Source organism: Pocillopora damicornis, chromosome 10 (assembly GCF_964200805.1).
Source record: "Pocillopora damicornis chromosome 10, jaPocDami1.2, whole genome shotgun sequence".
In the NCBI taxonomy this organism is placed as follows: Eukaryota; Metazoa; Cnidaria; class Anthozoa; order Scleractinia; family Pocilloporidae; genus Pocillopora; species Pocillopora damicornis.
The window spans coordinates 6,346,048-6,416,446 of NC_142679.1; the positions used below are offsets into that span (position 1 = coordinate 6,346,048).

Here is a 70,399-nt window from a genome sequence, read left to right on the forward strand (position 1 = left end):
GTGTATCGCATGGATGGCAAAGGTAAAGGATCATAACGAACCTGTTCGTATGTGAATAGTGATATACACAAACGACGGGAGTGTCACACAACAAGTGGATCCCAATTTGCCTTGTGTCTGTTCAGCTTTTTTTCGCACAGCACCGACATGTGAGATGAGTTTGCGTATGCAGAATTTCTTTCTTTCTTTTTTTTTTTTGGAGGGGGGGGGGAGCTATAATCGCGAAAACATTTTTAAAACTGCGTGTATACCTGAAAGTCAAATTGCAGGAAACCTTTGACTCCCATGTAGTTAAATCGACTTCACAGTGACATTTCCACTCATAACAAAATGATCATGAAAGTTCAAGTTCTCACCTCAATTTTGGTTCGTAATAGTTTCACACTGGTTTCGTCACAGAATATCATAATATTTCTTTGAAATTAACGAAAGCGAACATAGCGCGAGAGCATGCCTCATTTTTCGCCAGGAAGCTTGCGTGTGAAATCTTCTATAATTTTATGTTAAGTTTATATTTTAATAAAAGAACGCTTTTAAACACGTTTCTTTTAAAAACAGGTGAATTTAAGGCAGTGGACTGCTTTTTAAACAGTGCCGCTGCAATTTTGCCCCAAGCTTTCGACAAAAATGTCGGGAGCGTGTCCGGTACTGAAGCTATGGTTGAGTACTGCCAAGAGAAGGCCGAGAAGTTTGGCTACAAAACCTTTGGTATCGACGATAAAGGATGTTGGTCTGCTGACAATGCAGCTTCGGTATATGACGACTACGGAAAATCTAATGCGTGTACAATCTCGAAGAAGACTGGGAACGGTGTTGGAGCCGAGATTAACGCTGATATCTTCGTTTATCAGCTGCAAGGATAAGGTATGTTTCTCCTTTTTTTTTTCCCCTTCAAAGATGAGTGACCAGCGTGCACTTGGATTCAGTCTTCCATCTGTTTTAAAGTGCTGCGCGAGTTTTTTCAAACACAGTCCCCGATTACGCACAACAATAAATTGGAAATTTCTCATAGTTTTTAAGCTCAATTACATTTCTTGTTGTTTGAATACTTTTTGAATTCAATTTCATCATGCAAATATCAATTTATTTCTATTCATACGTTTTTTACAGATGTCAGAGTGTTATTATCCGAACCAGATGTGAAATGGCTTTCTAAAATCACGGAAAATGAATATCTATTATTAAGATTGAAATATAAGCACGTGGGTATTAGTCTGTTGGGAATAAAGAAGGAACATTAAAACCTCTGTGCGAGTTTATTATCTGATATTTAGCTTTACGGTAAAGTTCTCTTAAAAAATATACTTTCCCAAATGTACATCTTTCAAGAATGCGGCAAAGACAGGGGGAAAGAAGTACACCGCCCCCTCCCCCCGCCCCGCTTCTTTTTGTTTGGATTGTAAAGCAGCCCGATTAACTGCCCCACCTATAGTCTCCTACGCTTCAGTTGTGTTGTTCTGTCACATGCGACGGTTCCACAGCGGCTTTTAGGTTTGTTTTACTTGTTAGCTGTAGAATCTCTCGTATTGCTTCTTTAGCGTTCTATTTGTTACGTGTAGTATCTCTCACGCTGTTTGTTCGGTGTTCTATTTGTTACGTGCAGTATCTCACGCACTGTATGTTCTGGGTTCTATTTGTTTCGTGTGGTATCTCTCGCGCTGTTTGTTCGATGTTCTATTTGTTACGTGTAGTATCTCGCACACTGTATAACCTGTGTTCTATTTGTTACGTGTAGTATTTCACGCACTGTATGTTCTGTGTTCTTTTTGTAACGTGTAGTATCTCGCACACTGCATTTTCTGTGTTCTTTTTGTAACGTGTAGCATCTTGCATACTGTTTGTTCTGTGTTGTATTTTCTAAGTGTAGTATCTCGCGCACTGTTTTGTTCTGTGATCTAGCTATTACGTGTAGTATGTCGCGCACTGTTTGTTCTGTGTTGTATTTGTTACGTGTAGTATCTCGCGCACTGTATGTTTTGTATTCTGCTTGTTACGTGTAGTATCTCACGCACTGTAGATTCTGTATTCTATTTGTTACGTGTAGTATCTCGCGTACTGTATGTTTTGTTTTCTACTTGTTACGTGCATATCTCGCGCAGTGTTTTGCTCTGTGTTCTACTTGTTACGTGTAGTATCTCGCGCACTGTTTTGTTCTGTTCTACTTGTTACGTGTAGTATCTCGTGCACTATTTTGCTCTGTGTTCTACTTGTTACGTGTAGTATCTCGTGCACTGTTTTGTTCTGTGCTCTACTTGTTACGTTTTGTATCTCGCGCACTGTATGTTGTGTCATACTTGTTACGTGTAGTATCTCATGCACTGCTTTTTCTGTGTTCTATTTGTTACACGTATTATCTCACGTACTGTTTTGCTCTGTGTTTTACTTGTCACGTTTAGCATCTTGCACACTGTTTGTTCTGTGTTCTATTTGTTACGTGTAGTATCTCGCGCACTGTTTTCTGTTTCCTCTGTGTTCTTTTTCTTACATGTAGTATCTCGCGCACTGTTTGTTCTGTGTTCTACTTGTTACGTGTTGTATCTCGCGCAGTGTTTTGTTCTGTGTTCTACTTGTTACGTGTAGTATCGCGCGCACTGTTTCTTCTGTGTTCTACTTGTTACGTGTAGTATCTTGCGCACTGTTTTGTTCTGTGTTCTACTTGTTACGTATAGTATCTCGCACACTGTTTTGCTCTGTGTTCTACTTGATACGTGTTGTATCTCGTGCACTGTTTTGCTCTGTGTTCTACTTGTTACGTGCATTATCTCGCGCACTGTTTTGCTCTGTGTTCTACTTGATACGTGTAGTATCTCGTGCACTGTTTTGCTCTGTGTTCTACTTGTTACGTGTATTATCTCGCGCACTGTTTTTCTCTGTGTTCTACTTGTTACGTGTATTATCTCACGCACTGTTTTGTTCTGTGTTTTACTTGTTACGTGTAATATCTCGCGCACTCTTTGTTTTGTTCTACTTGTTACGTGTAGTATCTCGCACACTGTTTGTTCTGTTCTACTTGTTACGGGTAGTATCTCGCGCACTGTTTTGCACTGTGTACTACTTGTTACATGTAGTATCTCGCACACTGTTTTGCTCTGTGTTCTACTTGATACGTGTTGTATCTCGTGCACTGTTTTGCTCTGTGTTCTACTTGTTACGTGTATTATCTCACGCACTGTTTTATTCTGTGTTCTACTTGTTACGTGTAGTATCTCGCGCACTGTTTGTTCTTATCTACTTGTTACGTGTAGTATCTCGCGTACTGTTTTGTACTGTATTCTACTTGTCACGTGTAGTATCTAGCGCACTATTTTGTTCTGTGTTCTACCTGTTACGTGTAGTATCTCGTGCACTGTTTGTTCTGTTCTACTTGTTACGTTTAGTATCTCGCGCACTGTTTTGTTCTATGTTATACTTGTTACGTGTAGTATCTCGCGCACTGTTGTTTTGTGTTCTACTTGTTACGTGTAGTATCTCGCGCACTCTTTGTTTTGTTCTACTTGTTACGTGTAGTATCTCGCGCACTGTTTGTTCTGTTCTACTTGTTACGTGTAGTATCTCACGCACTGTTTGTTCTGTTCTACTTGTTACGTGTAGTATCTCGCGCACTGTTTGTTCTGTTCTACTTGTTACGTGTAGTATCTCACGCAGTTTGTTCTGTTCTACTTGTTACGTGTAGTATCTCGTGCACTGTTTGTTCTGTTCTACTTGTTACGTGCAGAATCTCACGCACTGTTTGTTCTGTTCTACTTGTTACGTGTAGTATCTCGCGCACTGTTTGTTCTGATCTACTTGTTACGTGTAGTATCTCGCGTACTGTTTTTTACTGTATTCTACTTGTTACGTGTAGTATCTCGCGCACTGTTTGTTCTGTTTTCTACTTGTTGCGTGTAGGATCTCGCGCGTTGTTTTGTTCTGTGTTCTACTTGTTACGTGCAGTATCTCGCGCACTGTCTTGTTCTATGTTCTATTTGTTACGTGTAGAATCTCGCACACTGTTCTGTTCTACTTGTTACGTGTAGTATCTCGCGCACTGTTTTGCTCTGTGTTCTTCTTGCTACGTGTAGGTTTAACCTCGGAAAGGACGATTCCATCGAAAGTGATTCGAACACAGACTGTACAATCCCTTGAACTGTTTAGCCGGACTTTGAATTTTTTTGCACCTTAAAGATGTGAAGATATCATTGCATATTATTGTTTTGATCGTACGCAGTTGTTTTGACCGAACGCACGGTTTGAATAAATTATTTTTTGCACTTGATGCGCGCGCTTTGCTTATGTTTAATTATGATAGACCATCTCGTATTTTTCCATGTATTAACACGTAATCTCATGATTTTTCTCGTGCAATTTGGAATAAAGAAAGGCAATGGTTGATTTTTCAAACACCACAAATTGCACTCGCCCTGCGGGCTCGTGCAATTTTGTTAGTCTTTGAAAAAATTTACTCGTGCTTATTTATTCCAAATTGCACTCGAAATCATGAGATTACCGATACGAATCTCGCACACTGTTTGTTCTGTTCTACTTGTTACGTGTAGTATCTCACGCACTGTTTTGTTCTGTGTTCTACTTGTTACGTGTAGTATCTCGCGCACTCTTTGTTTTGTGTTACTTGTTGCGTGTAATATCTCGCGCACTCTTTGTTCTGTGTTCTACTTGTTACGTGTAGTATCTCGCGCACTGTTTGTTCTGTTCTACTTGTTACGTCTAGTATCTCGTGCACTGTTTTGTCCTGTGTTCTACTTGTTACGTGTAGAATCTCGCGCACTGTTTTGTTCTGTGTTCTACTTGTTACGTGTAGTATCTCGCGCACTGTTTTGTTCTGTGTCCTACTTGTTACGTGTAGTATCTCGCGCACTGTTTGTTCTGTGTCCTACTTGTTACGTGTAGTATCTCGCGCACTGTTTGCTCTGTGTCCTACTTGTTACGTGTAGTATCTCGTGCGCTGCTTTTTCTGTGTTCTACTTGTTACACGTGTTATTTCGCGTACTGTTTTGTTCTGTTTTACTTGTCATGTTTAGTATCTTGCGCACTGTTTGTTGTGTGGTCTATTTGTTACGTGTAGAATCTCGTGCACTGTTTTGTTCTGTGTTCTACATCTTACGAGTAGTATCTCACGCACTGTTTTGTTCTGTGTTCTACTTGTTACGTGTAGAATCTCGCGCACTGTTTGTTCTGTTCTACTTGTTACGTGTAGTATCTGGCGTATTGTTTTGCTCTGTGTTCTACTTGTTACGTGTAGTATCTCACGCACTGTTTTTTTCTGTGTTTCACTTATTACGTGTAGTACCTCGCGCACTGTTTTGTTCTGTGTTCTACTTGTTACGTGTAGTATCTCGCGCACTGTTTTGTTCTGTGTTCGCTCTGTGTCCTTTTTCTTACATGTAGTATCTCGCGCACTGTTTTGTTCTGTGTTCTACTTGTTACGTGTAGTATCCCGCGCACTGTTTTGTTCTGTGTTCTACTTGTTACGTGTAGTATCTCGTGCACTGTTTTGTTCTGTGTTCTACTTGTTGCGTGTAGTATCTCGTGCACTGTTTTGCTCTGTGTACTACTTGTTACGTGTTGTATCTCGCGCACTGTTTTGTTCTGTGTTCTACTTGTTACGCGTAGTATCTCGCACACTGTTTTGATCTGTGTTCTACTTGTTACGTGTAGTATCTCACTCACTGTTTTATTTTGTGTTCTACTTGTTACGTGTTGTATCTCGCGCACTGTATGTTGTGTTCTACTTGTTACGTGTAGTATCTCGTGCACTACTTTTTCTGTGTTCTGTTTGTTACACATATTATCTCTGTGTTTTACTTGTCACGTTAAGTATCTTGCACACTGTTTGTTCTGTGTTCGATTTGTTATGTGTAGTATCTCGCGCACTGTTTGTTCTGTTCTACTTGTTACGTGTAGTATCTCGTGCACTGTTTTGTCCTGTGTTCTACTTGTTACGTGTAGTATCTCGTGCACTGTTTTGTTCTGTGTTCTACTTATTATGTGTAGTATCTCGTGCGCTGTTTGTTCTGTGTTCTACTTGTTACGTGTAGTATCTCGTGCACTGTTTTGTTCTGTGTTCTACTTGTTGCGTTTAGTATCCCGCACACTGTTATGCTCCGAGTGTGTTCTACTTGTTACGTGTAGTATCTCCCGCACTGTATGTTCTGTGTTCTAATTGTTACGTATAATTTCTCCTGTACCGTTTCTTCAACGTTTCTAATTGTTGTTGTATCTCTTCCACGGCTTTTTCTTTGTTCTATTTGTTCGTGTATGATCTCGGGCACTGTTTGTTCTTTTTTATATTTGTTACTTATGATATCTAGTACAAAGTGTGTATTGTGCTGTATTCGTTTTGTGTAATGTCTCGCGCAGCAAAGTGATTTTTCCTTTTTTTATTTGTCACCTGTAGTATTGCGTGCAACGTCTCGTTCTATATTCAATTTTTCATGTGTGAGGTCTCGCGCACTCTTTGTTGTGTTTTATTTGTTAGTTTGGCACCTGGCGTTTTTAATGCTTTTTAGAGGATGCTTGTACGTAAGCGCTTCCTTTGGTTCTGTTTTCTTAGTTTATTGATGTCAGATGAGAAATACGTTGAAGGGAATTCCTCAGGTTAACGTTTGTCCTCTGTCTCCTCTTTTTAGTCTTATTATAAACGAGTGTTTACAAGAACTCGAAAAATGAAGGAATTCTTTCCTTCTTTGAAAGAGCAAGTTCAGCCCTCTTGGTCAATTTTTATCATATACCATTTATTATCATTTTTATCATATATCATTATCTTATTAGATACCATCATTATTATTTTTTAATTGGTGATCACTATTTTTATTATTATCATTATCATCGCTTTCATTATTATTATTATTATTATTATTATTATTAATATACCTATAAAATCAGCGGTTGTTATCGCCGAATGTTTAGTTGCTGCCATTAGTTATTTATGAGAAAAAGGACGAACACCGCGAAACAGACGATCTACGTTTAAAAATGAACTGGTGGTCAATACTTTTGGAATTTTTTTAGTTTGTGTTTTAGAAAATCTCTTACCGCAGAAGAATCTTAGACCTCCGGGATATAAATATTTCTACCAGCAATCAAAAATTCTGCCCCACTCCTCACGGTGTCATTTTGAATACTGATTGTGATGCACGGGAAAGTTCAAATTGAATTGCAAATTTATCTGGGATCATTGAGTATTCATCTCACTTGAGTCAGGATATTTTCACGTGGAAGTCGGAACTACGCTTTGCTGCCTTGTTTAAAGCCTTAAACTGCAGTTTTTGGACGAACAACTCTTCGACTTAGATGTCGTAGACAGTTGGATCATCTGACGGTAGAATTTAAAATGTTTGGTGTCTTGCATGTCGAACTTTGGTCTGTAACGGTCCTCGCACACAAGTTGCAACCAGAGATGATAAGCCAACAGACGCAATGAACTCATGTAAGTCATTGAGCTTCTCTTTATTTCTCCTCAGGTTTAAGTTTATTGTAATTTTGTGTGCTGTGATAGCGCTGTAGCTCTTCGTTCCATCTGATGCATTGTGAGGTTCCATATAATGAAATTTTTCGAATGCATAAGTGTAATCCTGAGATAATGTTTTTATGACGTAGTTTGAGGTTATTGCTTAGCGGTTCTTTTGAGCAGAGCCTGAAAATCTTATCGATAAGATTAAACTGCTCCACGGATTCAAAAACTAAGAAAACGTTATCATATTTGGGATATGAGGATAAGTACGCAATCTTGTCGAGGGAGTACTTCTAAAGAATTTTAGGACGAATAGTCGTCACAAATACTACCAAAGAAATCCATTTTCGCACAGTTTAAACCTTTTTTTATATTTCTCCAAAGAGCACTGTATGGAGGCTGACCTAATACATCTCTGATGTTTTAAAAGAAAAACAATACATTTTGCTTTGACGAAGGGCTAACGCTCGAAACCTTTACTTTGAAGCTCTTTACGGTGGCCAATTTTCGTCATAAACTCAGTTTATAATACTGGGCTAAACTTCAGAATACCCCGCAACTTATTTACATGTCATTGAATAAGAATAGCGTCTATTGTGTTATGCCTCGATCTTCAAAGCCTCCCGACACATGTAAATGAGTTGCGGGGTATTCTGAAGTTGCTCCTAATACTGAATTACCCTTATAATATTGTTTGGAGAGATTAGATCCATAAATATTCCATACCGACCCGTCAACTTTTTCACCAAAGCAGCCTGCCACTGCATGAAATTTTATTGCCGCGTGATGAACCGTGAAACCTACTCTATTATGATTGTTGTTGCGTTTTCCTTGTCAATAAAATTGTTTCAAATCATTCTTTAGGTAATCATACAGCAAGAAGGGAAGACAAAGGATCAGAAACAAGATGGAGTACACGGAGATAGATTCAGTCAATACAGGTCAGTTTGTAATGATATCTCAAGTGCTTTCCTCGCGAGTTTAAGAAATATTTTTTAAGGTCCGAAGATTGATCAGAGGAAACCTAAATTAGGTTTAAATCTGCTTAACAAGAATTTGCAGAAAAATGTTAGGTCTTAAGTAAAAATAATGATAGTGATAAATCTTCAGAGTTGATTAGCTTATTTGTACTTTGAACAACCATTGTATTCGTATAAGTGAAAACACAACGGTCAAACGTAAGGCGGTCAATTTTGGCCGGCTGCACGCAAATTTCCCGCGCATAATTTTAAAGGAAAACGTAAGAAGAAACCGCTGTAAAGGGAAATTAAGCGTGAAAAAAACATCGATACCTTCGCGTAAATAAGTGAAAAGAAGCAAAAGTTTAGAAAAGGGAAACTTGAGATTTCTTCGTTCACAAAGTTTATTTAATTACGGCTTTCCGGCTGATTTGTAGTCTTGTTTTGAGCGTTATCAATGAAGATTTGTAAGAAAAGCTAACGTGCCATGTGCCATGGAGCAGTTTTTGGTTGAGGGTTGAGACGAGGAAATTTTAGCTTTGAAAATCATTACTATCATATCGGAATTAAATGTGCGCAAATTCACTGAACAGAGCACTTGGCTGAAGGAAAAATCTCAGATGTTAGATAAGATGCGTAAATTCTTAAGAAGTGGACGAAGAATGAAATTGACTTAGGCAGTCTTTTCTAAAATAGAGAGGTTAGGCATGAGATCTAAGGAAAGTTACTCAAATATAATTGAATTTCTTGCCTTCTGCGCTCAAAAATTTATTTTTCTTAAGTCTAAAGTGAAGAAAACTTAGTGAAAACCACATGTGACAGATTTTTTTTTGCCACATTAATATATGTTGACCAACATGTACCTTACACGATATATTTTTGACCAGAACACCTAACAAATTAACCCTTTCACTCCAAAGAGCTGATTGGTAATTCTCCCCTTTAGCTGCTATAAATATCCTTGTAAATTAGTTTTGAGAACAACTTCTACCTTATAAGTTTGAATATTCTCATAAGCTGATTGCCGGCTAATGTAAGGATATTATTAGGAGAAATTTCATGTTGATCACTTCTGGGAGTTAAAGGGTTAAAGGAAAATAATTTAATAGTCAGTGAAAATCACTCCATAGTTAAATTGATTCAATCAACTTTAACAAATATATACAGAAAATGCCCATATCCATACTTTAGATTTAAGAAATTGGATATTGCACATTTAAGAGGGTCTCAGTTGGGTTAACCGTAACCGTAAAACGGCTAAAAAAATTTAGCTGTTAGGCATAAAGATTGACAAATTTAAACCATAAGTCGAAAAAAAAATTAGCTTTAAAAATTTTTCTGGTGACCACAGTAGAAAGATAATAACCGCCAGCCGTAAATTGGACAAAATTTGAACCGTGAGCCGTAAAAGCCATCACGTCATTAAGAACTTCATTTTAACACGATTTTACTGGAAAAACGGTTGACAAACAGTTTTTGCAATAAAACAAAGACATCTGCACTTAGGTGAGGATGAAAGTTTGTAAGGTTGTTTATTATTATTAAGTGATTTTAAATCAGAGCTAACGTATGCCACTTGCAGTCAAACTTCACTGCTCATTCCCTGCACCCTTAGAGGTTACCAACAAGGAATTTCTCCTCACAATATCGATAAATTTTCAAGCCGAAAGGCGATTAAAAGGAAAAAAATATCTTGAAGCTGAAATCAATAGAAATGTACGACAGACGGTTGGGAGAATTGGAATCTGGATCTCGACAGGATTAATTGACCGAGACGTTTTTATCGTTGAAATAATTTCACCGCTCAAGAAAAAAAAAATTGAGAGAATAGTTGGGAGAATATGCATACTGATGTTAGGGTGTAAAGGGTGAAACAGATAGCCTAACGACAAGAGAACAGTTTATATTCTCTTGCCTAACGATTATCTTAGTTCAGATTATACTTGGAACAAATGTTTCTTATTCATTTCTTCTGTTTTTAGATTTGAAAAATCTCAAGATGGTATGAAGCTAGAAGATCCAAGGAAAGATGATGTTTTAGGACTCAAGAAGTCTGTTACCTGAAATAAAGCTTATGAAAAGTCTTGTTGTACCTAATTAGAAAAACAATCGCGCTCAGGCGAGCAAAGAAAATGTCTTACAAGTTTGCGCTTTTAATAGGGCTAAAGTCTTTTGGCGGGAAAACCTTTCCTTCAGTAGAATGATTGAGAAGCTAAAAATGTCGGGAAATTAATTGTCAATGGAAAAAAAAGTCTGCGCTCTTGAATTGCGTCCAGTGTTGATCGAAAAATATACTAAGTCTTTTGGCGGGAAAATATTTTGCTCCATGCTGACGATTTTCTCCCATCAAAATTCAAGTATATTTTTTGTTTTAATGCTAGATGCCGTTCAAATCCGCAGATTTTTTTTCCTCTCGGCAACCCTCCATACGCAAAAAAAAGTAAAAGAGATAGCCTATATCTTGACTAGTTACCAGGCCCTTTTAAAAGCGCAACTCTTTTTTTATTATTTGTTTACTTAATAAAAGAGAAAAGGAAGAAATAATATGATGGAAATGAGTTTTTATTTGTTTCTACTTTTAATTTTTTTAGTAATACAATTATTCTTTACTGACAAATAGAAATGTTTACGTAAGGAGCATAACAATATGGAATCTCAACATGACAAGTAAGCAAACTTGAAATTAAGACAACAAATTTTACGAAAAAGAAAAGATTTACAAATTCAAATTGAAAAAATATATTAAGTATAATCGCAATAACTATTAATTCAAAACATTTCAACAAGAAAGTTAAGGCTCTGGCATCTTTGAAAGCGAAATAACCCAATAAAGTCTGATATTTGCCATAAGTGCTAGTATTGATAAAATATTTAAATCTCCCTGTAGATGATTCGAATAGAAAACACTCATACCAGAAGCAGCACGAACGAGAAGCCATTCCAGTGACTAGCCAGAAAACAAGCAAAAATATGCGCAAAATATCAGAAAATTGTAACGAGAATCACAGCCGTCAGCGTAATTACTAATTGAAATGTTGAGATCACACTGCACACTATACACTGCCACTACTAATTCATTTTGTTGAGATCACACTGTACATCATGCCGAATTAAAATTAACGCTTTGAAAATGTTTTCTAAGTCAAGTCATCTTGAACAAATTGAATTAAGATACACTTTTCAAATAGTCGTTGTTAGTGTCCTACTGACGACTTTTACCGAATTAGCTTTTAAAAATTTTGGTAAGAGATCGCATGATTATTTTTCTGTCTTTCGATAATATTTCCAATTTTCTGCTGAAAGTCAGCTTTTAAAATCATACCGTCCTCACTAACTTTTGATGAGTTGATATATTTCTCAACTTGGTAATTCAACCAGTCAATGGAAGTTTCCTTTTTAGCAGCTTAACCTGTTTTAGATTTTGAACATTTGGAGGAGATAGCTTAATTTGTTTCCTTCACAAATTGTTTCTGTTAGTTTATGTGTCAATTGAAATTTAAAATTTGAGAGCCCTGTTTTGTCTTTACTTCGAAACACTAACTTGTTTTTAAAAAATTGTGATCAAAATTGAACTGCATAAAACGCGTTTGGTGAGTCTAAGTTACAATTGTTACCTCTACATGCATGATCGATTTCCAACAATTCTTCTTCAACAACTACGTTGTATATTTTATGTCTTCTTCTAACTGTAAATTTTCTTCAGTCTTTACTCTCCGAGCTTGCGGTCCACATCAAAATGGCTTATCAGAGTGCTGAAATATAACACACACACCAAAAAACATTTTAAAATTCGACGAAATTGAACTTGGTTTTACCAAATACAGGGGTAAAAGAGGTAAAGCGTTGTAAATAAAGATATTTCTCTTCGCCTCTGCACATTTATTGTGTAAAACTGGTAATTAGCGCAAGTGGACGGTTCCAACTCCACTGTGTATCAGTTCATTTTTTTGCAAAAATGGTCACAAGTTATTAATTGTTGGCTTTACCTAAAAATAAATTTTCTTACTGGCATGATTTCCATACAACCCCATACTTAATTGTGCATACAGTTATTGGATAAAAGAATTTAAGGACAAAACAAAAGGGAAACTCGGTAACTACGGCTTTGTTTTATAGAAAATAAAATTATAAAAATAAAATAAAATATATAAATGGGCATTTGGAAAATGAACATTCCACCAGGTGGTTCTTCTTGTCCACTGTTTCCATGTCGAATTGGAATTTAGAATGTTGATTTATGCGGAGCGGAAGAAACCCGCGGCACAAGACCCGGAGAAAAACCCTCGGAGCAAGGACGAGAACTGGTAACAAACTCAACCCACATGTGACGCCATGTCTGGGAATCAAACCCGGGCCCGGGAGGCGAGCGTTCTCACCGCTGTGCCTGCGCCCCGGAAATACGGAAATCTTTTCTGTTTAAAATTGATACACAAAATTGATAATGGCGCATCGATGGCGAAGTGATGGGTATTTTGAAAATTTCAAAATCAGTCGTAATTCCTTGTCTTTGCCACGCTTCTTTCAGCAAGGAACTGCATACATAATGATAGTAGAAGATAAAGTACCCATCATTTTCTCTTAATAATGAAGTTTAGGGTTATGCGGAAACATTCCCTGCGGCTGAGCCGAGATCAGTTTAAAAATACAATAAAATTTGCACCGTGTGTGATTGATGTTTGTGAACGTCTCTCGTTTATGAAAATTTTTAAAACTGAGATTTTGAAAAGTTTATTTAGGCAGTACAGCCAAATTTTAAAATTTGAATATTAGTGATTGCTGAGCCAAATTGCTGGCGAATGCAAGACCTTAATGACGCTTTTTACAAATAGCTAAGCTTTTGGAACAGTTAGTGACGAATTATTATCTACCTGGCATGTTTGGCATGCAAAAAAATCAAAGACAAGAAATGGCTCGTGCAATTTTGTTGCCTATGAAAAATTGACTTGTGCCTAATTACACCAAATTGCGCCCGAAATTATGTTAATACCTACACTAACTGTCACGAAGCGCACCAAACAGTTTGCATGCATTCCGATCATTCTTTGTTAGCGATATAACTTTGCACCTAAGAGCCGCTTAGCCATTATTTGCATATCTTTACATTCAAATCTCTCGCTGACGCAAGCAAGGGCGTTTTGTGCATGTATAGAACAGCAGTCACCTGTACAGTCACTAATCCTATTTCAAACCAACTGGATTCTGAACCTACCTTTGAGTAACTCTTTGCTCTTCTTCTTTATTTTTGTACACTCCCATGATTTATTTTCGATGCCTCATCCATGTGTTATTTCATCTATGAAAAAAACTACACCGTTTTTTTCTGCAGGTTCATTGGACTACTTTGATACCGTTGGGCGAGTTATTTAACCAAAACCGCTATCTAAATTATCTTGAATTTAGCTGAATCTTTTATTTGAAAATACATTTTTGTGACTGAAATTGTCACGCTTCCAGTAAAAGGACATTTATTTAATGAAAATAACCCTCTCATAGAAAATACGCATGGCCCATTGTCTGCGTAAAAACCGCGGTTTGGGTCAGATCTCGTGTAAACAACTGGCCTTTTAACTCCTATGAGTGATCGAGACAGATTTTCTCCTTACAATATCAACACAATATCAAGTGACAAGTGATGATAACGAAGAAAAAAAAATATATGAAGGGATTATTAGTTGATCCAATACCAAGTCCTTCAAACTCACACCATAATAACTGTGAGGCAGACCGTGAATAGGTAGAATCAGTCGAACCATTTTTAGTTTACAAACTCGGTTCTAATTTACCGCCAAGCAAACACGGAACATCAGTCCTCGCCAAGCCACTGCTCGATTAAGGTGGACTGAAGCAATTAGAGGACCAGTTTTTCTCAAATATGTTATCACACAACGTTTTTTCTTTTTCAAAAGACTACATTGACGTGGAACTGCTCGTCGCGAACACAATTAATTTGGAATGCTCTTTACCTCGTTAGGCGCGCTGTATTAAACCAGTTTAACACTTTCATAACTTAGTGTGTGTTCTGTTTCGAGAAGGTAGAATTATCGGTCCGGGTCTACAAGTCTCCCAGAAGAAGCAGGAATTACTCCCCAATGCTTCCGGCCACGTTTGGGGGGAAGATTTGATTAACCGGCGATTTTACTACCGTTCTTGCTTTCCTACGTAAACTGTTCTCAGCACGAGGAACCGTAAAATGTAAATGAGATGGAAGATTTTCACGTGTTAGTTCAGCCTTATGCTGATTAAACCATGGAAACGAGGTTGATGTAAATTTGCATCACGAGATTTTTGATCTGAGCTCAAATTAAGGCTTTTGTAGTTGCTTTTTCTCACAATCAACTCCTTGATTTTCATGTTTAGCTTATTTTATTTAGGTTGATTTGTGCGCAGGCGAAGGGAAGAGTGGTGAAAAATACCAGTGCGGGAAAGAAAATGAAGAAGAAAAGATTCCCAAGGAAAAGTAGGAATCGGCTCTCACTTTTCGGGCGGGAAGATGTTGTCATGCGAGAGGATTCAACCCAAAACAATATTACTCACAGTGCGCGAAGGATTTATGAGTGAAAGGAGGCCTTCAGCGTCCACAAGAAAGCAAAAATCACGGAAATCCGTTTTGTTCGTCAGTAACGAATATGGAAGCGATCTTCGCAATAACGAACACTACATCAGCAGTAGTGAAAATAGAACCAGAAAAAATTCAGGCCTGTACGGGATTTGAACCTATGACCTCTGCGATATCGCGCAGTGCTCTACCAACTGAGCTAACAAGCCATTATGTTGGTTCCAAATAAACCCGTGAAAGGGTGAATAAATGACTTAAATATATGAAAATCATACATGTGAACTGCGAATTTTCGTAGTAGCAGAGAGTCGATATGTGTTTGTAGAATGATACCGCGAGTGGAGTGGCAAAAACCCTGCGGACTATCACCACTAACGTTCAATCCCCCCCCCTCCTCCATCTATGATCGATCGTTTCCCCCCGGTAGAGACATACCGCTGAGCAACAACAATCGAGTTTGCAAAATTTTATTTATGACTTTCAAGAAGTATTTGTGCTTACAATGTACAATGTTCAAGATGGTTTCGTTATGTTTACATTTACAACATTCTACACTAGAAAGGGAGCATACAAACAGTTCCAAAATCTAAAACAGGTACAATGACAGCGTTTCTGTCCCTCCACGAAAAGTGAATTCGTTAAAAGTCTAATTTACCTTTCTGATCACATAACAACTAGTGGAGTTTTCAAATTATGAGCGCGTAACCTGATCGTGCACGTAAGGGTAATCTAGAAACGGTTCTACGACAAGCTGAGGTCTACACGTATTCTGAGTGGTTCATACTTATGATCTATTGGAGGAAAGACAAAGATGACACCATAATAAGCAACATTTTGCTTCTTTATAATACAAAAACAAATAGATTCTATGTTGCCGTGGATCTGTCCAGTAGTAGATCACAGAAGACTTTAAAATGTGGTAGGAAAATCGGTGACACACGAGGTGCATGTTTCTAACCTTATTCTGACGTCTTCTGTGACCTGACGTTTCTTCAACCCGAGTGGAAGTTGTTGATTATGATGACGATGACTTCCTCTCAGGTAACCGCCCCTTTTAGCGCGGCCCTCACACGGACGAACAGAATACAGAATCAACTGTTACTCTGAAGTTCAAGCCGTTTACCGCTTTACAAATCACCATGATGTCATATTGTAACATTTTCTCGCATCTTGATCGATAGACAAGACTAGGCACATTAAGTAACAATAACAAACTTAATTCTTTAAACCCTCAAAGCGTCTAGCATCTAACTTCTCCTAAAGTATCACTGCTAAATCAAGAATCAAGATCAGGAGAATAAAGTAAATGAACCGTCGTCAACTAAAGACTCTTGATTGAACTACAGGAAAGGTAAACAGACCAGTATAGAGAATATGCCACCTGATGCTAGGGTGTAAACGGTTGACTATATAACAAATCCTATCGTATTCATTTTGACCGAGCATTAAAACTGCCTTGCATGATTGGTCAGGAATCTCGCGTCAATCTCACGGCCAATCACCTCTGGTGAAGATTGACTAAATGGCGCGTTGGAGCCCGAGCTAAAACGATGCGGATAAAGAGGGATTAAAAATCGTCTCGAGTAACATCACCTTCAACACCAATCGCAACCGGCGTTTTCCTGCGAACGAAGCCGTCTCCTACAAGTATTTACACGTCTACCATAAATATGGGTATCATTTCGATCGAAAAACTCACAATTTTCTTCGGGAAATATTCAATTTCATCATTTTAGCCGTCTAAGTAGTCTCCACCTGTTTTCCTTCAAACGTAGATTTGCGTTTTATTCAGCAAGTTTATCAATTTTCATTTCACCTGATCTAGATTCTCAAAGTCCAAATCAGTTCGCAAGAATAATGTGTCCAAAAATAGCCCATAGGTTTTTTTTTTTTAAAATATTGGAACCGAAAACATATCGCTGACTCGAGCATTTGGTAGAAAACTAACGTAAAACAAACAAAAAAACTATTTACAAATAAAACTATTAAGATAGAAAAGAAAACGGATACTCAAGTCAACGGAAAATGCCTGTAACAAAATAACTCTGCGCAACATATACCTCACTTTATCAAACAAAGAGTGCCACGACTCCAGTCAATACAACACAGCCATAAAATTAACAGACGACCCTATACCTCAACCTAGACAATTTTCGTTTCGACAAACCTCGCACCTTTTATATTAATTTTCTTATACTAATTTTTACCTTGTCTAAAAAATTACTCTGAGACTTGTCAACATGAACAACACAACGCAACCTTTTCTATCGCGCTTGATAGCGTACACTAGACAAATACAAATGCGAGGGGGAGGGGGTAAGGCAGGAAAATAAGCTATCCAAGATATATAACAAGCCTTTAACGAATCTTGTCTTTATTAGGGAACATTACCGTTTGTCTTAAGTTTACCCATCTGGCACGAGAGATTATTCCATCAATAAAACGCGCGGCTTCGTCAAAAGAAGGCACTGTTCTGCCGGTATGGGATGGCTCTTTAAGAGACAACCAGCGCAATGTAGACAGCTTGCTACCTTCCACAGAAGGGTTGTAAACTCCACGTCAATGCAGACAAACATCAGTTGATGTGATTCTCATCGTAGCCATTCTTAGCATTGGGCTTCTCTGGAGTGGGTTTGTTTAACTTGCGCACGGCTACAAAGTAGAATAAACTGACCGCAGCAACGATGGCGTGGATAGCGGTCAACGCGATGAGGAATCTGGTGCGGAGAGAGATGCATGCCACGGCCAAAACTGCGGAAAGAAATGAAGAAAATCAAATTCCTGGAAATTTTCCCCCGCGCTGATGGCGCATTATTGTAATCTCCGGTAAAATGCACTGCTGGCGCAGACACACGGGTTAAAGCGTCTGGCATGCACGAGGGGATTCATTCTGGCCGGCTGCGCGCCAATTTGCCGCGCAAAATTTCGAAACATAAAAGACAACCGATGTCTCGCAAAATAAGCTGTAGAATATTAAAACATTTGTAGAATCTGTAAAAAGAAATAAAAGTAGGGAAAATTAGAGACTTCTTCGAACACAAAGTTTATTCAGGAACTGGTATCCTGTTGATTTACAATTCTGTTCTGAGCTTTAACGAAAACGTTCTACGCTGTTATGACTGTCTCACTTGCATTTGAGGGAAGCTAGATTGTTTTGTTGTCATAAATAATCCAGGAAGTCTGTAATTTGAATCTTTACGTGCGACTTAAGTATTTCTTTTCTTTGCACGTCCATAACGAATGCTAAACATCGTTTTTTAATAAATGCTTTTATTTCTCGACAAAATTAAGGCGGGAACGGAGGGAAGGGGAGAAATTTCCCGGCGGACCCATTGATACCTTCATTACTTTCCCAGAGCTGAACCTGCGAGCAAGCGTTCCTTTTTTTAAGCGGTCATCTTACGCAAGGTTCGCTTCGTTACCTCTACACCTGAGCAGTTTGGCAAACTCGTGTTTTTGCTTAGGGGGCAGATGTAGGTGTGCCTCGAGTTCTGATCGGTGCGGCGCTTTGTTGTCTCATCTTACGACCTAACTATCACTTGATTAAAGAACAGTCATAGAAATAACTAACACACTACTTACACAACGTTGCTGCCCCGCAGTACGTAGAGTGGAGTAATAAAATACGCCTATGGAGAAGAAAACATTTGAATCAGAGGTCAACCATTTACTAGTAGGCGTGGTAGACCTTACTTCCAGATTAACAGCTCTGGATTGATTCAGATTTGCGCTATGACCAAGATTTTAAGATAAAATTATCTCTCCCGTGTCTCTCTCCTGACCGAGAAGAACAAATAAACAGCGGCCACAAGTGAGGAAAATATGAAGAAATGCTGTGGAAGGGGTGGTAGCCAGCGATGGAATAGCATCCCCTTTAGGGGAGGGAGAAGGAGCAGTTCTCCTAGTCACTTCATGATGCAGAGACTGGCATGACCTTTAGCAGTCGTCAGCCTAGGGCCCGTGAGGGTAACGAAAACTTTCAGAAGGGACAAGGGTAGCGCGGGAGAGGCGAACTGCGACCGAAAGTTGAGAGAAAGTTTGATTTCCCAGGGACTTGCTAAAGGTCCTTTGTCTGTATTGTTTAGTTAAACATGCTGTAGCAAGGGCTTTTCAAATGATTGGTTGAGTTTAAAGCGCGTCACAAACACGCCTTTCAGAGTCGCCGTTTTGGTTCCAGGTAAACTGCTTGGCGCACCTTCGGCAACAGCTACATGATTGCGACGAATGTCTTCGGGAAATGAGAGGCCTCCATCTTGAGTTAAAAGAAAGAAATTTCGGCATTTCGGCATCCCCACCCCTCCCCCTTCCTCCCCCTCCCCCCGCTTCCAGCGTCCAATTTTTCCGAGAAGGACAAACTATCACTTGACGGTTTATTACCCTGACCAGCGCTCTCCAATAAGATACTTACTATGAAATCGAAACTTACTTTATGGAAGATATAGTTATAGGCTTTGTTCCCCATGATATACCAGCGATCCCTAAAACAACAAAAGGACGATGATTTCATTAAAGAGGTAATTATTCTTAGGGGTTTGTAAGAAAACCTCTGAGGACAGATGTATTTAGCCAAAACTCGTTTGACTGCCTCCTCAAACACAAAAACAAGAAAAAGAAAAGAATATGTGTCCTAGTTTAGCTTAATTCCTGATTATTTATCCTGTTAGTTGTAGCGCTTCGTTTTATAGTTAAAACCATTTCCAGCCCCCTTATCATCGTTATCAAAAGTTCCATTTTTTCCTTCTTTATCATCATCATTATCATTATCCCTGGCCGGGTCATTGTGTAGTGTTCTTGGGCAAAACAGTTTTCTTTCGCGGGAGATTAAATGGGTACGGGCAAATTGTCAGGGAAGTCTGATGAAATGCTGGGGGGTAACCTTGAGATGGACTATCATCCCATCCAGGGGGGAGCAGTGATACTCCTAGTCCGCCTGCCTCATGGAATGGTAACCAGGATAAGCTACGGTTGAATGGATCACTTAGCTCGAGTACAGAATTTACCTTCAGCCATCATCAACGAAATAATTTAAGGGTAGTGGTTCACCAACCTATCAAAGCGCTTGCCAGCAGTCGACAACTTAGAGCACCGGCGAAACTAGTAGATTCTTTACTATCGCCCAGAGCACGTAAACAATAGCTTGGAAATATCATCAACTGAAAAAAAGACGAAAAAGATGTATTAATCAATATCAATACCTACTACCTAAAATAAATGTCGTCGACTACAATATACTAGCGCCCTTAAAAATTTCCTGTGCCACCTGAAACAGTTCTCGCCTATCTTTCAGCGACGCCTCAGGGAAGCACTGAAATTGTACGATGTCTAAAATTTGTTCCTCGTAGGTTAGGCATTTCTTATGCAACATGCACATACTGTCGACTATAGAATACAAGCAACCTGCAATATTTTCTTCACTAAAATCATTATCCGCCTAAATTTAAGCGACGCCTCAAATTATGCGCTAAAAATTACGCGCTGTCCAAAACTCGGTCGTCGGGTAATAAGTTAGGCGTTTGTAAAGTAACATGCACGTACTGTCCACTAAATTGTACTGAATCACCTCGAAGTGTTATGTGCCAATTACAACAGTGCCCGTCTAGCTTTCAGAGACGCCTCAAAATATACCCTAAAATTACGCTTTGTGTAAAATTCGTTCACCGTGTAGTAGGTAAGGCGTTTGTTATATAACATGCATATGCTGTGCGCAGTCTAACGAACTCTTTCTGATCACGTACCATAATTGATACTACAGAGAGGAAGACTGGTACCACCACTTGCCATGTTCTGGAATAAAAGAGAAAAAAAAAGCATACTAAACTGAAAGAAGCGAATGGTCTCTGTTACGTCGTTGCACGTTCCTCGGGCATCACAGACACACGGAGTAAGGAAAAAAAACAGCAACTGACAAAAAACGACTTACTCGTATCCTCTCGGTATACTTATGAAGTATGACTCATGGCTGCCAAGGACCTGAAGAACCTACAAGACAAACAGACGGCAGTTAGAGCTCGCTGCTAATGTTTCAAGAAGAGATAAAGCGCTCTCTGATTAAGCGTCATAAAGCTAAAACCAAAGTTATCAGATCGACCAAAAAGAAGAAAGGAAAATACATTTAGGAGCCAATTAGACCTTAAATTAAAACCGACCAAAATGCCCAAAGCGCGGGGAAATGCAAGCGACCAAGCAGGGCGTGAAATTAACTTTTTTTCCTGATAGCCACTTGGCTCCTAAATTCTTCAAAGTGTTAGCCAATTCAAAAAAAGTTGGTCGCCATTTTCAAAGACAAACAAATTTCTTTCTTTACGCTGTCAGCGTTCTAGATAGACCCTCCAAAATTAAGTTAAGAAAAAGATCTTTAACGTGCTACAAAGTGGACACTCATCTAAATCCAAGACGGCGTCCAGTTATCCATCGAGATGCATGTGCTACGTTTTGGAAACAAACTTAACGAGGAAGTTTGCCGCGGATTTATCTTTGCAAATCTTTTTAATTCACTAAATCTCTTGGTAAGGTTATGATGAAACGTTCTAGTCGCCAATTTGGCGACTAACTTTCAGGATTTGGTCGCCAAAGTGAAAAATTTAGTCGCATTGGCGCCTGTATTAGGCGCAATTTCACGCCCTGCCAAGTCGTAATGTGTTTAATACTTCATCTGATTGATCATGAGAATAACGCGAGTTCTCTAAACTAATCACAGAGCGAAGTAAAGCAAAAAACAAAACAATCCCGGATTATTATCTGTCTGATTACTAAGAGATGATTACTCAGCTTATCATATAAAGGGCTTATCCTAAAGTATTCCTTCAATCAATTTTTACATAAGTATGTTGATATATCTGTTTGCTACGTAAACTTAAACCAGGGGTAAATTCAGGTTTCGCAAGAGGTCTAAGCACATGCGATTTGAACGGATCACAAGCCAGGGTCACACGCGTCATTAGCTCTCTCGCGTACGGTGTCACGTGTTCCGGAAGTGTCCGTGACACAAAACGAGTTTTATTTCGACGTGACTTGATATGTACTGAGTGACTTTCACATCTACCTTTAAAAACAATAAGACTTTCCGAGTCCGATTAAAAACAATGATTATAAGAAATGCTTCTAAGGCTGAAAAGCGATAATTCATCACCGACTAAAATTCAGAAAGAATGGTCGACTAGAAAAACCTCTTAAAGAAAAAAAAATTGTAACAAAGGCCAATGAAATCAGACTTTCTCTTAATACAAACAAAATCCGAGAACACATTTCCTCTAAAAATATCAAACAAGGAAGACAAAGTGACATTAACAGGAAAAAACTCAGAGTAGTGGGTTTTTAAATTGAAAAATCTGTAAGTTGTCGAGTTATAGCAGTCGTTGTTAGCTGTGTAAAACAGGAAAGAAGGAAAACTTAATGGGGCACACAGGACAAAAAGCTGTCGGTGAGGAAATCAACGGAGAAGTAAAGAGAACTTTTCTCGTGATTTGCTTTTACATTTGTGCTGAATTGAACAAATTGCACAGGTCCTTGTTTACTTCCTTTCCTTCCGTTGGGATGTTTGGTGCTGAAAAACGCGTATTCAGTGCTCAAATATCGCATCGTTCCTAGCGAAAAGCGACATACCATAAACATGTTCGCTCTGTCAGTTTCGAAATGCACAACGAATATGTAGGTTCAGCGGCTGCCGAGTAAAACACAGGGCAACGAGACAAATTTTTCGCCTCAAGTGAATGAAATGTAAACAAAAACTGTCATGAAAAAGTGCCGTTTGTTTGAGAAAAACATATAAACTAAATGTACTTTTCAGTAAAAGGCTTTAGAAAGCTTTCGAAAATTCACACTTGAGCGCTTTCAAGGGACCAAACGCCATTTTTAAAATTGAATGCACTAATGCGAATTTTATTTCAAGCTTTTTCAGTCGGGCATCAGTTTAAACACACTGACATCTAAAATACAGAAGAAAAACGCGTGAAATCCGGTGTAAAACCAAAACAAATTGTATTATCGTCAAGCAATAAAAGGCATGGACGACAAAATAGCGTTTTAATCAATGTTTTCCTAAAAAATTATTCAATGAGAGTGAATTTTCATAATCCATTTTCACAGAACATTTTCGCCTCTTCATAATAAACTGCCGACGAAACATCTTAAAACTGTGTGAAAACGAATGGAACGGTAAAATCTTCAAGATGTAAAATTTAAGATGGAAATTTATTAAAGAAAAGAATTAACAATTCGCTCAAAAGAATAAAAACAAGAAAAGTTATTCAAAATGTCGAAGGTAATTCTCCGTGTATTCAAACATAGCTTGTCATGAACACTACATGATAAATTTCTTAACAACCTCATACCTATCTTAATAATTCATGAACGCACGATTTTGATTTTAAAAAATATCCTTTAAAATTAAATATGGACTTTCTATTTCCCTCGAAAAAAGTTAGTTCTGCCGAACTTGCTATTAGAATTTTAAATTAATTTCTCGTTGATTTACCAATGTACATTATGAGATTTGCAACGAGTAATCAATGTACTTGTCAAATGCTCTCCAAAGTACAACAAGAAACTAATTCCGTAATAAAACATTCAGACGGCGTTTCTTGCTAAGGGTTTCCTTGTTACGGAGGCAGTGCCTAGAGCGCTATTCATTTCAGGATAATAATAAAAGGCCCTTAGACACCTCCCGGGAACTTACGAAGACGCCAAAAAGAAACGGCACTGTTTCTATTATTTAGCTATAGCATCAGAAACAATTCAGTAAAGTACAATCTGAAAGACTAAGCGTTTCTGTACATTTTCCTTTATACAGCTGCCGTTTATATGATCGAAGACAGCGCGCGAAGGAACATTTTACACATTAAAAAAATAAACGCATTTATAAAAACTTGGATAAATTCGATGATATTACAGAAATAACATTTGGGAAGTAATTGTCATAGTTATGACCACTGTCAAACCTTGGCATTCACAGCAAAAAAAAAAAAATTAATAACAAAAACGTCAATTTATTTCAAAGATTCTCAATCGAGGCAAACGCACGCTGCCCGTGGATTTGTTTATTGAACAAGCTTAGGAAATTTTCTCCACGTTGATAACGATGTTCTCAAAGTAATTACAAAAGGAAACTCTCTGTCAAAAATTTACAGCTTGACAAATGAATATCGTAATGAGTACTGGACTTATGCAAAATACGATGTTCGGTCTTAACGCGAATGTTGGGTAAAAGAATAGGATTGAACGACAAATTTACAATGTTTTGCGAATACAGACCTTACTCGGTTCCTTCCCTCCGATTCCAAGAAGCTTCCTGCATTTTAAGCGACTCTGTGCATCGTCAAAACTGCGCCTGTTGATGAACAAATAATAATAACACGAGAATAGACAGCTTTGAAATTGGAGATACTGTTCCTTCGGTAAAAATACGCACTATTTCAATTTCAGTTTCTTCTGAACGAGATAAATACGAAGCTTATTTTTCTTTTCCGGTTTGGCAGTCCGCCTAAGGCAGTGCGCTGATTCCGCGAATATCAACTGAATCTTCAAAACCATGTAAACGAATTGAAACTACATCACCTCAACATGATACAATGTACATTCACACATATTTTGCTTGTCATGAACAGAACAATACGGATAAAAACCGCGTAACTTTTTTGCATTTCAAAGTAAAAATTTGAATTCCCAATTCAGCACGCAATTATTCAATCGTTTCGCCATCTTGAAATCAGAAAAGCAAATTAAATAAAACCGCAACTTGCCGACGGTGCTGTCGGTGATGAGTTCCAGGCGATCGTGTACTCTTGCGCTAACACTTGTAGCGAAAAGCTAACTACGATCAAATCCATTCGCCTGCACCGGATAAATAAATACCACAACCTACCTTTTGGCGATAAAATTCATGGTATTGATTCAAGAGATACAGCCGGATGAGCTACACAATAAACCTTTGGAAAGCGTCGAGGTCAAATAGAACTATCGAGCGAATATTTGACCACCGTCGACAATCGAAAACGCAACTCAGAAAAAAAATTTAAAAGAACATTCGATCAGAGAACATCACGGCGATTTGGCGACTTGCGAACATGATCTCAAGATAGGAGTTCTCGTAATAAAACACAGTGGAAAAAGATCATTAAAAATTTCAACCAATGTTTAAAAGCGACACCGAACAAGCTGGATTAGATCGATGACAGTAGTGCATGAAATTTGCAAAGCGAATATAATTCCAGCTAAAGGCGATACCACATCGCGAACGAAGTGCGAACTACTACAATGATATTTAGATCTTACTTCTCTGTCTTGACCAGAGGCGGTCTTTTGTTATCCGAGGACATCGTCGAGGTCGAAAAAGAGCTACACCGCCAGTTTCCGTTTCACCTCAGACGAAAATGTTCTGACTAGCAACTCCAAGGAAACTTGACACCGACATCGACACTCAGAAGGGAGGGGAGGGAAGAGGAGGAAATATTGTCATGTTTACTGACTAAATTATTCATATCTTGTGCTTTCGACGATAAGGGACCGTTCGCAATTTCCATTGATGAAATAAAATCTGCAGCTGAGTGAAATGGTAATCTAGTTTTAGAACACAGCGTATGGGATTTTTAAGAAATAGTGTCTGTGCCGCTGAAAAAAGCCGAAATAGAAAATTTCACAATGGCTCTCAAATCTTAGCAGCTCCATAATTTGGGCCACTGCCTGCCCACGACGCCTCTTAAACAGGTAATGAATATTGCAAAAATATAGCTCGTGGATAATCTGTTTAATTTTTTATTTGCATTTATTCTTATTTTTGTCTAGCATTTATGAGATCTCTTAACAGACGAAAAAGTAATGTTAAATGGAAATTTTCGCTTGTAAATAAGTTGAAAATGTCCGGGTTATCTGCTAAAATTCGCTGCACCTTAGGTTCCCTGGTAGAGCATGCTCCTCCGAAAGCGGAACATATTACTAATTTGTTCAACAAATATGGATGGATTCAAAACACTTCCTCGTAATCTAGTTTTGCCACAATAAGGCAAAAAAGCAATTTTGACATCGCGGGAGTAGCGTAATAAATTGAGCGCCTTTCTTAACCTCGAACGAAATACATTATGTAGGTTTCTGTATAATTCTGTGGATTCCTTGATTTACTTTTCAAGGTTTGTGTTGAAAATTGCTAATATATTCAAAACAAGACCTGGCTGACATATCACTTGGTTTCATTTTGAGGATTTGCATTTATTGCCGATGATTTTGGCAAATTGTTCGTCATTCGATTGTTTTGTAATATTTTCTTTAAGTCGTGCTCGATTCCACCGCTTTAAAGGTGTCAAAAAAAAAACAACTAGCTGAGAACGGCCTCCATTTCAGCTTCCAATATTGTGGTCACTGTCACTGATCTCTCGAAACCAGTCCGACAACAAGCCTCTTATATTCTCCTCTATGCAACGCAACGAAAGGTTGAGGAAATTAAACGCAAATTAAGGCTTAAAGATAGAATGAATAAAACTTACTTCAATCTTCCCAACATGGCAACTGATTTCAGTCGAAAGTCGAGCCAAACGTAAGGAAAAAACACAGGATTCGATAGAGAGATCACAGGACACTAATCCTGATGTTAACATACAACGGTGGAGGACCGAGGACAGAAAAGACAAATGTTGACGGCTTGTAATGGATGTAATTCGCTGCTTAGTTGATGATTTTACATGTATGACGCACGTGTCAATTATAAGGCAAGTGATAGTATATGTCGACACGGCTGAAACCAGCTGGATGAAAATGGAAATTGTCGGCTGCTTGAAAAGCTTTCACCTTTATGGAAAAATACCTCAAAAGCTTCGCTTTCGAAGTGTCAAGATGGTATCTTCATTTCGAAGCGGTAATCGGTGTTGATCCCAGCGACAACTTCTTCGAGTCGAAAAAAAAAGATCAATTGAATGAAAAATCTTTGAATCTTTTCTAATGGGGATTTATTTAACATATTCCAACGTATTTGACTAGTATCTGCCCGCAATTTACATGTCAAAATCCCGGATTCGAGCTGTCAAAACATGAAAAGACTTCTTGAAAAGAAAATGTTTAATATTAAATGTTTTGAAATGTCACTGTGTCAAAAAACCAGATAGAAGCGATGCTTTTCATTGACGACAAAGTGAAATATTGATAAATATAAATATACGGATGGTAATCAGGGTTTCGAACCCACTATACGAAAACGATAGTGCGCTTGCGTATCACAAAAGCACCAATCAGTTTGAATTCGTCGCCATGGACAACTAGAATAATCTTTTTAATATCGTAATACTTACTGATATTAATGAACTCAAATCTATCATAAGTCAACTCTTGTTCACATTACACTGATTTAATTTTCTTACAGCAAAATCCATTAAAATTGTGCATGCGCAAACGTTGGCCGAGAGGGGGCTGTAATAGAGAGCAAATGACGTTTGACGTCACCGTTTTTACGGAAGAAAGGAAGAAGCCTGGAGACGAAACTAAGTGAGGAAAGCTTACAATATACACGAAAATGCTACCCGAGAAATCCACTCATTTTTTCGGGTTTTAAAGACTGAAAGCTGCGTAAATATTTACGGTCTTCTTTCTTGTAATACTTCCAGCGGCCTGGCCGGTTAACACGACGAAAGTGCACGACAAAAGTGCAAACTCAATGAAAAAGTTGACTTATTCGTAGCCGCCAATATACCCCTCGGTTCTTCATTCGTTAGTTAGATTTATGTCACAATCTTTCCCAGTTCAAACCACTTACCGTGATAACGTTTTACGGGTAAGCATGCTAATCGTGAGAAAAATCGGATGTAATCGTGAAACCCGGCAAACGTTGATGCTAGATCTAGTGAATTCATATCCGCGCTGAAAAACAACGGGTTCCGGCTTTTTTATGTGTACTAAGTTCTTTGGACACTATTGCCTTCATTCGCCCATTCAACTCGCCCAAATAGCCCTCAGAGGAAACCTTCGTTTAAGTATAACTGAACTGTCCCTTTATAAGAGTTTAAAACGCTCCTTTTCTTCTCTCCTCCCCCCCCCCCCCCCCCCCCTTTGCGTGTATCTCAGTAATTTATGTTAATTGAAAAACCGCTCATTTCCATAACTGCACGAGGAGCCAGAGACGGGGAAAAGAATACCTAAAAAAAACATATGGAGAAGGGAGGTGTAAATGATCAAAGGGGGACTGGAACTATTATGCTACAACTTTTTAAGTTCATTTAAACAGCGTCTTGATTTGCTCCGCTCACCTTCTTACTGCATAGTCTTTGTGCATATCGGGCGCGCTTAAACGGACTGCATCAGACATATTACTGTCGTCTTGGATGTCTTGTTTGTCTTCTGTTACCTCAGGGTCTTCCTGATCAGGTGATAAAAGAAATTTTCGCGTAAGCCACAAGAATTATCTTGCGCTCGAGTTATTTTCGTGAGGGGCGAAATTTTGGCAGTTATTCGGTAAGGATCACCGCAACTAGTTACAACTAAAATATATTAAAAGAAAAAATATATATATGCATATATATGTATCTTTTTGTCGGCTTGACTGAAATTCTCCGCCCAAAAACGAAACAGAGTAAAGCTGAATGGGAGACAGCAACTAGAAACTTGTGGAAGAGGATTAAATTTGAAGGAGATTGCCGGTCGGCCTGTCTTCAAGTGTCTCACAGCCAGCGCCAAAGCGATATTCTTTATCTGATTTGCCGTCTGGTACTGTGACAATGTAAAGGTTCTAAAGTCAATTAAGTTAAAATAACAGTACAGCCTAAAAATATCATGACCTCCTCTGGCCCCTGTTCAATTTCAACTTTCAACGGAAATGCCGCTCGGAAAGGGTTCTCGGAAAGTCTCACCCTAATGATAGCCATAACACAGAACATTCCTTTTCTGAGATTAAAAGAGAACATAAATTTACCTCAAAGAACTACAGATATCTACATCTCGGCCTCTATTTTAAGGCAGCTTCACATCTCAAATGGAAGTGATCGTGAAAAAACAAAACTTTTTCAGCGCCGAAGACCTGACCTAATTGGACCTAAAAGATTTTCAGTTTAATGGAATTTTTTTTTTAGACAATCGATCTCACCACTTCAAGCTTTATTAACGTAAGAATTCAAGAGTGTCAGATGCACTTCTGATATTTGCTCTGATTCTGGCGAATACGGGTCTTTTTCTGAATTACTTAGACAAAACCTCGTTAAAGAAGCATGACAATTTATTTTTTTGATGCTTCGAGAATGACATAGGTCAACCCATGCCTGATCTCTGCGGTACAGCTATGGTAATTTTTGTTATATTTTGAGATCAGACAACCGGAATTTCCTTTATGTACGTCACTCCGTTAACAAATCAGCCAGTATAAAATCGCTAAATTTGACTCCATGTCAAAATCTATGGAGTACTTACTTTTTTTTGTCTTCAAAGGAATGTTCGCTCGAACATGCTAAATTGTCAATGCACTTTTGTGGGCAAACACATTTGGAATTTGGCTCTACGATTGTTATCGATTATTAAGTGCGTCAGTAAGGAGATTAAATCCAGCAAATTTAGCTCGCCTTGGAGGAAAGGTCAGTGGAACAGGAAAACGCAACGATCTGTGAAAGATAAATGTTGTCTTCCCAATGGAAGGAAAATATCGTCACGCAAAAATATCACAGAGACAGAACGACTCCTATTTCGTTCGTCCTAGTTACAAACCAATGTTTACTTAAATCCTTTGAAGATAATGGCTTGGAGAAATGACTACATGTGAAAAGTAAACGTAATAAAGGGAAGAGATATACTACCTGGCTCACGTGAAAGAAGAAATGAGAACTCACAGTAAAACTATCGGAATTTCGTGTGATGTTTGAGTAATATAATAGCTGACTTCATGCGACGATTTCGGCCACTGAACTTCTTAAAAAGAAAAATCTTTACAGGAGATGAACCCTGCTCACCTGGTGTCGCAATCACAGACCAAGAAAAACTCGCTGATGGGAGTCGAAGTTGTAGTCAAATGATTGTCGGTTCAGAGGAATTATTAATATGTGAGCGAGTTATATTGCACGGCCAACGTAGCATTTCACACCTGAATGCAGGTGATCACGCGATGGTCATTCGGTAAGCCTTCGGTAGTGTTCGTTGACTTTACGGACTTTACGAACTGATTAGATTACCGTTCGTCGGGCAAGGTAATTTTCAGCAAATGATCATAAGCAAATACATATTTTCTGGTTTTCGAGGATTATTATAAACGATCGCATATCAAGGGTCCCAGAAAAAAAATAACTAATCAGAGATATCCCAGTTTTAACAATTTCCTCCAGGAAAACGGATTTTTAAAAGTAATACTAAACACTTTTGTTAATGATTAGCTTGGACTGTGACAAAAGATATCGACTGAACTTTCGACTGATATAAGCAACTTCGTTCCCAGGGTCGTCTCATTTCCCACCTCGAGAAAGGAAGAGAGGGCCCTGATAACGAGGTTGTGATAAAAGCTGGCTACAGAAAAATGAGCAATGACTACCTTTGAACTTTTAGCGTTTTTAGTGGTGCCTTGTGTTTAAGTCATGCAATTTCTTTTTTTTTCTTTTTTTTTTCGGCGTCATTAATTTGTTGGCTTCCCCTAAGATGATGCTTATTATGTCGCACGACAGTGCGCCGTTTCCGCTGGACCTCAGTATTGTCTAAGCGGTCTCACTTATGTCTGTTGTGGTTTCTCCATAAATAGACTTAGCGGATTATAAGAGGACAAAAAGTGAACTCACCATAATTTCAAGCTTCAACTGTAGTCTCAAAAGGACGAGAAATGTTTTGCATTCAGGAAGAAACAGTTCGGACGCAAGCAGGATGTCCCCCACTGATTAAAAGTAACTGTTCCTCATTCTGCGAAATAAAAATGAAACAAAAACTAAACATTCTGCAAGCTTCTTGAGAGACAATTTATCTTCGCATCAGTTTTAATCCCTGCAAAATATCTATGTTTTATTCTCGGCCTTCCTGTTTCCTCTCTAGTCTGGTAAAGATAGGGCATGGTGATAATATAATACCACACCCCACTGAATAGTGAATTGACTAAACGTGTGTCACTATCATTGAAAACAGTATACGTCTCTGTTGAAACAGGTCTGAAAATCTCAAGACTGGCGTGTTGTGGCTAAATTAAGATGGACTCTTCCTTGTTTTCACTTTAAGGGTTTTAAAACATAATAGTTTTGCATGACGCATTTTCAAAACAAAAAAAAAACAAAAAAAACACATGACCTCAAATTATTGCGACATCGGTAACATCTTTGTGAAATCCTCGGCTTAAATGCGGAATAACCAGCTCTGACTCCAAGACGCGAAAATTGATAACATAGTTTGCGCGTTTGACGGCCGAAAAAATTCATCGCATTTAGCTTAGTTACCTGTAAATACATTCAACTCCAATTCAATAATTTGCTAAAAAAGTGTTTTTTTCAGGTAGAATATGTGTTGTTGTTTACTCCTCATTCTATGTCTCTGATATCCTTCGTCTCGTCTGTAACTACTATCAAAGCACCTCAGCAAATGAATGAAAGCAAACTTTTTTGGAAACCGTTAATTGTTTTCGCTGCTTAATTTACACGCAGTTGCATGGCTAAGCCGATAGAATTCACCGCGATAGAGGATGAATTGCGCTCGAAAGAAATTTCCCCCAATAAACAATTAGCAATACCATTTATTGGCGTCTGTAACGAAAGCCCGAATTTACAGTACAGGATACTGAAGTACAAAAGAGTGTCAAAAGAATTTTTATTTTGTTTTGCGTAGAACACCCTTTGTACAAAGATTTCTTTAATGAACCGGAAAAAGAAAATTAAAATTTCCTCGCTGAAATATGCATTAACGACTAACTAGTTGAATTTTGTTTTTCCTTAGGGCAGTTTTTGCGTGGTTTTCAAATACGTGCTTGACGCATATTAAAACTAACCACAGAATTACATTTTAAAGGAAGAACTGAAAGCTCCAATGTTAGAGATATCATTTTATTGTTCATCCCACGTGCAAATGCAATTTTTGAGACCCTAAAGAAGTTGTTTGACCGCAGCGAACGTATAATATAGTGCCAAAGGTTATTCTTTTAACGCTTTTAAGCAACTTTCTATCAAATAACTACATTTCAGCAGACTGCAAAGAAAGCAATGGCAATTTTTGGACAATCTAAAGTTTCGATCAAATAATCTGAATAAAATCTTTAGCCGTGCAGTGTTTTTTTATTTCGGATAAAGTCAGAATTTCACGTTGTAATGATTAAAGATGACAATTTCCCCGCCGCTAAAGATTAAAAAAAGAACGAGATCACATGCATTTGCAACGAAAAGTGATATTCACTCCACTCGAAAATCGAAATTGATAAAACATGCGGATTTCAATAAGGATTTTCTGTAGCATTTTTAAAGATAAACAATTTTAGTTTTAGTTCAAAACGAACATTAAAATAATATGAACGTAAAGGAAAAATAACATTCAAGCAAAACTGACGAATTCATATTGAAATGGAAGAGAAAAACAATCAAAATGAGACAGTATTCGTAAAGTTGGACATTCTCAATTCCAGGCGCTTACAGGCAAATCTTACTTTTAATTGCTTCGAGAAGATTATAAATTTGAATTCTACGTGAAGAAAATTGCGTACTTACGTGTACACTTTCTAAATCATTTTCACAGTTTGCCGTAACCCGAATGATCTGTAGTAATAATATGCTGTCGAAAAATGACAAAACTTGTACCTCAGACAAGTGTGCGCTGAAACTGGTATTCTTTTTGAATCGGCGCTGTCAGCGAAACCCGGAACTTGTGTTCATATAGCTGATTAAAACAATTTCACAGACATCAAGATCAGGTCTTTTAAAGACAGTAATTCCAAATAATTTACAACTCAAGAACAATGAGAGACGAGGATTTATGTTTGAGCGCTTTGACGTGGAAAACAAAACAATAATAACACGTTCTTATGAAAACACACAAAGAAGCTGAATAATTTCGTTTTTCTGACAGGAAAAAGACAACGAAACACAGAGCTTCATAAATAAACCACTCTGCAATATTTACACGAGAGCTTCAGTTTCCTTAGCAAAACCAGATTGACGACGAAGAAAAGAAAGTGATTTTCTATTTTGAATAGCATATTCTGTGAGATATAGATCGATATTGAGTAAAAAATGTGAAATACTCGAGTCTGAAGCTTAACAATATTTTTGCCCTTAGGGTCGAAAGGGTTTTGTGTTGATACAAATTGTATCAAAGCTATAACAATTCTGTATTTACAGAAACATTTCTGTTAGTCTACCAGGCTCTGTTTATTGAAATGCGTTTTTCAATGAGACAACATTCACAAAGGTGATAGTCATTTTAATCTCATGGTTTGTGAAAGGAGAGTGATTTACTCAGTTTGTCGCTGGAAAAATAAAGAGTCTTTTAGTCGAAGCAACAAAAACAAACAAATTGGGAAACAAAGCGAGGAAAGCTTGGGACAAGAAGAGCGATAGAAGAATTGATTTAAAGACAATTTTAAGAAAGTTACGCGCAATCGCAAAACCAAATAGACGATCTCAAATGCAAGCGAACCAACGAACTAATGGCGTCCTAACATAACGTAACGCAGAAACGCTTACACGAACACGTTTAAAAATGTAGGATTTCTCTCGCGAACAAAGTAACACATAAATTTACCCAGACCTGGACTTTAAAATTTAATTAGGCTGTCATTTTAATGTACAAACAAGTTATGGTCTCTATTAACGTCTTTTTTTGTTGTTGCTGTTGTTGCTCATTAAGATATATACAAGTGTTTGATTTTCTTCGGCTAGTATTCCGTGTCATGGTTGGTCTTTAAAAGAACTAAGCAGAGCACCTGCTTGTAGCGTTTATTCAGGGCTCGGCAACCGATTGAACTGAAATGTTACGTTAAAAAAAAAACTTGCTAAATTAATTGTCCCCACAGTAAAAGCAAATGTGCATTATATTCTTCCCAAGATTGCCGTTTCAGCAAATTCTTTGAAAGATGTATTTTTTTTTTTTTGCAAATTCTTGTTATCCAAACATTATGTATTAAGGAAATTGTATTTTGTTTGATATTTACGATACTGCATTTCGCGCCATGAAAACACATTACCCATGATTCCCTACGACCTTCGAGGTGGTTCGTACCATAAAAGGAAAAGGGAAATATTAAAGAAGACAACTCTATACATCACCTAGGAAGAAAAGAGAGCTTACTGACAAAAGCACGATAAGAAAGACAAACACCTGTCTTTGCCCACCTTTGAAATATCTCTTTTGCTTCAGGGTGAAATATTAGCCGCTAAGTGTAAAATTGACAAACATCTCTCCTACTGCTCATCCAGCCGACGAAAAAGAAAAAAAAAACGTTTTGTTATGTTAAATTCGTCGATATTTTGTCACAAATCCTCCGCAGCATTGTTACCGACCAAAAAAATTTGCACCAGGGTACAGCTGTAACACATTAGCACCTGGCGTTTAAAAATAGAAATATATGCTGCGCCTTAATCTCCTCCTTTGTTACAGCGGAATCCGACTTGAACTTCAACAAAGTCTGTCATTTCGTTTATTGCGAATATTTAGATCAACACTGTTCTCAACGCACAACAAAGTTTTAGGCTAAAAATTTAATTTTCACTGAGCTTATGAATATTTTTTTTTAGTCCATCACAATTAACTGGTTGAGTTTGCTGTAAACACCACAAGAAATTTGATTGGTCGGAAAAGGAAACTACAAATGGAAAGTGACAGAGTGGTGATTAATGCGGATTTATGCTGCACATCGAGTTTTTGTTTTAACATATGTCACCAAAAACGCACCAAAACCTCAGTATTTTTTCACGGCATGTGTCGGCCTCATTTCGATTCATTCAGCCAAATGAAGCTTTTGTTTACAGTAACTCTATCAAGGATCAATTCGTCTATGACAGTTATTTTCCTTCGTGTGGGGATATCCAGCAGATAAGCGCATCCACATTAATATACTTACCGCAAACAGAGGGAAAATAATTGCGATATTTGTAACCTAAACGTGGAAATCAATTAATTGAATGACGGAAAAAATCTTCTTTAGCACATTCCTCGTTTTGTCGTAATGCCACGGAAATTGTTTTGAAGAATATGATCAGTTGCTGCCCTATCAGGAGGGCGCTTGAATTTAAATGAGCTAAGCCTGTTGTCGAAATCTTACAAAGACATCAAGATCTTAAACTTGAGATTGACAGCGAAAATATAACTTCAATTGTGAATTAACATGTACAGATCTAACCGCTAGATAAAATACTTACATTGCGGTCAAATGCGGCGGTTAAAAGCTTACCACTGCCATTTAGAAATTACATTTGGGTAACAACGACATAAAACCTCCCTGCCGGGCCATAAGCAAGTTATATTACGCTGAAATTTTGCTTCACTAAACCTTTTTTCCCACATTTTTATCATTTTTTTTAATTTCACCCGAATATGAAGGTTATGTTGTCTCTCAAATTGTCTTCCTGCATAAAGGCATCGTCTCCGGCTTCAAAATCAAAGGAGGATATATATTTTTTCGAAACAAAACCGCTAATGATCAAAAAGTATAAAAAAAAACCCACTCATTTTAAAGGAAAAAGAAAAATATTAAATTACGTGCTAGTTTGAAGGTGAAAAGTGACGATTTGTAAACAGATCAGATGATGACAGCTGAGAGAAAATTTCAAAGATACAAAGACAAAAAATCTGTTTACCTTTGTAATAAGAAAAATAAGTGTTTCCTTTCAGAGAAGATCTCGCTGTAAAAATAATTGATGCTAGAGGTTTTCCTTGACGGGATCAGAGCCAGCGATGATTTCAAATGTGTTATTAAAATGCAGCAGTATTCAGTTCCAACCGGCTCACGAATTGTTCCCGAGTATGAAGGATACCAGGAAAAGCAAAAGGTGTTAGCGAGTTGATACCGTACAACGAGTTGGAGACTGGGAGAGAGTGAAATCATGACAAAGGAGGAGAATTTGGGAGGTCTGGCGATAGCTAATCTTCAACCTTGTCCCCAGTAGCTTCTCGGTATTCAAAATTGATGGCGCCTTATGGGAAAGAGGTTGAGCTGAATCGTTAAAACTCGACAACTTGCTCTGGTCTTAAAACAAATAAACAAACATCGAGTAACCAGGTCATAAATTTTGGTTTTATCAAATGATAATTTAAATTTGCCTTGTCAGAGAGTTTCTAAAGCCGAGTTGCTTCGAGCGGTAGCTCTTCGTCATAGCGAGGTAGTCCAGCAAAAATGAGAGCTGCATATCTTAAAAAAAATCATCGATTTATTGGTGCTATTACGTTCATAATTTACTAAATGGTCCTTTCGCTGGATTAAAGTTTTTGATCTCTTAGTGATTTCAGGCCTTAAGCTCAGAAAATCACACAAAATAAGTAGAACTAATTAATGATACGATGTTTCCATTGGTGCAGTCTTTGAATGAGTGGCGAAAAACTAAAGTAACCACAGCGACCAATAAAATAAAGCTTTACATTATCATTGGCCAATGAGAACTCACATTGAAATTACGCAAACTGCTTGAAGCGCGGGAAACGCAGGTGATCAAGTCACGAGTTTTCTGGACCAATCACATAACAAAGTTATGAAACACCGAGCAAGCCCGGATAACTTTCGACAATCAGTTGATTGCCAGTATTGCACTATCTAATATTTGCACGTAAGCTGGTAAAATAAAAAATCCCATGTAATTTCTACCTTATTGTAAATAACTAAAAGTCATTTTACAATCTCACAAGATAAAATCAGGTTTACAATCGTGAGGCCCCCAATTCCTCAAAAGAGGACATTCCATTTTTACAACAAAATTTGATCGAGATATCATTTTTACAACTGACTTAATAGATAACTAAAACCGAACCCCCAAAGAAAATGAAACTTCTACCGCACTAAAGGCACGTATGCTTGTATCGCTAAACACGAATAACCGCGTCGTTCTGAAAACATCAATGGCTGGCCAAAATGGCCGGCTTCAATTAAGCTTGTTTCACATAACAACACAAGCTGTGGACTGCACGAGATCCTCATCCTCCACCACGTACTTTGTTGTTCTGAGTTTAGCTGGTGTTTGCTTCACGTGGTCAAACGCGCTACATAAAGAGAAAATAATTCCTTACAAAAGAACTGAAAACCTTAAAATTCTAATATGAGAACGGTTTTGTAAATTCAATCAGCGTTTTTTTCTGTTGAGTGTAGAGCAATTTTCAAACGAGTATCGAAAGACATCTGGGATTGCGTTGGTTTTGCTTTACTTTGCGCATGATTGGTCCAGAGAAGAAGCACCATCTTATTAACCAATTAGATGCAAATCTAACACCAATCACGAATTGGTCATCCGTTTTTTCCCGCGCTTTGCTTGTTTTACTTTGAGTTCTCATTGGTTCTTCAGGGTTTTTTTCCTGTGTTCTGATTGGTCGCTGTAATAACTCTTATTTTGCTTTCACGACACTCAATCGAAAAACGCTCAAAATATAAAATCAAAAGCTGCTACAGGTCTATTGCTTCACAAGAGGTTACAAGACGTACACCACCTTTCAACGTTCCGCAAGGTAACAATTACTAGTAAAACCGTAAAATTCTCCTTGAATAAATTCATTTGGCAGACACGGGAAGTTCCTACCTCCTAAGAGGAGACTCAACTGCATGGACACAAGACATTTCGGTCAGTTTGGGTCTAAGGCAACGCTTCTTGGCCGCCTCATTCGGCGAGAAGAGCTAAAAAAAACAGCAAGAACAAAATCCAAAAGTAATTCACCGAGGACTAACTCATAACAAGAAATCTGATGATATTAAAGATGAGTTGTTCAAAATGCACAAATGCTAGGTAAAACATTTCATCTTGGTAAAACAATTTTTTCTTTGACAAATCTCTTCGTTAAAAAACTAGCAGGTTAAATTTTGGGCAATGGAACAAGGAAACAAGCTGCCATATTTTTCCATCAAAAACTGTCGCCTTTGTAAATGTAGGTCCAATAAGGACCACAGAACGTAGAAACAACAAATAAACTTACATCGACTTCTAGATTCTCTTTCAAAGGAAATTTCCTCTTCTGTCCACGCGTCTTTATGCAGCTCTGCACAGCGCTTGCACCACCCTCAGTTTCTTTCATCTCTCCCGTTTCCCCGCAATATTTTTTTTTAAGTTCATCTGTGTTTGCACAATTGTTATTCGCCTTTTTATCATCTGCTGCACCATCAGTAATCAGCCACGGAGAGTTAATTACAGTCTCTTTACTTCGAACTCGTGTTATCGGTGTGCTGCTTGGCGTTCTCCCATTCTTAGGCGTTTTTCGAGCGCCTGGTTTTGTCGACCGATAAGGCGTTGGCTTGTTCAGCAGCTCTTTCCTCAGGGGGTAAAGGCTGTCTTTGATGCATACTGCAGGACTGGTACAATCAGCAGCGGCCGAATCCTGCACATATGCGTGGAAATCATAAGTGATAAATTGTATGGGTCAAACAAAATTAAATACATGAAGAACCTAACAAAAAGCTTCCTTTTATCATTTGGCTTTATTGCACGATTCAATTATCACACGAAAGTAACCCATACCTAAGCTTTCCTTCTTTTGTTTAATCACAATGTGAAAACGAACATCATATCATCATCATCATCATCATCATCATTGTCATTCTCAGTTATCATTTTCATTATCATATCCCTATGTTTGTTACAATAGATAAATATCAGTATCTAAGTAAGTGCGCACCTACCCCTCCCCTTCGATTTTTGTAACCACCCGTCAACCATAGCCCGTGTATTCCACCACTTTCTTCCGTCAGCTCTCCCCTCCCCCTCCCCCAGACTTTCAGATTTGGCCATTTCATCACTGCCCCCTGGCTTGCTTTTCGAATGCACTTAATCATGGAAATCATCTCAAACCAAAAGAAATCATAAGGTTACGGTACCTGTCGGATGATACTTAATCCCAAACGCGCCTTTTTCGCCACGGATCGAGTCAAAGGAGTAGACCGCTTGGGAAGTTCGTAATCTTCTCTATTCGGCTTTCGTAAGGAGGCCCGGCAGCTCTTGAGGTCACTGCAGAAAATGAATATCGATTAACAATGTTTCCAAAAGAGAGGAATTTTTAATGAGTGTCGAGAGTAACTCGGGAAGCTTTGTCTTTACTTTACTTCACTTAGTTAAGAAAACTCGCGCCACACTTTCTGCCAATCAGAACAAAACTAGAAGAAATCACGACTTGTTACTTAGAGTTCTCATTTGCTGTTAAAGACATTTCCCCTTCTTATTGGCCTACTGTAGTTTTGGTTTTATGACACGCAAGCGAAAAGCGTTAGAATTCCCAAAAATTATTGCTCATGGATGGTCATATGAAAAGGGACTACTAGTATAGGTAATAACATGATTTCGAGTGCAGTTTGGTGTAAATACGCACGAGTAAATTTTACAAAGACAACAAAATTGCACGAGCCCGTAGAAAAGTCAAGACAGACGACATTTTGAAAGCATGCGCGCGCTCTTTGAAATTTGCACGCGTGCTACAACTTTGTTCTCGTGTTACATGAAAATAAACTCGTTTTCAGCCAATCAGAAGCGCGTAATTTTTGCATGTTCATTTTCAGTAAGGGTTTGGTCCTCGCGGTAATGCTATTGTAATCTTTGCGTCTCACCTTATTGCATCGCGAATTGATCGAAACCACGTCATTGCTTCGGTTCTTGACTTGGAGAACAACAGCAGGGATTTATCTTTACAAGTTATCTGTCATAAAACGGAGATAACTTTGAGACCAAAGCAGTTCCTTACCATCAAAAACACCACGAATTCACCCTTTAAGAGTGACAACTAAATTCTCCTTACAAGATCCCCCTTGAATCAAACATTAAGGTCACATGAATAAGGGAAATGATCAGCAACCATTCACAAGCTCTTGATTGTTAAACAAATTCTCCCTGTTAGCACCTTAGGATTTGTGTAGAGAACAGTATGGAGAATATGTGGAATCTGGTGAGTAGCAGTTTAGACCGCAATCCTATTAACCTGCGGTGTGCGTGCGGCACATGCGCAGAGACAGTTAAAAAACGAGCTCGACTGCACGAGAGAACCGCCATGTTGGAACTTGGACTCGTTATGTACTCGTTGTGTTTTACTAAGCGTGGCCGTCCCGTTTAGTTCTGTCACTGTTAGAAGTTTGTGATTAAGTATTCGTCGATTAAGTTAATTAATTCAGTCTTGTGGTTTACACAGAATATGCATACTGATGTCAGGTTGTAAAGGGTTAGGGTCCAGTAATTCCATCCTTCTGAACAAGTACTATCTTTACAACGTACCTTAAACAGGGCTCCTGCACCGGTGTTTTCGTCGTTTTCAATCGTTCCACCCAAGACTTGTTCCAGTTCGCAGTCGATCAATGGTAAAACGCGACGGCATAAGTATGAGCTGTGAACAACACGCAAAAAACTTGTAAGACCTGTACTTCAAGTTTACGGAAAACATTTGACCAACTACCAATTTTTGTGCGCTGTTTCAGCCGCTCAAAGTTCTCCACAAGTTTTCCTCCTTTTCTGAAACTTTTGGTTTGAAATGATACACGGTACTAAATTACCACCAGCAAAGAGTTGGAAAAAATCGTTTTCCGTGAGTCTCTTTTCGTTCTCTTTGTTGCATGAGCGAAAAACCTTTTTACAAATAAATTATACGCTAACACATGCGTTCTTTCATACCTCTGATCTTTATCCAGAGAGACACTTTTCTTGGCATAGAGGAGGATGTCGGAAAAAAGAAAAAACATCCTCTCCTGTGACCCTCGGTTACACACCTGTCCGCACGTGACAGAAAAAAAACTCGTCGGAAAAAGTTTGGTAATGGCCATTTGCAAACCTTCTATTTTCGCCAAGGTTACATCTACTAGCTTTCCATCGCAAACGCTCCGACCCGATTGGCCACCCTACCCACCCTTGATTTTTGTCTTAAACTTTTCAACAAAAGCGCGCCTCATACTTAAGAGTCATACATAAATTAACAAAAAAGATTTCAAAGAAGCACAAAGAAAGATAAAAGCATGAAATTTGAAGTAGAAAAAACAAGGAGGTCACGCCCATCTACAAACACTTATTTTCTCAGAGCATTGGAAAGCGACATTTTGAACAGCTAACAAACACTTTACCTTCAAAAGTGGTCCCTCTTTGATAAAGAGCCGCCCTTAGAAAATAGAAAGAATTGAAGATGAAAACGACTCAGAGCAATTTAACTCTGAAATAATCGTATTAACTATGTGGCAATAAGTTCACATCACATCACACTCTTTGCGCTAATTCCATTGTTACCTGGAGCAAGGATTTTCGGGGCTCCTTCCCCTGTCAATGAGTTCTGAATGGAGAGCATTTTCTGGAAGTTTTCCCTTTGTCGAATGTTCTCATTGATGTGATGTGCGACCTTGTTGATTTCAGTTGTAGCTTCTGAAACACATAATCAAAATGAAACTTTCTTCAGAGTTAAAAATTTAATCTTTATTTGACACTGCTATTTTGTTATCCCTTAACGAAATGCTTACACTGCTGGCTAGACGCATATACATGTACCATACCTTGCAGTTTCTCAAAATCAGGATGGTCTTTTGGAGTTTTGTTCAGAAGACTCTCAAGTAATAGTTTGTACCTGAAAAAACAAATTTATATATAGAAATGAATTAAAGGGGGTAGTTTTCTTAGGAAACTATGGTGCTAAGTCAGTGTGAGGCATTACAAGACAATTTAATTATCTTACTTGAGTTGATAATGAAAATTGGCCACCATAAAGAATTCCTAAAGCTGACAAAATGCTCAAAACATCAGCTGGAGGAACTCTTTACAGTGGTCAATTTAGATTATCAACTCAGTTGCTTAAACTGAATTATCTTATAATATAGAAACACGTAATTGGTGCATTGGGAAACTGGATGCACTTGAAGTTCACAAGCCACTCTTTATGTTTGCCACTGCTCCCTTAAAAAAAAAAAAGAAAAAAAAACCGGTACTGCAAGTTGCTATGGTGTACAGTGGAGTTGGAAACTTGGTACAAAAGTGTATGTATCCCAACCTTGGAACTCGTTGCACTGGAGTTATCAGCAATGCTCCTAGATTCAGTCCCTTACATTCCTCATGCATTTCTTGCGCTTTCTTAAAATTTACAAACTCCTCACTCTTCTTTTCCCACTCCTAAAGAACAAAATGCATAAAAACACAAAAATCAATGGGTCATGTGATATAATTTTGCACAGGAAATAATTTTGGAGTTTGCCCAGTTACCATTGGCTTAAGAAGAGAATCAGGGTCTAAACTTGACTTTTCTAAATAGGTGCAGAGTGGCTTAATATAACAACACATTTGTGTTTCAGTTGCCTGATGGAATGATTTGGTTGATAAAAAAGTCTGATTTGTACATTTGCAGCTAACAGAAAAATTCAAAAAGTGCAATTTTAACTCTATACACCCTAATATCAGTAAGCATATTATCCATACTGTTCTTTAACCCTTTAACTCCCAAAAGTGATTAACATAAAACTTCTCCCTACAATATCCATACATTTTTCAGTAAACAGGTAATCAGAATATTCAAACTTATCAGGTAGAAGCTACTATCTTGATCTAGCACCAAGTTCTCATAACTAATTTACAAGGAAATGTGTAGCAGCTACAGGGGAGAATTAACAATCAGATCTTGGGAGTTAAAGGGTTAATATACATTTCCTAAGGTGCTGACAGAGAACTTGTTTAACAGTCAAGATTTTCTTTCATTGGCAATCATTTCCTTTATCCTTGTGAATTTAATATTTGATTCAAGGGTGATATTGAAAGAAGAAATCCAGTGCTAGTCACTCCTAGGAGTTAGAGGATTTATGTCTACTAGTCTGCTTATGTTTTTTCATTTACCTGCAGGGTAGCCTGTGCTTTAGCAAAATTGTTGGCATAGGTGCTGTAAAGTTTAATGAATGGTGCTAAGGCTAAAAAGGCATCTCCAAGGCCTAATGTTTCCATATGACTCAAGAGCTCCCTGTTCACTGCTTGAATTGACTCCACATTCGAGAAGATTGTGTTGAGTACATTTGGTGGCAAGATGCTTGCAACTTGCAGCGGTGCAAGAAATTGCTGGAATTTCAATTTATGACAGGATGAGATTGATCACTTACCCAATAATGTAGAGTGTGTCTAATTGATTTATAAGAAGTACATTAAGAATTTAAGACTTAATCAAAACCATAACAAAATTCTTGACTGTGATTGGTTATCACCAGCCCAATTTGAGTACTAATAGGACAGTGTACATATCTTGCTTGTAATTGGACAGTGTTATGGGACAGTTAACACATCATGCCTGAGTAAATGGACAGTATGCGTCATGCGCACACGCCGTTAGTGTGTATTTTGCTGAGTAAACTGTTGTTTTTTTTTACGAAAACATATGAATGATATCTCATTCTTTCTCAAATTTTTGAGAAAGAATGAGATATAGTAGTTTTGATTAATTGGTAAAAGGGCTTTGTGTTGTCCAATTCTGCCTGTATTCACACTTGTGATTAACAAATCAGACTCCTGCTTCACAGTGCATATCCCAATTTGTTATTACATACAGACTGAATTGGACTCCACTTGGTCCTATTACCATCATAAAGTAAGCCTTATGGTCCTATTAGTATCCCTCCAGAATAGCCTGCCACAAGATTAGTAGTCCAATAAAAGGTACAGTTTGATACTACCTATTTATACTCATGGATGGAGGAAAAAATCTGTAAGAGCTGAGGATCCATTAAAAAAAACAAACCAAAAAATCTGACAAGTAAGAATTGCTCTGTGACAAGAGCCTTCAGGAACACATTTATTCCTCTCAAAGTGTCACAACACAAGTGTCTCTTCACTGCGAGGAAGTTTGAGGCATTGAGTAAGGCAAGCTGGTCAGAGGTCTGCAAGGGAATCTGACACTCATTATCAAGGCCTCAAACTTACTTGCAGGTGAAGAAACACTTGTGCCTCAGTCCACATCCTCCCAAACAAAAAATAATGACCTGCTTGAAGGCTACCTCTAAGAGCACAGGTTTTGAATTCATCCTTAACTTACTGATGTTATGGCATGCAAATGATCCTGATAGGTCTTTTCTGTGGAAAAAATCTCACTGATGACCTTTTTCCTCTTTCTGGCTAGAGTCTGACTGCGAAGCATGTGATTAAATTCAGCAGAAATTGCCTGACTTGTTTGTGACAGTTGAAGAGACAGGAACTTCTTGGCATTGTGTACTGTTACGTGGAGAAAGACGAACTCTTATCAGCTTTGATGACGGCATGAATTCTCCTCTCATTTCTACATATTTTGTATACACTAGCAATAGGAGAGCGATAAACATGGCAAGATCTACAATACACCGTTACCTAACTGCATCTCGCTGAGTGAGAGAGTAGAGATTCCACTAAGGTTGTAAAAACGACCAAGACGGCATTCCTTGGATTACTTTCACCCAAACGATCAGACTACATGATCACTTGTTACTTCTGGATTCAAACCATTTACTAAACTACCCAGTGAAATATTTGAACGAGTTCATTTACTGAACTAATTGACTTGGCTCTTCCAAGCATATACCGACACATGTAAAAGAGGTGTTCATAAAGTTGCAGGGTATATGTATTCGTGTACCTACGGCACCAAAAGCTGTTTATCCGCACATTATGTGAGTACATAAGATGACAAATTTCGGAAGTAATCAACCGAGAACAACCCTAAATCCGTTTCCTTCTCTGAAGAAATTTCAGATGGACTGATACGCAAACTCGACACTTGAAAACAATCGTGTATCAGAATGTATTTCAAAAGGTTTCCAACTTCCGATCAACTTTCAGTGTTTTTCACGTGTAAGCAATAAAATAAATGGCCATTAAAATCCTTAAAAATCCCTAAAGTATCGATTATACATTTTGGAATCGTAAACGTATGTAAGAAAACATGTGAAGGTCAATATATATAAGCTTAGTTGATTCAAAACTTACACTTTGGACGAAACGGACTTGCATTTCCATTAACCGTGGCCATGATTTCTTCAAACACTCTTTCCAGCGCCTGCTTTACAATTGATAACGACGGAAAATCGACTTTTTGCACCTTTTCCGATTAAAAGAGATTTCAGAAACCAAAAATTGAGGAAACTCTACAGTAAACAACAACGAACATTCTAACGTTCAAACTTCCCACCCTCTGCTGAACGACAAATGACCTGGGTACTAAAGAACTCCGCTGGCCAGTGAAGTACAAGGTCTCATCAAGTTAGTCCAGTGCCCCTCCTCACGGTGTCCTGTGCCTACGATCAATCTTTTTTCAATCCCTCTTTTACTTTGATCAACGATGAAAATCAGTGTCAATTGAAGAAATATATGCGCTCAATGCTAAAAAGTGAGAAAGACTTCCAGGACGAGTGATAACATTTCCTTACTTAGGCGTACGGTAAATAATTTGTCCCGCGAGTGGGCGACAATAGAGAGCAGCAATTAGGGCCTTGACAGGAAGCAGCGGTGGGTAGAAAATATATTCTTTGGAATTAGGAGGAAAATAACATTTAAAGCCTCCGCACATCCTTCCTTTATAAAAGTGTAATGTATCGTCTAGGTTTTTCTAATGGATGGATACTTTTTGTCTTGTTTTTGTTCTACAACTCAAGGATGTGACCAGATGCTCTGCAGGAATAAAAATTAAGCTGGAAACTCTTATGCCTCTGGATCAACTGAGGTCACCCTCCCATCGAATTGGAAAGTTAGATGCTATTGTATCCTTTGATTTAACTGTCCACACCCCAACATGAGTTACTACTCCATACTGTTCTCTTTTCATTTCCAATCAGGCACCAACGAAAATTGTGTTACAAATCAAAAGCTTCTTTAGTTTGCAATAATTTCCTTTGTTCTGCTGTACGGGGAAATGGAAGACTAACTGCGCTTAAGGTTTGAAGGATTACGAATCACAGTTTTCCTGTTTCCAATATTCAAGGATAAAACCTTTATTTCATGACCTAATTCAAATTTACCATCTCTCATAAAACTATTTATACTGTTATGCTCTTTGCTTCTTACAAATTAAAAAAATGTTCAAAAGTGCTACCCCGGGTATGCACTTGATATCAGGTCTCAGTATCCTCAAATTATAATATATAGATTTAGCCAAGCCTAAAAGCGGAGCTCGCTTTTTTTTCCCCCGCACGTCTCAAGGGCACAACGCCTTGTCCCGGCCAGGACTAGAACCGGGTCGTCCAACTCGGAGCCCAGTCCACTGACCACTGGACTACTGAACAAAGCCGTGGCGTTGGCGTGCCCGCGGTACAGTTGACCACGCATGTTAAAAGTAGAACCTTGTGCGGTCGTACGGTCGTACATCCAAATTTTTTCGGCTTGATGGGTTACTCAGTACTATTTTGTATAACTGTGGGGCTACGCTCTGCGAGCTCCGCTATGATAAAACTAAATTCTGCACGCATTTTGTTTGATTCTTACTAATGACTTGATGGAAGACAGACGCAAACTAGATGACGTCGCCATAAACAACATTTTACTTTTTTATCATATAAAACAAATAGATTCCATGTTGTTGCATGCTGTACAGTAATCAATCACAGAAGACGTAAAAATGCGGTAAGAACACGAGTGAAACACTCGGCTGCGCCTGTGTGCCACTGTTTCCTTCTTACCACATTTGATGTGACCCAAGATCTATAACTGAACAGAAAAACGGCAACATGGATTATTTTTTTAAAATATTAACTTACTGCCGCTGAAAATATTAAAGATAAATAGGTGAGGACAGATTGCACTATTTTAGTCTACATTTTTGCATGAAATGTCTGTTTTTAACTTAATCTTTCTTTCCAGTTTAGACCTTACTTGCAACAAAATAGACTTGACTAATAGCACTTGGAAGACAATTTCTGCACTTTGTGCCTACAAACACCTCACTGATGCCTGGGAAGTAAAATCACTAACATTCAAAATAATAGAAGCCTGAATGCTCATCGAACAAATTACATTTTGAAAATGAAAAAAAAAAAATTATAAAAGTGATCTTCATTCTGTAGTGAGGAGAAAAAAATAATTATTCTATTCTTTGATCTAGGAAACAAATTGTCTCAAATTTAGTTATTAGTGATCAATCAGTAAAGTTAGAGCATGCAAGGAGGACCTCATTATCAGTCCCATGGAACGATAGTTAATTCACCCGCAGTAAGGACTTGATGGCCTTGAGTTAAGCAAGGAGACAAGAAGTCTGCAAGGGTTTAGCATCTCATTTTCAGTGCTTGGCCCTGAGCAAACCTCTCTCTGACTTCCCTCAAATCTTCCCGTGGGCAGAGAAATGGCATCCTGCAGAGATGATAATGAGGGCTTACTTAAAGGCTATTAATAATGGTAATAGGGCCAAGTGGAGTTCAATTTGGTCTGTGATCATACAAGTGATTAACAAAATGGGACAGCCACGAAGTAGGAGTCTGATTTTTTAATCACGAGTATGATTACAGACAAAATTTGATGACATGAAGTCCTGTTACCATTATTAATAGCCGGTTATATGTTTTCATAAAAACAAAACATCAGTTAACTCGGCGACATGCGAGACAGTGGTGTACGTTGATGACGCCGTTCTGTCCACTTACACCGCCATGACGTGTGAACTGTCCTTATTACACTATCCAATAACAAGCATTATGCATAATGTAATGTCTGAGACCTGATTCAAATGCGGACAGTCAAGTAGATATTTCAGTGAGTTATTTACATCGTGTATTGCTGGTTACAAGTTTTTGCAATCACGATAAGATATCAAGTTTTCGAGAACACATGGTCTGTTTTGAATTTAAGTGTTAGCTTCTGCTAAGATTGTCAAACAAGATTTCATTTGTTATTGGCGGAACAAGGCTCAAAAAACTTATAAGTATCGATCAGTTTTTGTTTAGCTTTCTTATCCATAGTGATGGTAATCGGTCAAGTCGCCCGAGAGTCATCTCGCCCGAAGTCTTGTCGCCCGAAAAAAAAAGTCAAGTCGCCCGAAGAAACAAATACTAAAAAGATCTGAATTCAGACTGTAAATAGGCAATAACGTTTAGAAACTTTTTTTATCACTAAAGCGCTCTTTGTTTCCGACAACACCATGAAGATTCTTAAATCGTTATTCGTTCCTGACAACAAAGGGAAACGTTGTTCGTTTCCAACAACAAAATGCAGCGTTGTTCGTTTGGTATGTAATCGTTTCTTACTCACGGACGTTTCGAAAGCTTGAGAAACTTTTTCTTGGTTTCTAACAATACCATGAAGACTTTGACTACACAGAAATCGATCGTATGATCGGAATTGAAATATGTTTGAGTAACGATTCTAAAAGCGTTGTTCGTTTCTAAAAACAAAGGGAAGCGTTCTCCGTTTCTGACAGAAAATGAAGCGTTGTTCGTTTGGTATTTACTCGTTTCTTACTCACGGACATTTCGTAAGCGTTGTTCGTTTCCATAAAAAAAATGCACGGACGCAGCGTAACATACAAGTAAAGTTCTGTTGTGTCTATTTGTGACTTTCTTAGCAATAACAGATGAAAACACCTGGTAAACGAATGTCGATTGTCGCGTTCGACAAGTCGATAAAAGGTAAAGCGAGTAACATACAAATTAAATTAACTTGTTGCCTTGCTTACCCCTGCCTTAAGGTAAGTGTGATATTTTTAAGATAACAGTTTATTGTTATGCTTGTGACTTTTATCACAGTAGTAGTCTGATAGCATCATTTCCCTTAGGATCAAAATGGGCAAAAATTACGTAGTTGTGCTCTGTTTCCTCTGGCGGTCGCATGTATATTTTGATCCGATCAAAGTATATATGAAGAGGGCAAAACTAGCTATAATACGAATACGAACTGATTCAATTGAACATTCATCCTTGCATTGAGTGTGATGATGAAGTTAGACCACGTCAACAAGCCCTACAGTGCGACGATTATGGGTCGATCATATGGCCTTTCTGACCATATGATCGATTTATGTGTAGTCAAAGTCCTTATGACTTTGTTAGAAACCAAGAAAAAGTTTCTCAAACTTACCAATTTTTTTTAGTAAGAAACGAGTACATAACAAACGAATAACGCTTCATTTTTTTGTTAGAAACGGAGAACGCTTCCCTTTGTTGTTAGAAACGAACAACGCTTTTAGAATCGTTACTCAAACATATTTCAATTCCGAGCATATCGATTTATGGGTAGTCAAAGTCTTCGTGGTATTGTTAGAAACCAAGAAAGAGTTTCTCCAGCTTACGAAACGTCCGTGAGTAAGAAACGATTACACACCAAACGAAAAACGCTGCATTTTGTTGTTGGAAACGAACGTTTCCCTTTTGTTGTTAGGAACGAACAACGCTTTAAGAATCTTCCTGGTGTTGTCGGAAACAAAGAGCGCTTTGGTGATAAAAATTTCTCAACGTTATTGCCTATTTACTGTCTGAAATTCAGATCTTTTTGGTATTTGTTTCTTCGGGCGACTTGACTTTTTCTCGGGCGACATTACTAAAATTTCGGGCAACATGACTCAGGTTTCGGGCGACTTGACTGTAAACCCTGGTGATAACCAATTGCATTCGAGAATTTTATTATAGTTTTGATTAAGGTTTACATTCGACCAGCTGTAGAACTGCTGAAGCTCTACTAAAGCTCCACTGCATATCTTGCAAGCTTGGCAAAATTATCTTCTTACATAAACGATGTAAATATATATCCTATTATATAGGAACAATTTTAATAATATTTATAATAACCTTGACAATATGTTAGTAGGAATGAGGCAAATACACTGTGCCTTACTGTACCTCATAATGTAAAAACAATAATAATAATAATAATAACAATAATAATTATGATAACAATGATAGCCTCGAAAATATTTTAGTATGAAAAAGGCTAAGGCACTGTACTTCATTTTAAATTAATAACTTATGAACAATAAGAGAAAAATAAAAAAGACTGGTAAAATAAATACAACTTGGTTAGTCATACTGTAAGGTCACACATTGGAGACGTCCACTCCAGGTATGTTCATTTGATTAAGCATATACTGTAGAAGCACGTCATCTCAGTCAGCAATCAATTGTCAAAATAAGAAAGTCTTTGAATGTGAACTACTTGCCTCAGACACAACATACTTAAGAAGGCACATAGATTTTCATAAAATTATCTGCATCACAAGAAACTAATTGTTGCTAACACTTGTCCCTATGGTATGTTGCAACCACTGAAATGGCAGTTGCAACCACTGAAATGGCAGTGCACCCTGACCTAAATTAAATTGAAATTTTTTTTTTGTTTATATTCGCTGTTTTTTTTTCTATTTTTTCCAACCCGACTAGAACAGATGCACACCATTTAAGTGGGAGCACCTGCCCCCTCAGCCATTCCTAAGACAAACTGTCCAATCTCTTTGTCACTTGGCCTCTCAGGCATTTCCCAGAGATCCTTTTTCCCATGAATCTTATCACGACAGAGTGGACAAGTCTCATTCACATCACTCCTGTTATGAGAAAATATAAATGATGTAGTTGAAAGTCTTGAGCATCCTAGATTGCGTAAAATCATGAAAATGAACTCTCCACCCAAGCCAAGTGGCCTATATGGCCAGACCATAATTTATTGTATTGTTTCTGTAGCATGAAGTCATTGAGAGTAATTGTGAGCCCCTCCCTCCCTCCCTCCCTCCCCCCCTTGCTAGCCCCCTCGTGAATTGGATGCTGGTCTGTTGCAAGGGAAACCTTCCAGCATTTTGTCATTCTTCCCTGACAATCCTCTAGAGACCAGCGTTTGATTAGCATGACTAGCCCAGGCTTAAATTTTAATCCAGGGTTCTTTATTCCTACATTTATCTGCCTCTTTCAGATAATTTTCTCAGTCTATCCATTTTGGGATATCTAATCATCAAATTGAAGACAAAAGGAATGGTACTTAATTTTCTTTTAAAGCTTCCAAATCTGAAATCACACTAAACCTGAGTTACCTTAACCCTTTAACTCCCAGATCAAATTTGTAATCCTCCTTACTGTCAACCATACAATTCTTATAATGTTAGTTCAGAGAATTTTGAATTGGATCAATTGATTATCCCCAAATTGATATTTTCTTTATTCTCATTCTTTATCTGCTTGATATTGTATTGATACTGTAAGGAGAAATTCTGTCTTGGTCACCCATGGGAGTTAAAGGGTTAACCCAGCTTCAGACAAACTGGCCCAGGCTGGAGGGAGTCACTGTGAGAGTATTGTTAACCCTTTAACTCCCTGATCAAATTTGTAATTCTCCTTACTGTCAACCATACAATTTTCATAATGCTAATGCAGAGAATTTAGTAGTGGATGAATGAATTATCCCCAAATTGATAATATTCTTTATTCTCGTCACTTATCTGGTTGATATTGTATCAATACTGTAAGGAGAAATTCTGTCTTGGACTTTTACATGATGGGCCCCCTCTAACAAATATTATGATCACCTTTTAAAGGTAGAAATGCAGTCTCCTGCCCAAGAAAAAATGCACAATGACCCACGGGTCTTTATCCTGAACCTCTTACCTTGAATCCACCATGTCTCTCCTCATAAAATCATAGCTACTTTAAAATCAATTTTTATCTGAATTTTTTTTTGCACTATCAAGTCTTACCATGTCTCAATACAAGTCTTGCAAAAGCAATGGACACAGGACAGGATAACTTCTGCTTTTTGATCCATGCATATACAACACTCCTCCATGTTAGAATCCTCTGAGGCTACTTCATCCACTCTGTGGACAAAAAAGATGTGCAAAGTTAACTAAATAAAAATTATCATACTTACAGTATGAAAATACTACAGATTGACAGAGACCACAAGGAGAAGACAATTTGCCATAGAGTTCTTCGGGATGTATAAATTAAATTTTCCTGTGCTTCAAATATACTGAATCTCAAACAGAAGAACTCTCTAAAATTTGCTGCTCCTCCAACCTGTGGTTTTTGGCTCAGTTGGTAGTAGCAACCAACTAATATCTGGGAGGCACAGTTCAAATCCTGTCAGAACCTCAATTTTTCTTAGGACCATACACTGTGCACAGCTTTATTTGAATTCAATCCACATGTCAAATGAAATGTGCTTCATTACAAATAGATTCTTGAATCATTTCAAGTGCAGATTACCAAAAAAATGGCCAGTTGACAGCCAACCATCACTGCTCATGTGGCCTCTAAAGCTGTCTGCTATAATAAAACATTTTTGGATTTGTAGAGCCACTTCCATTTTCATAGCTGTCTGTATATTTTATGCTACCATCTACAGCCAGTTATGAAAAAAGTTATTGAAGACCTCGTCAAGAAAACTGCACTTCAGGGGATGTTGGTGTGCTCTGTGATTCTTGACTGTATTGTGTACACTCCCCTTACAAAAAAGACTTGCCAAAGTTATTTGAACTTAAACTTACACTATCATTGAAACTCTCCTGGTCTTAGAATTAGCACTATAAGTTTCCTGTATTTTAAAAATTTCTGGACTTAAACCATACCTTGTAAATATCACTGATGCACAAAGAGATTCATGGATTTCCTCTAATTTTACTGAACATGTTTCATATGCCTACAAGGTAGTAATAGACATGGGAACTTTAAATAAAAAGTCATAAATAAAAAATTGATACCACAACTTTTACTCTGACTTTTACTTTTATGAAAGACCAAGACAGAATTTCTTCAGATAATACCAATATCAATCAGGGCATTATTAATTGATCAAATACCAAATTCTCTGAACTAACATGGCAGACAGTGAGGAGAATCATTAATAAGATCTTGGGATTGAAAGGATTAATATAGTTGCTCACTACAGTGAAATAGTTTTGTGCCTAAATGTATAACTTTGGATTGCACAATCATATTAGCTAAAAAACTCAAAATTAACTATTTCAGTCACCTCTTCACTAATGGACACTCTAGTAAGCAGACAGTTCTGGTTATAGACCCTTCTTTACATTCTCGATCTTGTCTCTGAGTCAAACTCTGTATTTACACATTCCTGTAAGCGGCCAATATCTCCTAAGCAGATGCACACACTCTTTAAAGTGACAACTTGAATTTTTCTTTTGCTTACACTCTCTTGTAAGCAGACACCCCATGCATAATAATTGACTCCTAGCTGTGAAATTTGTCTTGAATTTGTAAATCAACAAAACATGACTTTTGACAGAGCAACAGAACAGAGGGGATCACTTTTGTCAAGGGAAAGCTAGCTGTCCATTTTACTTTAACAAGAGTCAGGCATAAACTCTCCCTAAAGCTGATATCCGCCCTATTTTTTAAAATTCCTGAATGCAGACAGTTCTGCTGCTTACAAGAGAGTTGAATGTAAGTCATGCTTAGTTGATTGCTTTATACAGACAAAGCTCATCATACCTCTTCCCCAATAGGATCAATTTTCTGCCAGTCTTCATCCTCTTCACCATGCATGTGCCGCAGTTGCTTTGTGATATCTCTATACAACTTGCAAAACTGTCGAAGGTCCATAATTCTCTCACTGTCAACATTTGTGCTAGCAGAATCAATCTGTATATTGGATAAAATGAATTTGATTTCAGTCATGTGCATGTAAGCTTGAATTTCTGATAACAAATCTTTATTTAGACTTGTGTAGCCTGTAATGATATTGGTCTATGTTCTTGTGAGCTAGTGCAAAATATTCTAATAGAGTGTTGATGCCATGATACTTTCTCCTTGGTATACTTTTTCACTTGCGGCAAGCTTTCTGTGATCTTACCAACCAAATACAGTGGCTATAACTGTCACACCTAATTAGAATGTTTTGCACCAGCTCTACAGAATATGAGTCTGAAATATTGGTTGCTAAAAGAACGTTAAGTTCCATCATTCCCCTTGGGCAGACTAAAATTAACTTTTCTATTCTGTAGCCAATTGGCAAAAACAAATTTTTTGCCCTATTTAGGGAGAGGAACAATGTGTTCTCCAAAGAGTCGAATTCTTTGGATTTATGGCTAACAACCAAACTAAGAAGTTCCAAAGTCATAAAAATGTTTCTTTGCTTATAGCATAAAGAGGCCCTCCTCCTCCTTAACCAAAAATAAGCATATTTTCTACTTGAGCACTGGTTTTCAGGAAGAACATTGAGATGGCAACTTTGATTCAAGTTCTAGTCACCAAAAGTCAATTATTAGTAACACTAATGACAAGATGGTCATAGATTCAGACCCTAATGACTTACTACAAGTAACTTGGCGTGAAAGGTTGGGTTTTACCAAACATATAGCACTGACACCACTCACCTTATAACAAACTATCCTTGTTGTAGCTTTCCATAGATATGGAGAATATTCTTCTGATGGTTCCTTTATAGCAAACATGATGCAATGCCCTCTGCCCTCTGCAAACTTTCTGAGTCTGAAGAGAAATCAAATGTGCAATTAATCGTCAAGTGACGGCTTTGTATTTAGAGAAAATAAATTACTGTGAGACCTATCTAAAGTGCACGCCATATTGGGTACACACCCTTCATAATGCAGATACAGGTGAAGGCTTATGCTTGATAAAGGTTTCACTGCCTGCATTCTTTGTATGCAGAATTATTCAGCAGTGTCATGGGTAAGCTCTACTTAACAAATAGATGCCATGTTGCTGTGCATCTGTTCAGTAATACATCACCAATGATGTCAAAATGTCCTAAGAACAAAAAAGTGGCATACAAGGCATAGCTGAGTATATCACTGATGTTCTTAACCCTTTAACTCCCAAGATTTCATTAGTTATTCTCCTTACCGTCTGCCATACAATTCAAGTGCTGTTAGTTTGGAGAATTTGGAATTGGATCAACCAATAATCCCCTAATTGATATTTTACTTATTCTCATTACTTGTCTGCTTGATATTGTACTGATGGTGTAAGGAGAAATTCTGTCTAGGTTACTAGTGGAAATTAAATGTTTTAAATAACAAAGAATCAAAAAATTGTTAATGGAAATGTCACCTATGCATCTATACTCCAATAGATCTTAGGTAAGAACCAATCAAAAATAATGCATAATTCAGCTTATTATATAGATGTAATTTTTGTAACTAAAATGTTGTTACAAATCAAGTTTCACTTGTTTGTGTTTCAGAACTTTAGCTGTTACAATAACATACAATTTTTTGTAACAGAATTGCGATTTATTGAAATAGCAAGTTGAAATAGAGTACAATGCACGATAAGCTGAATTTCTAACTTTGCTTTGTCTTTGAATGGATCAATCCAAATTTAGAGTTGTCTTGACTCTAATTGATACAAAGGAAGTGGGCCACACGATTGGACTAATTATCTGCGATAAGCGTGAGCCGCAGAACAAAACAACAAGTCAAGTTCAAATGAATTTTTGACCTTTGATTTATTTTTGTAATACAGCTCTAACGTGACTTGGACAAACGCATAGAAACTAATTAAGTAAAAAAAAAACACACACACACACACAGACACGAATCTTGGGGTTGTAAGTCGAAGTTTCTTTACTTTTACAGAGCGATTAATCGAAAATTGCTAATTTTGTTAATGATAGCCTTGATGAACGCAAAACGGAACAACTAAAGTTGCAACAACACACGAATCTAATTAAACGTCGCATTGCAAACTGATACTTAAGCACGAATATAGATTAAATTATTCCCGTTAGTAAGTGTACTTACGTCTTATTTAGATGTACTACGGCATCTAGAGAAAGGAAAGAAAAATTAGTGTGTGCTTGAGTTATTATGAAACCCTGCGAAATTCAGTAACATAAACCATCGAAACTAAAAAGTGTAAATAAAATCTAGACCTTCACTGCCGCTTACTTTCAAGACTTTCGTGGTTGAGAACCGCGAGATCTTTCAAAACAACAGCATGATCGTGCAACACTTTGAGCGCGAAACTATACTGTTGACCCATTGCTGCAAAGGAAGTGCGTATAAATACTCAGTAACTATCAGGAAATGGAGAAAAGAACGGTTGACGCCGGAAGGACATTTTGGATCGAATGAAGATGAATGAAATTCATTATTTGTCAGCGGTTTGTCATTGATAGCATGCGCAAAAGGTAAAACAGGAGAATGAATTTAATGGAGCTTGGGACGAAAATGCATACATGACATCAATTAATAATGCCGGAAGACGCCGGAAGATGAAAAAAAAAAAAAAAAAATGATAGTCATTTTAAACTGCAGGGTCGCAACTGATCAAAGTGCTCTTTTGTCTCTGTTCGCTTCCATGACTTTTTCAAAGTAAACAGGAACAAGAAACTAGCCAGATCCAGACTCAACCACTAAAACACGTGGATGCGGCCAAAGTGTCTGGGAAGCAGGCAGATATTTACACCGGCCTCCCGCCATGAACAAAGTTTTCAGACAGATTTGTCTGAAGTTAAGGTTTAAGTTTAACATGGTATAGTTTTATTGGTAAACTGTTGAAAATCCTGGTAATTTTACCCTGTTTAATGAAGAGAAAAGAGACTTATATTGAGGGGGTTATGGTCAAGTTATTGGAAATAGGTTTGTTTGAAAAAATACATCTGATTCGCGTGGTTCTGGACTAGGAAGATCGGTTTCATGGCCCGGGGGGACACGCCACACCCGAACTAAATTGATTCAGAGAGCCCTTAGGTCAAGCAAGCCAAACTCAAGTCACTTAATGTTTTTTACCTACGTACTTTTCAAGTTGATCTAGGGTCTCGGCACAGCTTAATGTGGACGAAAACGGAAAATATTTTAGGAAAAAATTCAATATTGAGATTTGTTCTGAAGCGGTTAATCAGGACAACTATTCAGTAACGTCCGTGGGTGTACTCCTGTGTTATTGTATCAGTTTCCGTTGTTCTCTCTTATACTCGTCCGTGGGAGTATCGGGAAAAAAACCCTTTTAATTAACCCTTAAACTCCCAAGATCTGATTGTTAATTCTCCCCTCTTTCTGTTACACATTTTCTTGTTAATTCGTAACAAGAATTTGGTGTTGGATCAAGACAACAACTTCAACTCATGATAAGTTTGGGTATTCTTGTTACCTGTTTGTTGGACAATGTATGGATATTATATTATATATTATAGGGAGAAGTTAAATGTTAATCACTTCTGGGAGTTAAAGGGTTAATAAAGGAACTCCCTTAAAGGTCTCCTGTACATGAGAACAAATTTAAATATGGGCCCAGTTGTTCGAAGGCCGTTACCGCTGACCTAAGGATAATATTTTATTCCGCCGGTTTCTTTATTTCTCCATTCAGGGGCTTTTTTCAGACAATCCTTTTCAGAGCATCCGATAATCAAATTGTAGAAAACAAAATTCAATTTAATTTTCTTGTACAGCTTTCAAATCTGAAAAAAGAAAATTTCACACTTATCTTGGGTTATCTTGACTCAGCAGTGAACAACCCAGCGATGTTTGCGTGTCGGATTCTCGTGGAACTGTATCCGGCGGAATTTGTAAAACTCAACTGTTTAGTTTCCGATCCGCTTGTTCTGAAGTTTTCTTTCTCAGTCTAAAATTAACAAAAAGAAAAAAGAAAACTTAAATAATTGATAGACAACAGTTCTTGTACAAAGATATCTTTCATTTTGTTTTGCTATGTTTAAATTGTGCGGCTGTCAAAGTGAGGCGTGAGTGGGCTTTCAGAAAGAATAACGTCACTGATGGATGACTCATTCTCGGACACAGTGAGAGAGAGTGGGCTCGACGCAAATATGACGTCAATCGGATGTTACCATAACAGTTTGAACTTCCGTTTCAACTATAATACAACCTTACATCCTTTCAAAGAAATACCAATAAACCCGTTTGTCTTATCATTTTGATTATGCGTGGTCCAACCCTGTTAACTCCCCGAGCCCCCACATTTCGGATATTGACAAGTGGTACTGCATTTGGTAAATTACTAATAACGATTCTATTCAACTGCTATCAAATTATTAAGTAAGGGGCATACCTTTTTTGTCTGCGGTTAATAAGCGAAACGTTTGACTCCTGATGGTTAGCTTACCTTGCAGCTGACGTCTGATCAAGGCGGAAGAGCTCTCAATAACAATCATAGCAGAGCCTTGGGAGTTGCTTTGACCTACGATCTTAAAGAAAACATACGCGCGCTTCAGCACGCGTTGAACTGGAATTGACCACGATACGGCAGAGGTAAGAATGAAAGGCAGTTGAGACAGAAACAGTGCTCACGATTACTAACGATATGCGCAATCAGTTACTTGTTTAGTTATCCGTAGTGAGCCAAGGTATCTAGACGAAGAGATTATAAAATTTTTTTTTCGCTCATGCTATTCGAAAGATCTCGCTTGTATCATCTAAATTTAAGCCTTAGTTGATTCTGCCGTGTGTCAGTCGAGGTTTTCTAATCGCCGGATCGGTTTTTTAACTCTATTCTCCTGAATATTGTCTGAAATATTCAATAATGTATCGACACTTCAACAACGGAATTGCAGGGCTCCTTTCATCTCTTCGAAAACGGAATTTGAAACTCCTACAACGTTAACCGTTTAGCGCTTTGGGATTCAACAGTCAAATTTCTTAGTTGGGCTATATGCTATTCCGGTCAATTTTTAATTTCTTATCCCAAAGGAAATTCTTAAACACGGTGACTATCCAGTCATAAAATTACCTATTTATTATGCAAGGTTAAATTTAGGAAGAGCGCAGTATTACGACATCGATCCCAAACAAGTCGCGTGAGGTAATATTGAATCTTATGACCACTGAATGGAACCGGGCTGATTCCTTCTTAAAACCGATCACGCTCGTTTTGAATATGCAATGAACTAAAATGGTACACATCTTGACGACAAAGGATACAAAATCGTGCCCCAAATCAAAGATATCCTAGCTTTATTTACCCAATATGTATTGCAGTCGGTGTGTTTATCAGGATATTTGGCGGCTTAAATAACCAGATTAAGACACAAAAATGACAGAGAAGCGGGTATATTGTGAAATGTTTAAACGTTTCCGCGCACGTTGTCTTTAATATAAGTTGTTGTAACGTCATAGGAGCAATCTTGAGTGACAGTAACAAAAATTACATCGTTAAAAGCTGCTTCCCACTTTTACAGAGTAAGATGGCAAGCTATTTGTTGAAAATAATTCCCTCCCTCTTGTTCTTTTTTTGCGTCCCGTGGTAAGTCTCAAATTCCTTGTTGACTGATTGAGTTAATCACATGTCAGCGAAACACGATTTAATATTATCTTTCGCCAGCACAACGCAATGCTCAATTGCACGCAGCAAATAATAATGGGTGATCTTCAACGAGATATACTGCCAATACATCCTTGGAATCCGGAATCAAAGTGACTTGCTTCTCCAACAGATATATCCTTGCGGTATTTTGTCTGCTAAGAAGAAAGAAATCTTTTGGAGAAATTGCAGTACATGAAGTGAAATCTATGGCGTAAGCTGGCGAATTATAATACACTGCTCAATGACATCTTACTGTCGACCCCAAAGTTGATTGCATCACACCATTTCGTGTGTTAATGACATTCGAAACTATGGTTATAGACCATTGGTGTCTGTTTTCCATTTTAAATTTTCTTTATCACCTGCATTTATTTTCTCTAGCGAAAGACATAATAGCAGGTGCTCTGACGAAATATGAACCGCTCTGACAGAATTATGTTAACAATGATGACTTGGTGCTATTTATCTTTTCGATAATTATTTTGAAAGAAGTCGGTTATCACAGAAATGCGATTATGACTGATAAATTTCACTATCTCTGAGCTTAAGCCGTTTCAAGTTTGCCAGAGAAACATATTTGCCTCGATTTAATACGACGAAAAGACGTAGATAAGTGATATCTATCCGTTGTTGTGGTTTCTTGGGTTTAAATACTTCCTATTTTCAGCGCGTTCAACGCGTAAGACCTATTGACGTTAAGTTCAATGTTTGATATTTTACCTGCGGTTGTCAGAAGCTGACAAGAGTTATTGGTATAAGAGGATTTGGTTGGCCAGTAAAAACGTATGTTTGCATTGGCGGGGAAACCGCTTTTTAATGCCTACGCCACAGACGATAACATCGTACATTTATGTAGAACTCTGACAGTGGAAGAGGTCGGCACTTTGCATGAACGAAAATTATATCAATGCGGTTTGAAATTCTCAGTTGTTATTGGTGCACATGCGTTTTCATTTGATCGTGCATAAAATTCCCTCCTTTTCATTACGACATTACTGTCTCTTTCCACAGTCACAGTGATCATACGACGTCCAAACATTAACTGGATTTCAAGGGACTCATATTTTAACCTAAATAAAGTCTTGGTTCTGCAACTGTTCCAGGGTTGTTCTTCAGTGTCAAAAATGATTTCAGCTGTTGCAGATTCATGTTCTGTTCGTTTGGACAAAGCGAATGGAAAAGTCTACAAATTTCATGCACTTGTTTTCAACCAAGGTAAGTTTGCATTTAGCTTGCTTTAATTTTTTTTTCCTTTCTATATATATCTCGGCGGTAAAACATCTAATGAAGCCTGCAGGCATTTACCTTTGGAGACCGATATCATATCTGCATAACTTTAAAATACATTGTCTTTTTATCTTTTATTTTAACATGTATTCTGTGTCGATAAAGCCATAGAACAAGGCATAAGCAATCATGGTGGCATGTTCCCTCAATTTTTAAGGAATTCATCGCGAATCCGTGGTGATCACAAATAATGAAGACCACAATACCGTCAATTCTTTCAACTGACGAACAGCTGAGGAAAAATTAATCAGTCTTGGGCTTCCTCTAATGGCTTCGAATTGTTCATGAGTTTTCTTAGGAACTTCGTAGGGAAGTGTTCCCAAGTAATTTCTCAGAAATTAGCACAAAACATAGTTTTTAAAGAGAAGCAGTTCGTGAACTCAATTTCTTGTTATTAATTTTAATGCGTCGGGAAAGCATCCCCTATCGTCAGGAACAAAAAGAGATCTTAATTGAAAAACTGTTTTGAGTTTGAGGAGAACCTCAACTTGCTATGAATCAGGAAAACCTTCTTATTCCAAGATTTCAATAAAACAGAAATAAACGGGTTTTTAATCATGTTATGCAAAGATAGACACTAGTGAAAGTCATATAAAAGTGCAAACTGGAAAAGAAAATATAAAAATGCGATACGAATTTTAACTTAGAGAGGATGAATTATTTACTAGTACGTACGACTAATTTTCTGTCACTACGACACGCAAGAAAATCAACAATTCCCTGTAAGCACTTTTATGTATTTTTTTTCATGTGTATCATATTATTTTATAACTATTATCAAGAAGAGGAATTGAAAAGACAGTAAGTATAAAGCACAGTATTTCACTCATATGTAGAACATGTGAGGTGTTGCAGGTAAACGGCTGTAAAGCTTCGTAATTTCGTATGCAAAATCTGGGCAGAATTTGTCCAAGTGTGTTTCTAAACTTTACACCTGTCACAAAGAACGTTATTCTTTATGCTGCTTCCAAGTCGAATTGAATTCACTCAACGATATTCTTTTAAACTGACCAGCTTGTGTCCGACACTTCTTTTTAATTTGTGAGAACTTAGTGTACACGAGAAAAATACAAAGTCTTGCTCGGAGTTATTTCTTGAGCGCATCCAGAATGGTTATCTTTACACTCTGTTAACTTTAATAAAACAAAATTCTGCGTCTCATTTTCTCGTTCGCATGTACTAATAGGTTTTTTTTTTTTTCTGCCGGATATTTCGTTCCACTTCTTTCAATATAAACGCCAAATATTTTATCTTGACTTCAAATAAATTTAGTGTACTGCTCGATTTCATGTGTCTTCGGGTTGTCGACACATGCATTTCAAACATGACATATTCATTTCCTCGTGCTGCGTTATCAAAATAAGTGATCATGGCTTATAGATATTGGCTTTTTGCGCTTTACTTGAGAGACAGAAACACCCGGCATAAAAGCGACAACTGCCTAAGGCAATAGCTCTCTCTATCAAACGACCCGAAACTCAGTTACGATTAATTGATGATGCCTACTTAGAATGCCAGCTTTTAAGCTCTAGCGTCAATCCTTTTTCAATAAAATTTGAATTTGTGATTTGAACTGTGAATTTATTTCAGCGAGTGAATCGTAACCGACATAATATGACAACTAAAGGAATATCTGATTAACATTTTTCGAGGGTCAAATCAATCAAAAGTAAGAGAAAGCTAGATCCAACGAGATACAGACTACGAGATTTCATGATCTCTTCTTCAAACTTAAATGCTCTTTTTCATCTATTAACGCGAACTTTTGCTTTCCATTCAGATGCTCAAGGAAATAATAAAGGGGCATACCTCGACCGGAAAAAGGAAAATCCCTCCGGACCAGCAACGAGGTATGCGCGGAAGAATGTGGGAAGATACTTGGATGACTAAGAGAACAAAAGCTAGCCAGGTGTACCGCGAGGACCGGGGTTATTTTCATTCATCTCCCACAACCCTAGCTAGTCGAAACTTAGCGGATTCTTGGGTATCATAAGTTTCCCGTACCTACATCTCAAATTTGAACTCCACAATCCCTACCGTGGATGCGAAAATCCACCTTTTTAAATTATGTCTCGAACCTGTTGGAGACAGGAGGTTAGAGTAAAATTTAAGCCAACAAAAACAATGAAAAGGAGTTTAATTTTCTCTTGGAATAGCTTGTTATTGATAAAGATTTATTAGCACTAAGACGTGCAGAATTAATTAAAATCATGGAGAAAAGTGGAAGGAAGGATGCGAATTTTAAATTCATTCCCCTGCTGCGATTGCGCAATTACTGCAGCAACTCCTAAGCAAGGCGTCGTTTCGTTTATTAAAACAATGGAGTTGATTTTCGCATTGGCCCGACTCAGAGTCATTTTAGCCTGAGCCGCTAAGCAAGGGTTAAAATGACTCTGAGCAGTCCACAAAACATATTTATGCCCAAGAATAGAAACTGTATTACTATTATTATTACTTTGGAGCCGGGCATTGAAAAAACTAGTAGATGACAGCAAAAGAGCCTGAACAAACCCCTTCTTTCCATTTTAGCCCCAAATGCGCCCCAATGCCCTTCAAAGTAATAATGATTATTGATTTCTGCATGATGTTGACATTTTTCGCGATCAGTAGTACCCAAAACATTTCCGATCTCTTTCTGAAAAAGTCCTAAAACGCTCGTTTCTGTGTCATTTTATTTGAAGGAGTATACTCTCCCAGCAGCCAAAGACAGAATGGAAATGCGCATACAACGAACTTTTAAGCGGAAGAAAAGATATGCAGAGACAAAACGACGACCCTTTGTCTGGTCCAATTAGGAAAAAATCCAAACCGTCTGAAGACTCGACAGATGAACCTGATCATGAAACGAAGACAGAGAGACAAAGAGTGCGTTTCAAAGGAGTCGATGATTCTGAGACGGAGACTTCAACGTGTCCAGCCTGTAAACAAATCATCGTCAAGGAAACAGAAGAATACGACTCCCTCATGGAAAAATCGGTAACTATGGTAACATTACATTTTTCATGATCAGAGTGGTTTGGAAGTGTGGTCGTATGCTCAATCTTTCTTTGTTCTCAGGCCTCTCCGTTTTGTCGCAATTACCTCGTTTTCAGGCATCAGCGAGCTGTCGGAACCCATTTACTTGACCGTGGGAGTTGTCCGTGAGGGCCTGAGACAAGCCTTACAGGAACCAGGCAAAATGTCGATCGTTAGACGTAAAAACTGAGAAACTTTGAGAAGTTGTAGAAAGTAAACGCAGAACCGCTAAAAACAAATGTAATCTCAATACAGTGAGATCAATCAACATGATCATCATCATGTCATGAACGAATTTGATCGTAAAAGCGCTACAGAGGTGTTATAGAGATTTAAGGATAGAAAACTGAGTGGATTTTCAACCTGCTGACCTTAACCAGTGCTCAACCTGATGTCTCTTCATTTCACGTTTAGAAAGAAGACCTGGTAGCCATGGTGATGAATCTCAGCTTAAATCTACAAAACAGAAGACGAAAACTTGGATACTGTCCATCTGAAAAAGACATCGCTGAACTGTAAGCAACATTTCAAAGAGTAGATATTGCTTTGTACGAATATGGCACCAAACCTTCTCTGTGAAGTGGTTTTGCCTTTTGCTATTTTGGGGGACTCTGCTGCTAAACTATTAGCTGTCAGTTTCGTTTGCGCTATGAAGAGTCGAGCGGCGAAGGCATGAGAGGTCTGAGACGTAGAATAGAGAAGTTTCTCTGTTTGAGGCTCTCCTGTTCGTTTTCTCGGCCCTACCGCGTTTATTTCATAGACGAAAACACGCCGGCCGCACAGGCTGAATACCTTCTCTTAGTCAGGGAAAAGGTCCGTGGCGTGAGAACGTGGCGCAAGATTCTCAGACCAGTCACAAAGCGAAGTGCAGCAAAGCCAATACAATTCAAGCTTTCTCCCTACACACGCTTGAAATTATTCCAGTTATGTTCATCTGTTGTTACCCTTTTTAACTCGTGAATTGCGCGCATGCGCAAGAGCGAGTTATAGATACGATGTAGGGAATGGCATTCGCTCGCTCGCTCGCTCGCTCGATTGGTCGATTCCTGTAAACTTTTTTTAGATTTTAGGCTTTTGAGTGCATTTGATAGTTTTTGGCGAGCAATAAACAGACGAAATGGCGACCTTTGTTGCTAAGAATAGTGGTGGGGTGAAAAAGAAGCCAATGATAATCTTAAAAGAGTTTTTTTTTCGTTTTAGTTTCAACAAGCGGCGCCAGCGACTGGCAGGCATGCAAGGATTCACACTGAAATAACAGAACAACCTTCGTTTTTCATAATTTAATTTACAGTCCTTGAACTTGAAAACAATCCGAAGATTCATTGAAAATATCACTTACTGCGAAGCGCTCGGAGTTTACAGATGTTCAAAAGCTTTTTCTGTTATGGCGTGAAATTGAGGACAAAATTGATCATTACGTTTCATCGCGTGTACTTTTCCTGTGTGAAGCAACAGAAGATGCCGACGACTGACGAAATTACAAGTTAACACGAAAATCAAATAACACCTAAACAAACAGTTTTAGCTACCGATTTTCAGTGAATTTTTAAAGAACAATTTTCTTTTAAGTTTCAAGACAATTTGAAGATTCAAAATACATACAACGTACTAAAATGCGAAAGTTACACACCATAAATAGGCCTGAAATGAAATTCTATCTTGTTATTGATTATACGTTGCCTAGCACGTGACTTAAATCTACCCAGGCGGAGATCCAAGATGACGGTGGCAGGCTTGGCTTAGTTATATCACTCAAAACTCGTCCCCTTTTTTCTCATTTGATAAAGAGGGAATCGTTATTGTTCAGTCATTAGACAATATTGCCTTTATTTTCTAATATTTACAATGAAAGACAGTAAATTTCACTTTTCACCCACATTTACTTCCAACCTTTTCTTTTGAACTAGAAACAAAAATGATAGACGTTTAAAACACATGACATCATCCACCCTTGTCAAATGTAATAGCATGATCATTTCAATTGTAATGCCTTCTTATCCCAACGTTACTTTGTTTCTTTGCTACCTTAGCGAACACTGAACTACTGCTCGTACTCTAGATATGACAATCAACCACAAAATTCCCTAAACCAGATAACATTAAACATAATCTAAAAAATCATATGTCAATTCACGAGTTTGCTCACAGAGCACTTTGATTTTTACTCCTAGCAGAAAGCAGTTGAACATCAGCAAAACAGAACAAACAGCTCCTAAAACAAGGCCAACAAGAACAAGACGCCGGTCTTCTTCCAGAAAGAGATTAACATCTGTATGAACAGAATTATTGCTATGATCGAGGAAATAATGGACAAGAGGAGAGAGACCCTGAGAAAGTAATGTATGAAAATTTGGAGAAATTAGATATGGACTCATGGAACCTAACGAAGAACTTTTAATAAAGAACTTTTAATTTATTAAATTAAGGAATTTTTCAATTCGTAAATTATATGAAAGCTCCAAGCTAAAAAAAAAACAGTTAAAAGTACGCAGAGAGATTTCGTCTTTCAAATTAACCACTAGTGTGATGTTAGTTAAGTAGAAAGAGACTAACTTAGTCATAGTAGTATGCATTTAGAGTATGATTCTTTGAAAGGACGTGAGTTGCACAAAAAGAGCAGAAAAAAAAGTTTACCTTAGAGATGTCTTGGGAATATGCCGTGTATGTATCCTTGCATGGCATATACACAGCAATTACCGCTGTCCAATAACAATAAAAATGAAAGAGCCAATCAGAAATAGAGGCTTTGCCCGCCAAACGGTTAAAAGCAAGGCAGATGACTTTTCGAGATGAGCAAGGCCAGGCTTGGCTTCACCTAGAATTCGTTTAAATTAAGAAATAATAGAGAGATTATTAGATTATTAATATTTATTGCACGAGTTCTTTAGAACTTATAAACATTTTGCGCACGGAAAGCCACCAACAACTTAAATTAATGATAATGGTTTTCACGTATACGAATTGTACAAAGTAGCATGGTCCAACTTTCGAAAACAAAATGGGACATACACGGAAAAATTTATTAGACTATGATAGTCCATCATTATCATAAACTAAGAGAAGGAACAATAAAATTCTCTTATAAGTTTACATTGTGAAGAAAACGTATTTATATTACCAGCCTGTTTAGGTGCCAGTTTTGTTTGTGCTATAAAGAGTCGAGTGGCAAAGACATGAGGCCTGGGACGTAGAGTAATGAAGTTAGTTCCTCGATTAAAGGCTTCCCTGCTCGTTTTCTCGGCCCTATCGCGTTTATTTCATCGAGCGCCTTAAAAAAAGGATAAAAAATAAAAAGGCAAAAAATAAAACAACACGCCATCCGCACAGGCTTTTAAAACGCTCTCACTGGATGCGTATTCAGGGAATAGGTCCTCGGATCCAGCCCCTCTTCTTTGTCCTCAGAACTGTGGGGAGTTTTACCACTTACACGACACCAAAATTTTTGCAACTACAGGATCGCATATTACGATACAATATGGAGAATTCGATACTGAATTATCTTGTAATATTTCCCAGCTTATTACTATATTGTAAGAAAACGTCACCGAGAACGCACTATCAGGGAAACTAACTCTTGGTGCATAAATTCGGCATCGCGCCTTGAGAAATTCACGTCACGAAAATTGCACCCGGAGCACAAAAAAGGGTGTGGTCATTCGTTTAGCATGACGGGTCGGAGTCATCTCCTTCAAGATTATTGACTCAAAATCAAAAATGCCCGATTGGTAGGGAAGTGTATACCCTTTCTTAGGTAAAGATAAATTGAAATATAGACATCGTTTGAGGATCAAGATATTCAAATTCAAAGGAACATCGTAATTGGCAATGTAAGATGGAAGAACAAACACTATTTCAAAGCAGAATTGGTTTACCCTATTTTTTCGGTTATCTGATGCAGCATTTTTTAAAGAAATTTTGCCTGATCAGGAACCATACTTTATCCAAATGTAACGAGAAAGACAACTATCAAAAGACACAAGTACCAAATCATAATAACTATCACTGTTACTCTCAACAAATAAAATCACTTTAATCATCTTTCAATTATTGAAGTTGTTTCCAACATATTTTATATTTTCTTGAAAAAACAGCTTCTCTATTTTTTTTTACTCTTTTCATATCTTAAATTCAATAAAATAAAACCAAGCATAAAAAGCAGTTATAACTGTATCATGAAATGAAATCTGTAGCTTTTTTAAAAAAAAATAGACTTTGGCAAATGAGCCAGCACAGGTAAACTGTATACAAAAATCTCCTTTGGTGGAAGTTTAAAACTCCTCATGTCTGGTCAGATCTTTGCCATAATTTGTTGCTTTGCTTCCAACAAAATACTTATGATTGTTGAGAATTTCTTCTTTTGTCAACATTGTATCCTGAGAAACAAACAGAATGAAAAAGAGACAATTATTGTCTAGAAAAACTGCTGATCAAAGTATAATTTTCATATAAAATGGTCAGATGTCACTCCAAAATGGGAAGAACCAAAACATTAGTTAAATATACATAAGCAATTCTTCCCCTCTCAAAAACACGTGAAACATAATAAACATATACTTTAACTGGTTGTTGGCTTAACAATGACTTCAGCGTAGTGTTTTAACCTTCTCAAAAACAGATGAGAGCACTTGTGATTTCTCCCCACTACATCAGTGCATTGACTAGCAGAAAGGTGATGGAAAAAAAAAAAAAAACAAAAAAACCTAAGGGAACATTCATTGATCCATCAACAAAGTCTAAGAGCTGGGCTAAAATGACATCAGTGACAGAGAGCAAGAAGAGTTGAATACTTGAAATCTTGGAGTAGAAAAGGGTTGAAGAGCCAGGTAGGGTGCAAAGGTTTAAGTTACCATAGCAAAATTATAAGCACCCGACACATCCTTGACCAGTCATGAAGATGTCAATGACACAACCATGAGACTGACAACAACAATTTTTGATTGGTTTGTGGGTTAGTTTTTTAATTCATTAGTGTGGATGCACAAGTTACTGAAAACTTTTCATTGGTTAGAAAAATTCCTTGTTTTCCATAATTTACATTTTCCCTTTTGTACCAGGATCAAATGTGACATATTCATTTATTTCCAAACCAACAGGTATAAAGGACCAACCTTATCAGTATCAGCATGGTATATTAAATGAGACACTTCAGATTTGACAGCATCATAATTTGAAGGAAACATCCATTCCTTGACTTCCTCCTTAAATATGTGATAAACAAAAAGAACAAGGAATTAACCCTTTAACTCCAAGAAGTGATCAACATGAAACTTCTCCCTAACACGAGAGACTTGATCTAACACCAAATTCTCATAACTAATTAGCAAGGAAATGTGTATCAGGTAGAGGGGAGAATTAACAATTGAATCTTGGGAGTTTAAGGCTTAAGTAATAAGGAAACAAAACATTTAGTACATTTCTCTTCCATGAAGGACTACACCCCTTACTTAGGAGATTTAGGAGCGATCACAAGATATTCTGGCCAAGGCATGAGCAAAAATTTAAAAACATCATCACATAGTGAACTCAAATGCAAATTCTAGAAATTTCCATCTTGATGTGTAATCCACATGTAAGCTAACCCGGCCCTGCTAGCCTTAGAGATATTAAGCACAACCTATGTCTGGCTAATTACATAATTCATGTTGTATATTTTAGCACCTTCACTTTATGCACATCTGACGAGTTACCTTGTCCATTACACCATCCTTATTTAAGTCACGGTTTGTATGGAAATAGTTCTCATCTGCTTTCTTCTGAGCCATTTGTTCCTTTGTCATGTCTTTTTCATCCCTAGGGTGCACCTCGTCTACAGATTTAGCAAGCAAATGAAAAGAGCATTTACAAGGCATAATTTCATCTCCATTCCTCCACACAAAAGTGCAAACCTTGTCATACCCATTTAAATCCAACCAAATGATATCATTTTGGAGTTGCAGTATAATTCCATGGAAATGGACTTGCTTGACATTTACCATGGCCTAATTTGTGCACATCTTAATTCTCAACAGCTTGAAACAAGCTGATCATGCAATTATTTTAAACAGCCTTCTGCTTCAGCAAATAACTTAATATCTATTTACCACAGTCTGTTGAAAAACCATTTAAAATGGTTGGATATAAAACTCTTGATGTTTGATTCTGTCGATCTTTTCGGCTGATCAAAGGTGAACAGTACTTCTTATTCACTCCTAAGCTAGTTAATCAGCTTGCAAAAAGCACTTAAGCCACCTGCATTATAAATATATCTTACTAACCAAGTTTGAGGTCCACAAGGCAAGTCCATACAGCAGTTACAGATCAAGTTTTCTCTGCTTGGATTTATGGCCTAAATGCAATGTGCATCAGCCATAAATCTGAGCAAAATAAAAACAAGGTTCCATAACATATAATACAGACCAAGACAATGTGGTTGTTAACTAAAAGATAGTTGTTAAATCCCTGGGTTCGAATAGAAGAGGGAAGATTTCAATTCTGTATATTTAACAGACCACATAAGGAAGTACCAAACAGAGTGCATGTATTTAGTATAAGATATAATAAGCAGCAATGATTCACCAAAGCAGAGGTGAATATTGGTGGATATTTACTGGGCCACAAAGCAGTGAGGTAAGTATCCACCCCTTTCACCAACACTGAGGTGAATAATTGAAAGGCTCAGAGCAAGAACGATCCCTTGATTTTTCTGCCATTTTCGAAAGTGTTCAGAAGTAGTTGTCAACTACTTCTGAACACTTTCAAAAATGGCCGAAAAATCAAGCGATCGTTCTTGCTCTGAGCCCTCCAATTGTTATAGTATATACCACACAGAAACCAAAAATAAGTTACTTTCCATCAATATACCAAAAAATATCAGAAATTAAACCCTCAATGTGCAGATTTGTCTCAATCGCTGTCTTGAGGTCAAAAGTACTTGCTAATCACTTCCAAACTAGCCAATC

The 70,399-nt window shown here is 37.7% G+C and overlaps 6 protein-coding genes and 1 long non-coding RNA gene across 23 annotated transcripts in view; 3 read left to right on the forward strand and 4 right to left on the reverse strand.

Annotated features, from left to right (window-relative positions):
• The window catches only part of LOC113681379 (uncharacterized), a 30,987-nt gene extending 29,740 nt beyond the window's left edge, over window positions 1-1,247 (forward strand). Inside the window, exons 27-29 of the mRNA XM_089183819.1 lie at window positions 1-22; window positions 559-864; window positions 1,111-1,247. The exon at window positions 1-22 is cut by the window's left edge and continues 272 nt beyond it. Coding sequence (XP_089039945.1) covers window positions 1-22; window positions 559-863 — 327 coding nt within the window. The 3' untranslated portion in view covers window position 864; window positions 1,111-1,247. The remainder of the gene's footprint in view (window positions 23-558; window positions 865-1,110) is intronic.
• Window positions 1,248-5,864: 4,617 nt separating this feature from the next.
• On the forward strand, window positions 5,865-11,797 carry LOC149038660 (uncharacterized). The gene is made up of 3 exons (XR_016180095.1): window positions 5,865-7,426; window positions 8,315-8,391; window positions 10,392-11,797. It is a non-coding gene; the product is annotated as an uncharacterized LOC149038660 (long non-coding RNA).
• Window positions 11,798-15,416: 3,619 nt separating this feature from the next.
• LOC113670335 (tumor protein p53-inducible protein 11) lies at window positions 15,417-35,900 on the reverse strand. 8 transcript variants are annotated; one of them, XM_027186462.2, is made up of 10 exons: window positions 35,671-35,900; window positions 30,688-30,805; window positions 28,189-28,298; window positions 24,215-24,290; window positions 20,886-20,944; window positions 20,701-20,749; window positions 20,013-20,118; window positions 19,392-19,443; window positions 18,548-18,594; window positions 15,417-17,716 (listed from the first exon to the last, which is right to left on the reverse strand). In XM_027186462.2, the coding sequence occupies exons 2-10, from the start codon at window positions 30,688-30,690 to the stop codon at window positions 17,541-17,543; spliced, it is 678 nt and encodes a 225-aa protein (XP_027042263.2). In that variant the 5' UTR covers window positions 30,691-30,805; window positions 35,671-35,900; the 3' UTR covers window positions 15,417-17,540. The 8 variants fall into 8 exon arrangements, with proteins under 8 accessions (XP_027042263.2, XP_027042262.2, XP_089039808.1 ...); XM_027186461.2 differs by lacking the exon at window positions 35,671-35,900 and adding an exon at window positions 32,584-32,889; XM_089183682.1 differs by lacking the exon at window positions 35,671-35,900 and adding an exon at window positions 32,674-32,880.
• Window positions 35,901-36,220: 320 nt separating this feature from the next.
• LOC113670377 (rho guanine nucleotide exchange factor 39) lies at window positions 36,221-45,373 on the reverse strand. Its single transcript, XM_089183680.1, has 14 exons — window positions 44,947-45,373; window positions 44,024-44,199; window positions 42,841-43,056; window positions 42,008-42,126; window positions 41,517-41,587; window positions 41,257-41,388; window positions 41,097-41,131; window positions 40,654-40,748; window positions 40,261-40,369; window positions 39,603-39,691; window positions 38,880-39,009; window positions 37,985-38,383; window positions 37,594-37,688; window positions 36,221-37,063 (listed from the first exon to the last, which is right to left on the reverse strand). Exons 1-14 carry the CDS (start codon window positions 44,987-44,989, stop codon window positions 36,961-36,963), a joined length of 1,812 nt encoding a protein of 603 aa, XP_089039806.1. The 5' UTR covers window positions 44,990-45,373; the 3' UTR covers window positions 36,221-36,960.
• A 4,168-nt stretch (window positions 45,374-49,541) lies between these two features.
• Window positions 49,542-56,003, reverse strand: LOC113670355 (RING finger protein 141). The gene is made up of 7 exons (XM_089183694.1): window positions 55,790-56,003; window positions 55,643-55,667; window positions 54,254-54,368; window positions 53,370-53,519; window positions 52,487-52,557; window positions 51,614-51,733; window positions 49,542-50,473 (listed from the first exon to the last, which is right to left on the reverse strand). Exons 1-7 carry the CDS (start codon window positions 55,881-55,883, stop codon window positions 50,329-50,331), a joined length of 720 nt encoding a protein of 239 aa, XP_089039820.1. The 5' UTR covers window positions 55,884-56,003; the 3' UTR covers window positions 49,542-50,328.
• Window positions 56,004-57,738: 1,735 nt separating this feature from the next.
• Window positions 57,739-66,551, forward strand: LOC113670330 (uncharacterized). Of its 10 annotated transcripts, none has more exons than XM_089183690.1 (8): window positions 57,739-57,849; window positions 57,970-58,108; window positions 59,178-59,370; window positions 60,171-60,374; window positions 62,227-62,296; window positions 63,128-63,422; window positions 63,876-63,976; window positions 65,636-66,551. In XM_089183690.1, exons 4-8 carry the CDS (start codon window positions 60,284-60,286, stop codon window positions 65,736-65,738), a joined length of 660 nt encoding a protein of 219 aa, XP_089039816.1. In that variant the 5' UTR covers window positions 57,739-57,849; window positions 57,970-58,108; window positions 59,178-59,370; window positions 60,171-60,283; the 3' UTR covers window positions 65,739-66,551. The 10 variants fall into 10 exon arrangements, with proteins under 10 accessions (XP_089039816.1, XP_089039811.1, XP_089039810.1 ...); XM_089183691.1 differs by having other exon boundaries at window positions 57,776-57,849; window positions 57,958-58,108; XM_089183685.1 differs by lacking the exon at window positions 59,178-59,370.
• A 915-nt stretch (window positions 66,552-67,466) lies between these two features.
• LOC113670332 (calumenin) overlaps window positions 67,467-70,399 on the reverse strand; it is a 5,779-nt gene continuing 2,846 nt past the window's right edge. The window contains exons 4-6 of the mRNA XM_027186457.2: window positions 69,149-69,267; window positions 68,570-68,659; window positions 67,467-67,834 (exon numbers count right to left, since the gene is read on the reverse strand). Coding sequence (XP_027042258.2) covers window positions 67,730-67,834; window positions 68,570-68,659; window positions 69,149-69,267 — 314 coding nt within the window. The 3' untranslated portion in view covers window positions 67,467-67,729. The remainder of the gene's footprint in view (window positions 67,835-68,569; window positions 68,660-69,148; window positions 69,268-70,399) is intronic.

What these genes read in the sequence shown, in the direction of transcription:
- LOC113670330 (XM_027186450.2), top strand. Translation starts at nt 59,945, where the DNA reads ATGTTTGCATTGGCGGGGAAACCGCTTTTTAATGCCTACGCCACAGAC. An exon ending in TGCACTTGTTTTCAACCAAG is followed by an intron (nt 60,375 to 62,226) that starts GTAAGTTTGCAT and finishes CTTTCCATTCAG; the next exon opens with ATGCTCAAGGAAATAATAAA. An exon ending in CCCTCCGGACCAGCAACGAG is followed by an intron (nt 62,297 to 63,127) that starts GTATGCGCGGAA and finishes TTTTATTTGAAG; the next exon opens with GAGTATACTCTCCCAGCAGC.
- LOC113670355 (XM_089183694.1), bottom strand. Translation starts at nt 55,883, where the DNA reads ATGGGTCAACAGTATAGTTTCGCGCTCAAAGTGTTGCACGATCATGCT. An exon ending in GTAGTACATCTAAATAAGAC is followed by an intron (nt 54,369 to 55,642) that starts GTAAGTACACTT and finishes ATTTCTCTTCAG; the next exon opens with ACTCAGAAAGTTTGCAGAGG. An exon ending in AAGACTTGTATTGAGACATG is followed by an intron (nt 50,474 to 51,613) that starts GTAAGACTTGAT and finishes TTCTCATAACAG; the next exon opens with GAGTGATGTGAATGAGACTT.
- LOC113670377 (XM_089183680.1), bottom strand. Translation starts at nt 44,989, where the DNA reads ATGGCCACGGTTAATGGAAATGCAAGTCCGTTTCGTCCAAAGT. An exon ending in ATTTGCATGCCATAACATCA is followed by an intron (nt 43,057 to 44,023) that starts GTAAGTTAAGGA and finishes TTGAAATTCCAG; the next exon opens with CAATTTCTTGCACCGCTGCA. An exon ending in AAGAGGGACCACTTTTGAAG is followed by an intron (nt 40,749 to 41,096) that starts GTAAAGTGTTTG and finishes ACGTGCGGACAG; the next exon opens with GTGTGTAACCGAGGGTCACA.
- LOC113670335 (XM_027186462.2), bottom strand. An exon ending in AGTATACCGAGAGGATACGA is followed by an intron (nt 20,750 to 20,885) that starts GTAAGTCGTTTT and finishes CTTTTATTCCAG; the next exon opens with AACATGGCAAGTGGTGGTAC. An exon ending in ATAACTATATCTTCCATAAA is followed by an intron (nt 18,595 to 19,391) that starts GTAAGTTTCGAT and finishes TCTTCTCCATAG; the next exon opens with GCGTATTTTATTACTCCACT.